Genomic DNA, 72,089 nt, shown 5'->3' with positions numbered 1-72,089 from the left:
ATACAAATGGATCTGACTCATTTCTATTGTTTACCGCTTAGCTCCATTTTATGAATAATATGGAAATATGCAAATGCTGACAAAGAACAAACATGTGCAAAATCTGATTTGTGGTAAGGCAGGTCAAATGTTGATTTAACAACAAAATGTTCAACTGATTGCGACTAAGATGAAACCCAATAAAGCAACTGCAGCAGTGACAACCATAAGTAGATGTTTACCAAATAATAATCTTATGTATAGTTGCCTAACATTACTTATAGCAGGAGAGGAAAATAAAAATTAAAAGCTGCTTTCTCCCAAGTTGCTTGGTCTAATTATTTGTTTGTCTTATTTATAGGCTGCCTTCCTCCTGATAAGCGACTCAATGTTTGGGAACTGACAATGATAATAATTATTAATTTCTTCAATAATTGACTTATTTTGGAGGTATTTGCTGTATATCTAAATATTTATATTGCACTATTAAATGAAGTAATTGATTTTCCAAGCCCTGTGTAAAATGGGCACAATTATTTTGTAAAACTAATTAAACAAGAGGTAATAGTTTTATTCCATTTCAGCCATCCTAGGCAGGCATCTTAAGCTGAAATGGAATTTTCTTCTGGTAACACAGCTGTGCTATTGATAATGTCCATGATGCAGGTTTAACTGAAGTATATATTCGATAGCAAGAATTACAGTGTCACTATTATTTATTTATTTTTCATGTATTAGTTAGCTTGATTGATTTAAAATATTTTGTGCAACTGAAAAATGAGTTTCACTCAAAATGGGCAATATTGTTCTATTTTAAAAAAAAGTTATATAGCTTTAAATGTAAGTACCTACAGCCTGAAGATAATAGATGTGATTAAGGATGGGATTCTTGGATATTATTCACTACAAATACTATTATTCTCCATTTTGGGAATCCTTCTTACTGTACAGACACCTTAACAGGATACACCTGGGAGAAAGGCCTAAATTGGCTTAGCTAGTTGGCAAACTTCCTGTTCCTGACCCACTGCTAGCTTTCTTTGTGAGCAGGACGTTTGGGTACTGCTCAGCCTAGCTAAGTCTCAAAAATCTTCCAGTTTACACCTTTCCCTCAGGTGCATCCCACTGAGGTGTTTCTAAAGTGGACAGAACTCCCAGAATGGAGAATTCTAGTATCTGTGGTCCAGAAAACGTAAATCTCAACTCTAGGTCATATCTCAGCGTTCCTCATTTTCTGTTACAAAGGAAGGGGTATCTCTCAACTGTGAATAAATATACATTCTTTTTAAACTTCCAAAATAGTTTTAAAATGGCTGTGAGGTCTACCTCCACAAGAACGGCAAATGTTGAAGGATTATTCTGGCACAACCACTAAGTAGGTTGCTTTTTGCTCATCAAGAACCTTACAGAGCAAAACTTCAGTGGCTTGCTGCTGTTAATAGTTAACAAACCGATCAATATCAATTTGTTTAAAATATCCACCATCACAACTGCCAGACTTAATCAGTGACAGCAGCAGCTAATTCTGCCCAGAGGGAAAGAGAAGAACACAACTGTCTGGACGGTCTATGAGGTACAGGGATAAGATAAGTGATCTAAGAAGAGCAGAGGAAGCTTCTGCTAAGGTTAGCAGAGAAGTCAAAACAGCAATAGTAGAACCTTGGTTCTAGCAATAGAGGATTCCCAGAAAAATACTGTGCTATCTGAACCTGTGTGATATCTTACAGAGCCAGCTGGTGAGCAGAGCAGAAGGCATCTCACTCACCCCTACTCAAGTAATGAGCTGTCCCTGTGTATATTTCCAACTCAGAATACCAAGCTCTCAGTTCTTTAGGTGCACCTCCAGCTGGAATGAAGTACATTCTCTGGCAATTTATCCCGGTGTTACAGAAATTACATAGAACAAGGCCTGTTATCTCCAGGGCCATGTGGTTCCTGACAGACACAACTTCTTCTCTACCATAGGTTCTGCCTGAGAAGCTGTTTTGAAAAAGCCCACAATTGTGGAATTGTGCTGAAGCAAGTTAAAGATTTGCAAAGAGACAGATAATGAATAATGGAAGAGGAAATGCATTTTCACAAGTGGCAGGCACTTTTAAAAAAACTGGATTTCTTTCATTTGTAAATCAAATGACATTAAGCAGAATATATACTGTATTTGGTTTTTAAAAAAAGCTTTTCTCCTTTTGTAAAAAAATGCATTAATAACATAAAGAAGTGATATGTTGTCTTAGAGAAAGCATAGTTAGAGTCACATAAATCATTTTAAAATTCCAGAAGCAATTGCTCTTAGTGGTCATTCAGGTCATGATAGCTGACTGAGACTACAATCTGATGCACACTTACATGGGAGTAAGACTCTTCGAATTCACGGAGGCCAACTTCTAAATGCAGTATATGTGCATAGAATTAATACTGTAAATGCACTTAAATGTTCCTAATATCTCTTAATTGTTTCCCCTTTTCTGCAGTGTATAAGATAATAAGCGAACTAAATGTTAATTGCAAGTTATACTGAAAATCATTTCTGCCTTCCAGTGCCAGTGACCTTAACAGACAAATCTTCCTGTGAGAAGTTAGCCTCATAATCCTGGGAAGAACCAGTTGATTGTGTGGATCCAAGGCCTTCAAGCCGCAAGACATGATACCCACAAAGAGAGGAGGCTTCAAGACTTAGATGAAGAAGCCCTGATTGGCCTGGTTTTTGGTCCTGTGACCTGTACTCTTTATCACTGTACCTTGCATTTCACCCTCATCAGCATCTCATTGTCTCTTCTGGCTGCTGATTTTGGATTGTTGACCCTTGGATTGTTGACCAGCTTGGACTCTCTTTGTTTGCACTGCTCCCACCTGGAAGACATGCTTGACTACCTACCCAGACTGTATACTACCTTGCTCCTTGGAGCCTTACTACTGTTTGCATGCGTGTATGACAGGTCTTATAAAACAAGAAAACAGAACATATTGTTTTCAGCCCCATAAGACAGATGGAGGAACTGCATCAGCAGAATCAAACCTTGAGGGAGCTATGGAAACCAAGCATCAGGACCAGCTAGATCAACTGGGAGCCCAACAAGTACCATGTTTCCCTGAAAATAAGACAGGGTCTTATATTAATTTTTGCTCCAAAAAACATACTAGGGCTTATTTTCAAGGGATTTTTTTTCCATGTACAACAATCTACATTTATCCAAATACAGTCATGTCGTCTTCTTCTGGTTGCTGCACAATGGTGGAGGGCGGGGTTTCACTTAACTATGGCTATTTGGGGGGGGGGTAAGGCTTATATTACGAGCATCCTGAAAAATCCTACTAGGGCTTATTTTCACGTTAGGTCTTATTTTTGGGAAAATGGGGTAATCCCCCTAGAGTCACTTCATCGGAAGTGTCCAGTGGCACTTTTGAAGATGTTTGGTGGTCGCCCAGATGTTTCCCACCTTTTTGGCTCAGTGCTTTCTGTACATGCAATTAACTTCTAAGGACTTTGCAGCTGACTTGGGTCAGTTAGTAATGGCAAGCATTTCAGTATACTGAAGATATGTATGTAACCAGTAAGCTAAGTGAAACTAAACTAGTAAAGAAATTAATGAAGCCAGCAAGTGAAGATTCCATAATAAGCAGACAGTGAACATGTTTTTGTTTGTATTCTAACAGGAAGATTTTTGTAAGTAAAATGAAACATTTTTTTTTATTCTTTAGAAATCAGAGTCTCTGACTATTTACAGGGAGACTGTGTGTCAGTTGAACTAAAGTAATATGAGGAAAATATAACTAAATCTGACTAAGACTAACGACTATAAGCACTGGTGTGTTTGAGGGAGACTTGTAAACAAAAATACTAATCTGCTTTGTGGTTCTCTGTCTGGACTGCTGCGTAGCTGTGGAAGTTTAGTTTTTAATTTTAAGCCAGCAATTTTGTCTCATACTCTGGACAATAGGTTTTAGACAAACTAGCCCTGGTGGAATAGCCCACACTCTGAAGGCTCTGATTCAGATGTGCTTTAGAACTGGTGGGCAGTTGGAAGACTGACGGGCCACATGACTCATCTCCATCCCTTAAGACGCCAGGTTCCCAGAGCTTCCCCTGTGCACCCAAATGGTGTACTGATGCCAGAAAAAACAGGTCTTAAAATTTAGCATTCCTAGTCTGGATATTCCCTCTTCAGAAGGCACATATTACCTTCACTTCTCCTTTTTTTTTTTTTTTAAAAAAAAGGAAGACACTGCTGTCTTCTAAAACTAAAATTTTAGTAGACAATACAACCTTGAATCTGTAAATGCATTTAGACTATGATTTTAAAGTGTAACCTAGCAAGCTGACAGTCTATGACCCTTTTTTACACTTCTGGCTATTAGAATTTACCAGGAATCCAAAGATTAAAAAGCATTTATCTATAAAAAAAACCAGCTGGCCACTCCCAGTTATAGTTCTTTAGCATATGGCTGAAGGCATAGAACTAGTGAGAAGATAGCTCACATCCTTGGCTATGCCATCATCCAAGACAGCCACTGAGATCATAGCAAGCAATTCCTATTTTACCCAAATCAATTCACCACACTTGTTCAAGCTTCTGTATTTTGCAAATCGTTGTACTTGCAGAATAATTGTGGAGGAGCAAAATGAAAGGCCACCCCCCACCCCACCCCCACACACCAGAGTCTGTTGGTTTACTGGACAATTCATACTCCCAGATGACTGCATAAAACACTGTTGGAAGGAAAGGTAGCTGTCAAAGCATCAGGACCTGCATCTCCAGTCAGTCTGCCCAACAACTACCTGGGGTTCCAAGGCACATTTTATTAAAAAAAACACCGGATGACCGCTTGCCTCTGAGTATGTCTATGAATTGATCCTGACCATTTCACTACCTGTGGGACAGATCTACCCACTATCAGAACCTGAGTGGCAGGTCTATAGGACTTTCTGGAGAAAAACATAAAGTAATGGTTTATCAACCCATCTCCTTTCCCTGTTGCACCCCATCTACCTTCCTAGTAATCAAACTTACCAAGATATTTTTAATTTTTGTTACTTTCTCCTAGGGCATTAACTATGCCACCCAATTTTGCATCATCCACAGATCTGAAAAGTATTCCCTGCACCCCCTCAAGTGTTGTGGGATTTCAATTCCCCACTGTGCATCCTTGACAGGGGCTGGACTCGATGAGCCATAGTGTCTCTTCCAGCTCTGCAGTTCTAAGATAATGATGATGATGATTTTTCTTTTTCATGTGCATTAAATAATCAATTAGTTTTGCTTTTCATTCAAACAGGCAACAGGATCTTAGGCTGGGTGGAACAATAGGCTGAAACTTTTCTGTGTACAGGATCTCAGAGGGAGGGAATATGCAAGTCATCCCAGCTTCATTTCACATAGTCTTAATGGCTTGTAGTTCTGCTCTAATAACATTATTTTTCGAACATTATCCACGGCAGACTGAAGTCAGTCCCTTCACCCATTACAGAGCAGAATAGCTGGCCTTATTTGGTGGTTGTTTGTTTGTTTTGAATTTAATGCCCTATTTCCGGGATCTGGAAATGTCACTCCACAAGAAGATACATTCCTAAAGCTCGCATTTGCCTTGGAAGGACAGAGCTCATATTAGAGGAAAACTTTTCCAAAGTGGATTAGATTATTTTATTGTGTTTCAGAGCAAAACGTAATATTTAAACATTGGTGCTTGCTCAAAAACTGCTCAGCTGATGTGTTCATTATTAACTGATGCCCCCATTTGGGGTTCTAGCTGACTGTTATAGATCTTTGAAACAGAATTTAACCATTAAACATGAGCAAGCATGTCATAATTTTCTGCAGTTAAACGCTTGAACTGAGTGAATTTAATGCATCAAGACGGGTAATTATCAGATAATTTCTTGATTGCCAAGTTTCCTCTTGCTCCTGCAGAAGAATATTAGCAGCCCATGCATATGAACATTTAAATCTCAGAACTCATTTCTAGGTGTTCTTACTAACAACTGGCTGATTCTTGTGGTATTTTACACTTTTGTTTTTTGAATATTTCTGTTGGAATTCCCCTTTTGTTTTACAGCCCAATTCTTTCACTGTAAATTGCACATTATTTTCTTTTGTCTTCCTCTTTCAGTGACATTTATATGAATGTTTCTGAATCAAAAAACCTGCCAAAATAATAACAATAATAATAATCTAGTAACATATCTGAATGGTTTTTATGAACAGTGACATATGTTTGTTGAAATCCTTTTCTCCATATACTGTACTCTGCCCACCACACAAACACACAGCATTAAAGCAAGTAAATTATTTTCACCATAAGTTATTTTGAATATGTATTTGCACTGAAAATCTCTATGAAGTAAAGCTATGTGAGCTTTATCAATTAGCGACAGTTATCGGTAGCAACTTCCACAATTTCCCTTGGATATACAGAAATATACAACAGGATTCTAGCCATTCTTAGTTACCAACTGTTTCTATAACACCAGCTATTCTGAAATGGCTTGATGAATGATGAATTAGGACCCATTAGCTATACAAAAGGCCTATTCTTTTGTACAGCTAATGGAGCTAATTTACTAATCTTGAGGGGAACTGCTAAAACTCGCTTATTAACTTTCAGATAACGTGCTTCTCCCTGTTGCTGAAAGAAGACAGAACTGACAAGCCTTCAACAGGTTGTCTTGTGTTGTTTATTTAAAAGTTATGCCCCTCTCTGATCAGTACAGTGGGGTCTCTACTTAAGAACTTAATCCGTATTGGAAGGTGGTTCTCAAGTTGAAAAGTTCTTATGTTGAATCTGTATTTCCCATAGGAATGCATTGAAAACCATTTAATCCGTATCTGCTCTTTTCCGTCCATAGAAACTACAGTGGAACCTCTACTTAAGAACTTAATCCATTTTCGAATGGTGTTCTTAAATTGAAACGTTCTTAAGTTGAAGCAAAATTTCCCATAGGAATGGACTGAAAACCAATTAATCCGTTCTGGCTGTTTTTTTGTTATGTAGAGGTGCGTTCGTACATTGAAGCATTAGTTCCCATAGGAACTAATGCAAAGCTGGTTGATACGTACTCTATCACTAGGGGGAGAATTTTTTTTTAACCTAAGATGACCTAAAGTTAAAAAAAGAGCAGGAAAGGTTTTTTTTTTTTTCCTGTTCTTATCTTGGATTTCTGTTCTCAAGTAGAAGCAAAATTTAGCAAATGGAGCTGTTCTTAAGTTGGATTGTTCTTAAGTAGAGACGTTCTTAAGTAGAGACCCCACTGTACCTATAATTTAAAATGGTCTTCAGTAGCATTGTGCCCTGTTCTAGAGTAACTATTTGTCCTTGGGAAGAAAAACGTTCATACTAAGTAAATATACTGGAACAAGTTTCCTGTTATCACAGATGTGGGGTCGGGAAAGGAAGAAAATTCCTAAATTTCTGAGAGTAGAGCATTGGATTTAGTCCAATATTATATTTGGCCTCACATTATTCTCTTTCAACATCCATTTTATTTCTTATCAGTTGAGTTTATGATTAGGCATTTTGTTCTGTATCTTTTCATGATCATTTAGGGATCTCCCAGAAGTTTTTGATGAGTCTGCTCAAAAGACTGCATATTAATTTCAAGGATGATAGCAAAGCATAAGTTTTCACATGTGAAAATGGGTTGAAGACAATTTAAATCAGATGTTATGTCAATTCACTAGAACCCCCTGGGTATAGAAAACTAAGCTCCTGGATATTATAATGCCAGTCAGATGTCACACACAGAGTATCTAAGGATCAAAGACAGGTGGAAGGATTATGCACTGATTTTATTAGCTGCAATCCTATACATTTGGGATTTCTGAAGTAGCTGAGCCTGGCATGTTCAATTACAAGGTGGACCTGGCATAAATTCTGTGCCTTCACTTGCTCACATTTCCATATAAAGAGGTTTAGCAGGGGAACAGAAAATAGGACTGCTAGTTACCATTCACTGGTATTTAGATAAAAGGTAAAGGTAAAGGTTCCCCTTGACATTTTTAGTCCAGTCGTGTCCGACTCTAGGGTGCGGTGCTCATCCCGCTTTTCAAGCCATAGAGCCAGCGCCTGTCCGAAGACAGTTTCCGTTGTCATATGGTCAGCATGACTATACTGCAAGATAAAAAAAATCCAGTGCTTGTGGAGTAGTTACACACTTTGCCAACTGATAGCCATGGGAAAGCTATACAGTTCCAGGGTGCCACCAGAAGAGGGACTGATAAACCAGCTCTAAATATTTTGTAGCTAGGTGGGTAGCCATAAGTCAGAACTGAGTTGGTGGCACATTATTCTTATTTAAAAAATACCAATCACAGTCAATCAAAACCAGAAAAAACATTGACAGGTATCATATAACAGATACAACTTTTAACCAAAAACCTAAATATCTGTTAAATATTGGTGTAGTATATATGCTGTTCCTAATATTTTCATTTTTTGTAGCTCTGGTGGTGTTATTTCTGAGATCTACAACTGCTTATAGTACTGAAATTTCTTGATATTGATCTCAAAGCCCCGATGACTACAGGGACAATTGAAGTGTGTTTCATCCACAAGCGAGATGCTTCGAATATCAGGCCTCTGTGCTTTGTTAGTTTTTCCAATTCTTTATTTTCAACTCTGGCATCCCTCAAAATTTCAATGTCAATGATCCAGACATTTCTTTGTTCTGTTATGACTGTGTCTGGTGTGTTGTGCTCAAGATGTCTATCTGTTTGGATCCAGAAATCCCACAAACCTTGACTTCCTCTTTTTCTGGCACCTTTTCCACCTGATGTTCCCACGGGTTTTCGAAAGCTGGCAAGTTATATTTTTGCATAATGATCAGTGCACTAATTTTGTCACTCTAACTTTATAATCTGTTTGTGCAATCTTTGGAATTCACAGATGAGGTGTGACACAGTTTCATCTTTTTCTTGGCAAAGTCTACATTTGCTGTTAGCACTAATTCCTTGCATCTTATCTGTCATCACCTTGGTTTGGAGTGTTTGTTCTTGTGCAGCAAGAATCAAACCTTCAGTTTCTTTCTTAATGGTCCCTAGTAGAGATGGGGACAAGTCACTATTTTGACAAGTTGTCCCGCTTCTTGAGTCGTCAAAAGTTGATGACTCATGAAGTATGAAGTTGCCCCTATGAAGTGATGAATAACAATGTTATTTGTCATTTTGTGGGAGGGTTATTTTAAAAAAAACCTGCCCCCTGCTGCCACCGTCACGCCTTAAGGCAGGCTAAGGAAATCCAAGCTGCCCTTTGCAAAGATGGCAGCTTGTAGCTTCTCTACCCTAAATGAAGCCACAGCTGCCATCTTTGCAAAGGGCAGCCAGTCTCCCTTTTACACGCTGTGGCGATTATGGTAAGGGGGTGTGAGAGGTGGGGGGGCTATGGTAGAGAGAGGAACGGGTAGACTGTGGAGGGGTGGCTGCCTATCAACCCACCGATAAGCTGATCGGCAGCCAGTGTGTAGAATGGGGGGTATTTTAATTGCAAAGGACAAATAAAATGGGAAAATATTCATTGATCCGTATTTGTTGGGACTTAAAATTTGACGAGTACAAATCGACAAATATTCAATGAATCGGCCATTTTCATTGAAAAAACTGATCCATTTTTATATTTGTCCCCATTTCTAGTCCCCAGTTTTAGCCATGCCGATGTTGAATTATTATCATCCATTAACATTTCTCAGGTGTTGCCCATGTAGTGGTTTATTTTTCCAGCTGTTTAATTTATTTTCAAATTGTTGTTTCTTATATTGAGCCTTTATTTCTGTTTTCAAAATATTCTCCATTAAGTAATTTTTTCTCCTTGTACTGATACAATCATTTGCAGTAAGCCACTACCTCCTATTTTTCATGGTAAATATAATCTGTCCACATCACTTTTTGGATGTAGTGTGTGGTGCATGTTCATTTCCATGTTTTTCAATCCATTTCTTCTAATTCTTTTTGAGTCCATTCTATTATTCCAGCTGGGCATCTAATTACTGGAACTGCCCATGTGTTTATAGCTTTGATTGTATTTCCACAATTTAATTTTGATTTTAAGATTTTCTGCCGTCTTTTGATATATTCAATTTCTGTCAGTTCTTTAACTTTTGTGTGCACCATGTTATCTGCTTTTAGTATTCCAAAGTATTTATAATTTTTATCACTTGATACTGATTTTTATAATATTGCAATTTTTAACCCTATTCCATCTAGTTTTGGGATCTTGCCATGGTGTATAGACAGAGCTGCACAATTGTTAATTCCAATTTTCATTTGGATATCTTCACTAAATATTTGCACTGTGTTTAGCAGTGATTCTATCTCTGTGCAACTTTTTGCATATAGTTTTAGGTCAACCATGTAGAACAGATTATTGATTTTTCCTGCTTGTTCTGAAATATGGTAGCCAAATCCAGTTTTATTCAAAACTATTGACATGGGAATTAGTGAAATGTTAAACAATGGTGGTGACAAAGAAGCCCTCTGAAATATTCCTCTTTTGATGCTAGCTTTCCCAATTTCTTCACCATGGGCCATTAAGACAGTTTTCCAGTTTTTCCATGTTTTTCTTGAGAAACCTCTGAATGTTTTTACTAATCCCAATTTTTAGCAGGTGTTAATCCAGCTGTGTGGCAATGAGTCAAATGCCTTTTTATAGTCTATCCAGGCCATGTAATGTTTGTTTTTCATCTTTTTGCGTTCTTCAGTATCATTTTATCAATAACCAGCTGATCTTTCATGCCTCTTGACTTTTTAAAGTTCCCTTTCTGTTCAGCTGAGTATAGGGAGTTTTCGGTTAAGTAATTATCTATTGATCTTGCAAGTACTCCTGTGAGGAACTTGAACATTGTTGAAAGGCATATAATTGGTTGATAATTACTGGATTCATTCCCGTTTTGATGATCTTTTATTATCAAAAATGTGAGGCCTGTTGTCATCCAATCTTGATGATGATGACGACGACGACAAAAACAATAACAACAATGTATTCACGAAGGCTTTCACGTCCGGGATCTAATGGTTGTTGTGGGCTTTTCAGGCTTCTTGGCCGTGTTCTCAAAGTGGTTCTTCCTAACGTTTCGCCAGTCTCTGTGGCCGGCATCTTCAGAGGACAGCAAACTGTGCTCTGGGTAGGCTTGAGAATTTCTACATGGAGCATTTTGAAAAACTTGCCCTGGCTTCAGCACCCCTCGCACCCACAGTCTGGTTCCGATATGTGGATGACACCTTTACAATCTGGAGTCACGGTGAAGAAAAATTGGAAGAATTTCTCAACCATCTCAACAGCATCCATCCAAATATACAATTCACCATGGAAAAAGAAACAGAGGGCCAACTCCCGTTCCTAGATGTCATGTTCCTACACAAAACTGACCTCCGACTGGGACACAAGGTCTACAGAAAACCCACCCACACAGACAGGTACCTACACAAAAACTCCAACCACCACCCACGCCAAAAAAGAGGCACAATCAAAACACTGGTAGACCGTGCAAATTGGAACTGTGAAGCTCAGTTTCTCAACGCTGAACTCGACCACCTGAATTGGGCCCTACAGGCAAATGGCTACTCCAAAAATGAAATCACAAGAGCCATCAAACCAAGAAAACAACACCGAACTGAAGAAGAAAAACAGCCACCCACAAACAAAGTATTCCTGCCATACATCAAAGGGGTCACAGACCGCATGGGGAAACTTCTGGAAAAACACAACTTACAAACAGTATTCAAGCCCACCACAAAAATACAACAAATGTTACAGTCAGCAAAGGACAGAAGGGACCCCCTCACCACTGCAGGAGTATACCGGATACCTTGCAGTTGTGGCCAGGTATACATTGGAACCACAAAACGAAGCATCCACACCAGAGTCAAAGAACATGAGAGACACGTAGACTAAAACAACCAGAAAAATCTGCAGTAGCTGAACATGCCATAAAACAAACTGGACATGAAATTCTATTTCAAAATACTGTAATACTGGACAACACCAGCAATCATTACGTCAGACTGCACAGGGAAGCCATTGAAATCCACAAGCATCAACAAAACTTCAACGGGAAGGAGGAATGTCTGAAACTCAACAAAACCTGGCTCCCAGCTCTCAAAAACACAGAGTGCAAAAGGTCAAGAAACTCCAACCAGCCACAAGGTCAAGGGATTACTGCACACAAAAAACCAGCTAATGACACCCAGCAACCACAGGGACAGATAATCTCCCCTCCTTATCAAAACAATACAGCCCCAACAAAACACACTAATCAACCATCTCCTGATCAGGACAATAGCCTATCTCACAAACTAGCCTTCTCACAGCCATAAATACTCCACTCATTCTCAAGCCTACCCAGAGCACAGTTTGCTGTCCTCTGAAGATGCCGGCCACAGAGACTGGTGAAACGTTAGGAAGAACCACTTTCAGAACACGGCCAAGAAGCCCGAAAAGCCCACAACAACCAATAACAACAATGATGCAAAATAAGAACCTGTAGATTTTTTCCTAGCATTTGGAAAGTTACATTTTAATACTCTGGTTTCTCTTAAGATCATATAAATCTTTTGCCTTTACTAGAGATTTTAAACATAACTTACTTTGCTGCTTCTGTTGCATCTCTGTTACCACTGATGTTTTTTAAAGAATCCACTCCTTATGATATCCAGTCTTTTTCAGTTCCTTTTTGGAAATAATCAAAAAGAAAGGACCTGAACTTTGAAAAAAAATCTTTAAATTGTCCCAAGAAAGCATTTCTAGTTTCCAAATATAACTTTTTAAACTGCTGAGTATAAGTATTACTCATTACAGAGAAACATTAATGGCATTACCACTTATTATGTCACTTGCGAAAGGGTCATAACTATGCCATTGTTACCCTCCAAAAGTAACACATTAGAGGTAACATCATTATAGAAAAATGCACTACTTCCAAGTTCTGATAAATTCTTCAGCCACCTACTTTACTGATTTGCAAATGATCCCTCAGAGTATTCAGCCTGGAGGCAGGTGGTGCAGCACGGCCTCTCCCAATATGAAGAGACATTTGTACAGCAGGCCAAGGCAAAAAGGCAGTCCCGAAATCAGCAAAATCAGGGAGCTGGGCAGGGGACAGAGTGTATTTCTCTTCAGTGTGGAAGGGATTCTCACTCTCAAATTGGCCTTCTTTGCCACACTAGACGTTGTTCCAAGACCTCTGTTCAGAGCACATTACCATAGTCTCTTGAGACTGAAAGATGCCTACCTCAGAGCTTTCCACATAACAACATGCTGAAACCATGTAACCTCAAGTCTTCAGAGGTTTCACATGGCATTCAAGGAGATATGCACAAACCTTTGGAGAGTCTGTAAGAATACTCTGTAACTGCCATGCTTTTGTGCAGAATATGACACAGCTCAGTTGTCAGCAAACTGCAGATGAATTTGGCAAATGTTATTTAACCCAATTTTGTTTGATGAAATTTAAAAAGGTGACTCCACTTGGTCTTCCTTCAGCAGTACTTAGAACAGGTCAGTATGATTCAGTCCTACATGTATCTATTCAGAAGTTAGCTGCAGTGCATTCAATTAAGCTTGCTTCCAGACAATCATATGTAGGATTACTGATAATAAAACTGATCCATAATCATTAAGACAAACTTACCTCCCAAGATGAGCTAATTAAGGATGGACAGTTCAGGACATATACTGTATCTCATTATTAATTTCAGGCCTAACTGTGAATTTAAAGCTATGCGTTAATTACCACCTGGAACAACACAGAGCTTGGGAAATGTCCTCTTTAGTACTGGAGCTCACAGAATCCCTTGGCAGCACGACCAGTGACTATATTTATTGCATGATCCTGGAAGCTGTAGTGCAAAAAAAGAGAGGAAAATTTCCAGTTTTGTGTTCACACCGACAAATATGCCAGAACTTGAAGAGCGCTGATGGAGAGAAGGCTTTCCATGGTGAGTTCCACTGATGGAAGATGCCTCCACTTGATTGGGAAGGTTTCCCCATTAACCTACCCATTCAAGATGACCTCCTCACCCTATGTGTAACACAGGGAGCAGGGACGAGACCTCTACCAGCACAGCTCCACACATCAGCATCTGGATTCAGACCACTGCCTCCTAGTTTCAATATGGCTGTCTTAGGAATGTAGGATAGTGTTACTTATATTAATGTATTATCAAGAATTAATTTGTTAACGGCTTCAGTGGGGATAAACTGATGGGGAACCATTCATCACACTAGCGTAGCGTTCTTCTTGATGCATTGTGATTAACTGTCACTTGGCTTATACCTAGTTGTAACCTTGTTTCAAACCTGGCCACCATTATTCTTATAAACCAAAGACAGGCAATGTCTGGGCTGTGTGTGTGTGTGTTTCTAACTAGGGGACAAAGAGACGGAGAGAAAGACCACTATCCTGCCACAATAAAGGTGGAAAACTCTACTGTTACAATTTTCAGAGTGCCTTTTGGGGCATTTTCACTTTCAAACAAGGGCTACAGTAGCCAGGTTTATAAGGTGATGACTGCGTTTAGGAGGCTTCCAAGAATGCTAATCTGATGGTAAATGAGGCATGTGGAGAGTGTCTGCCATGTTTCAAATGGAAAATGCAAAACAATACTTTTAAAGGTAAAGCGGAACTGTTTCCCATAATTCTGTAATGGGGAGGAAGAGATCCTTTATTTATATACAAGGACCGATAAATAGAGAAGTAGCAGTTGCAAGCTGCATGCCTTGTCCCATGAACCTCTATTAAAAACATTTAAAGGGAGATATCTAAAACCTGCTTTTGCATAATCTTATCATTTTCCCTCCTGTCATCACTTGATTACTTTTTATTCCCCCCGCAACATGAACTATATTTTTACTGTTGCTTTTTATTTTATTGCACTGTTTTTATTCTATTTTTATTGTTAGCCGCCCAGAGTAGACATGTGTCTAGATGGGCGGGGTATAAATAAATAAATAAATAAATAAATAAATAAATAAATAAATAAATAAATAAATAAATAAATAAATAAATAAATAAATAAATAAATAAATAAATAAATAAATAAATAAATAAAAGAATTTGGTTGTTCTCACGACTATTCTGTTTTTGGATGCAGAATGGACGGCGTATTGCATCCAAGCTAGTCTACCAGGTTTTCTGCCAAGAAGCTATTTTCCTTCCCACACCTCTTTTCCCGTGTATTTCACCTTGAACTATCAGTTGTAGCAATTTATAGTTGTTACTTCTCATTACTTGACAAAAGTATTCTAGCCTTCAGCCTTTAATTTATGTTATGATTTCTTGGACTTTATTCTCTGGCTTTAGTGCATCACTGGTTACTCCATGAAGAACTGTTGAGGAGTAACTGCTGTTTAGAAACTCATAACAAAAGGATGTGCACAGATGTAAGTAACTAACAACCACACCATAACTTTGTGAACTGCTGTTCTATACAAAATTAAACAAACTCAGGGGACTGTAACCTGTACACTTTACATTTTTGAATTGTTTCTTCTTCTTTTCTAAGAATATTTAGCAACAAGGGATGATCTCAAGAAATGGTGTGATTTTACTTTTCCACACATGTATTCCCTTACATCTTGATGTTCCTCACAGAAGCTGTCAATTTTAGTCCCTATATTTTTCCATAATACAAGTAAGAGGCTACTGCTTCATTGAAATTTCATGAAAACTAGCACAGAAGCTACTCAAAAATGCAGGATTTAATTATTAATTTTTTGTGTGATATGAAAGAATTTTGTAGAAAGCCTCCGGTAAATATAAAAATTCATTCTAATTTCACCATAAAGAGGTTCTGAAATTCTTATGAGACAAATTACACTTCATTCCCAGTTTTGTGCCCATTTCAGTTTGGGGGAAATAATTTCATAGACCTGGAGTAATTGTAACTTTAAAAACAGCTATATTTCACATACTTATTATCAGCTTCATTGTTCTCTGTGTCCATCCATCTGAGCTCCATTCCCAGTCTGCCCTGCCCATAGGCATCATGTGTGCAATTAATAAATTGTCTTCATCTCCTTCACATACATACATATACACGCTACTTCTCAAATATGTAATTTTAGCTGAATGATGTTCAGGGAATTTTGTAAAAGGCAAGGATATCATTAAACGAACGTAAATTATTTCTACATTATAATTTGCATGCAAAGCCTTTATTTCCTACCTCTTCTTTATTTAGTTTAGTGTAACGTGTAATTCAGTCAAGGTTATAATCCTTATTGAATGCCTGGAAGTAAACTGTCAGAGCAGATTCATTTCTTTTGCAGGCTACAAGAATTGGTGAACATTTAAATAATAAAATAAATATAAGGAAGTAGGAAATAGCTGATGTGGAGAGAGAGAGAGAGAGAGAGAGAGAGAGAATGCTCACAATTTTTGCCATAAACAAGGAACCTGTTTTTTGTACAGAACATAAAAGAACTATAGAACATAAGATTCATAAAAGAAACTACTACAACCACAAATGCTTATATTTACTGCAGTCCTGTCCATTTGCTTTCCCCTTTACAATAGCTATTCTGGAATTGACAAAAACAACATCATTCAATATTTCAAAGAGAGAAGAAGGTCAAAGAGTTGTGTTCAGAAAACCTGCCATGCTCTAAACAGACACACACACAATGTCCCTCTTTACAGGACCTTGTAAGAAAAAGGCACAACGTGTGCCTAATTTAAAGACATGGTGCTACCTTTGTTATCATAGCAACTATATTCCAATCTTCACTTTCAGTTTAAGCCTATTTTCATGCCTCACAGCCAATGCACTTGATCCTTTAAAAAAGTGTTAATGATCTGCCATGTTTCATAGGCCTGAAAGTAAAGGACCAAAAATTAATGTGGGCATCTGCAGGCAAACATTAACTACTAATACCTTTGTGTTCATATACAAGAGACAATGTTAATAACAGTCCTTGAAGTTCAAGAAAGGGTAGCGAGAAACATTTCATGGAATCGTAGAGGCCTGGAGGTGGGAGTTGGACAGGAAGAGACAGAGAAAGTTTGATTTCTTTATTTGACAGCTTCTTTGTTTTCTTTTTACATTCAAAGCTATGAACTCCAGACTTGTTCCCTGTAAGGAAAGGTAGTATCTTTTTACAGAAGAAATATTTAATCGTAGAACATCTTGGTTTGAGTAAGAACAGTATGAGGAAATAAATGGGGAGTTGTCTTTACATTCCAGAGCCTGTTGGAATAGGAACAGATTCTCTCATGTTTTTTTTTTTTTGAAACAATGCTGCCACTGCCAGTTCTATCCTCCACATTTTTTCTATCTCCAGCTTACTTTGTCGTTTGGCTGTAATAATATATTTGGATCAAGATTATGCAAACAAGCACTGTGGTAGATGTTTCCAGAAAGTACCTAAAAGTGATAGAGAAGAAGTCCATTAACATCAGTCTGAATGCCAGTGTAAATGAAGTGCTTTGAGCGTGGTTACATTAAGGCTGAACATTTAATTATATGGCCAAACACCAGTTCAGTACTCTGCCTGTGCCCAGGGCGGGGGGCTACCTTGTCCTGTTGTGCTGCCACCACTGTTGCACTGCCACCACCATGCCACCACTGTGCCCCATTGGCAGTGGGGGGGCTCAATGGTGATGGCTGCAGTAGTGGTGGCGGTGTGGCCTTCCAGGAGCCCAGGCACCTGATCCCCAGCTGATTGCCCTGAATAGCCGAGAGGCAGGGGCATGCGCAGAAGGCAGTAACTGGCTTCCCTTCCAGGTGATCTCCCTAATCAGCTGACAGGTGGGCAATGAGCAAGGAAAGCAGGTCCAGCTCCTGTAAGGGAAGCCAGGCTGCTGCCTCTGAAGATGGTGGTGGTAGTAGCGGAGGAGGAGGCAGCAGGATCAGGTAAGGAGGCAACAGGGACAGTGGGAAGGGGCGGGCAGGCGGGCATCCATTTTGCACAAGCAAATTGAAGCGCTGAGAGGAAAAAAGTTTGGAGCTTTATTTCATTTCGTCAAAACAGGTTGCCCGTTTGTGATTTTTTTTTTATCCAGATCATTGTTAGTTCATGCCTGTCTCTAGTAATGTCACCTGGTGGCAGCAGTTTTCAGTATTTGGAGACATTATCTTCTCATCTCATGGCCCATAGTTTCCACAAAATAAAAATGATGACACGGGGGGTTGAAGGAGCATCAGGGCAGAAGTAGGAAATTTTTGATTAGCAAAAATCACTCCTTTCGCAGACCTGGTTATATCAATAGGATTTCAGCAAATGCATTCCAGTGAGCATCTGAAATTGTTGTTTATATAAATCTGCATCTAGATCACTTGTTAAAGTTTCCATCTGAGTCCACTCCCTAACTTGTCTTGGCAGAAGAAGGAAAACAACAGCAACAACAGAAAATGGTTGCAAATGTGGCACTGGTGGAAAGAAAGATACATTTTTAAGGTCGAGGAAATAAGCAACAAAAAGGAACTCTACTGATCTTGTAAGATTCCAGTATCTTTCCCAGATATATTTCTATCATTTTGTGAGGATTTCTTAGTTATAATGTTACAGTAGTTATAAACTCACAGCACCGTTTCGCCTCAGAGAGATCTCAGTCCCCATCATCTTTGACTATTAGCTATGCTGACTACACCCAATGGGAGTTGCAGTCTAACAACACCTGGAGCATCATTTGTTCCCTGCTCCTGCTCTAAAGGATGCCCACCTCATTATTAGTAGTATCTTTTTTGCAACTCTGTCTCCTTAAGAACCTTTCCAACCTCAGCATCTCCTGTGACAGGTGAAAGTGTGGTGCTGAGTGAACAAGAGGGGCTGAACTCTTGGGGAAAACATCAGGAAACAGCCTGAGCTACAGGACTGTCTCAGATAGGTGACCTTGTTCAACAGTGGATGGGCTGCTTCCTGTTCTGCACACAGTTTGAATGAGAGATCCTGGATGATTGACTGCAACAATTTTTAAGATGTCAAAGGCCAAGCACATTTCATCACCAGCCTATTTTTATTGGGAACAGACAGAACAGAGTGGTACCCATAGGGCCAACACCTGAATGTTCTTGTATAGTAAAATAAATCTTTCCACACAGAGTCATGCTCTAAGAGTAGCCTTGCGCCACACATACTCTACTCCCAAGAATTTGCATTAGCTTATTCTATTACTACTAGTTTACTTCTATTTTGCACGTGCACTGTAATTATTCCCCATGTAATGACTCTCTACATAGGTTTCTCTCTTCTAATTCTTCACATAGCAAATTGGTTCGCTCATGCAGTTAATAATGGTGTATGCAAGTCACTGCATTTATTAATAAGGGCATTCTAAGCCAACATATTATGTAAGGGTTCAATTTGACTCCATCAGTTACTGGGACACATTGTGTGAGAGTGGTCTCAAGTCTTGCAAACAACAGGCCAAGCAAGAAGGTGGGCATTACATGCACCTTTGCCTTTAATACGGAAATATCCTAAATAGAGTTTGAAAAGTTGCCATTTTGAACCAGACTTTAACTAGCACGGCTGTTATCCTGGCTAGGAAATGCTGGTAGTTTTGGCCTAGGAGAGTAACATTTCCATTTTCTAATTTAAAAATGGATCCAAACAGGGAGTGAGGAGGAGAGAATATAGCATTTTCTCTCCCCTGCTGTACCCTGAGCACAATTTCCACTCTTTCTTTCTTTATTCATACCAGAATGCTGCACAATTTAAAGCTATGGACATATATGAGATATAGGTAACATTAAAAACAAATTAAAATGTTAAGATAATTAGAGTAATTTTGACCAGAAGCAGCCATTTGCTATGTTTCTACATGCGGTGAGGCATAAACTTCATGCACATAAGTGCTGCATTGATTACATTTCTCGACAGTCACAGAAAATTTGTTCTGTGTCCAAACAGCCCCATTTTACTTAATTATTTTTTGATCTTCCTACTTTGCTTAAAAGTCTATTAAGCGACTTCAAAATGATTCAGTTAGAGTCTTGTCCTAGAGGGAGACATTTTTCAGTATTCATCGTCTTGGCAAGGTTCTCTATAGGTTTAGCCTAGCCTTTTCTGTTTTAATATTTAGCTTGAGATGTGTACTCCTCTGAAGCTGGTACTATATTTGCATTTGGAGGAAATATCCCAATGGCCTTGAAGTCCTACAAGTTTCTCTGCTGTTTTGAATCAGACCCTTGCATTAGAAGAGCAAGATCTCCTATGGCCAAACTGTACAGTACAAATAATCTGTCATTAGAGGTGAAGTCATGTTAATGTTATAGAGACATGATTTAGGCTGACTTTCATGTCTGGTTTCTCTGATTTACAAAAGACTCATGTCTGGTTTCTCTGATTTGCGTTTTTCAGGTCTTGAGGATAAAGCACACTAATTTAAAAACCATCTCATGTGGAAAAGACACTTCCTACTGTGATAATTAGGCACCTTTTGCAGTCAAGGAATTCCCCCTTCAAATGGAAGTTGTCTATAATGTGTGGTTTGGCCCTTAAACCCTTCTTAAAATTAAACTCAGTTAACAATGTATAATCATCATTGCCATTGTTCCTAATAAAGGAGGGGGAGAATGAAGCAGGACAAAAAGCAGCCGAACACTCAAAAATGTGTGTCGAAGAGCACCCTGTATCAACTTATCCAGATCCCAGCTAACATGGGGAGAAAGATTTCCATCCAGAAAGATTCTGGAACTTTGTTCTCATTTGTTTAAATTATTTCTGCCCACCCCTTTCAGGGGCTTGCTCTGCACTTTAAGAGCCACAATGTACAGTGTTCACTAAACTACTCTTCCATTAATAAGACATATCTTCATTAATTACTATCCTAACACCAGCACAAACTGTGTTTTTGCAAAGTGAAGTGTGATGTGATATTCTGCTATTGGTTAACTGTTTTTTCAATGTTAATTAGTTTTTGTCCTTTGGCAACATCTGAGATTTTGGCTATGTTCAGTAGTAATTCATTTGGTTAAATTCCCCCCCTGGATACATGTTTGTATCTGTGCATTTAAGATATTCTCATTGTGGCATATTACATTGCTAAGCAAGCTTTTCCTGCTGGGCAGAAGATCAGTGTGTTAAACAAGATTAGCATGTGTAAGCACAAAAAAGGCAAGGCGGGTAGAAGAGCTGAATATAGGAGGGCACTTAATTGGCCAACTGCCATCAACCATTTCAACACTCACACACCTTTCTGGCCACTTGTACTGCATTGTTAGAAGAGAATAAATCATTTGACACACAACTAGGTTTTAGGGGGGGAAACATGTGAAAACCATTCAGGCAAAAAATCTGTTTGAAATGTATGAAATTTTCCATCTGAGTGCTTTCTTCTAGAAGAAAATATTGCGGTGAGCTGGAATATTTTTAATCTTGTTTTATATTAAATACTTTAATATATAAATCACTCAGGGCTCAATTGTTAAATTCCACACAATTTTTATTTCATTTTCAAGTGACAACATTTCTCAGTGCGATTCCAAGAAACCAAAAGGGAAAAAAAAGAGTTGACATTTAAATAACTCTGCTACCATGGCAGAGACTGAAAATTTTTGTGAATATAAATATAAATGCAGAGAACACTTAAGCTGCCTGAAATTGGAAAATGTTGCTAATAAAATGGAAAGCTAAAGCTTTCATCAGCAAACTGTGTGCATATCAGTCTAACTACAGTATATGCATCTTAGGCAAGAGTCATCTCTTATTTTAGCCCTGAGCACCTGCTCATGCGTAGGGTTAAAGTCGGGGTTGGGATGTCGGGCCATAAGGAAAGGTAAAGGTAAAGGTTCCCCTTGACAATTTTTGTCCAGTCGTGTTCGACTCTAGGGGGCGGTGCTCATCCCCGTTTCCAAGCCATAGAGCCAGCGTTTTGTCCGAAGACAATCTTCCGTGGTCACATGGCCAGTGCGACTTGGACACGCAACGCTGTTCCCTTCCCACCAAGGTGGTCCCTATTAATCTACTTGCATTTGCATGCTTTCGAACCGCTAGGTTGGCGGGAGCTGGGACGAGCGACGGGCGCTCACTCCGTTGTGTGGATTCGAACTTACAGCTGAAGATCTACAGATCTTACAGCACAGAGGCTTCTGCGGTTTAACCTGCAGTGCCACCACATCCCTTAAGGAAACCGACTCCTAAAGATTCCTGCCTGATCAGCAGCATTTTAGACCCACTTAATGCAAAGACCTCCATGGGGTTTCCAACATGTTTTCCAATAATGAGTTTTTTAAACTGTGGTTGTTTGATCATGGGATGTCTGTTCTATCCAAATGAATGCAGCTACTGAACCCTATATACAGACCTGTGTGTTCAGCATATGGAGGTCTGAAACACTGCCATGCATGTTTGGGACGGTCTTAGGTGTATCCACATAAAGAGCTTAGGAATTGGACATCAGACTACAATTTCCAGAGTGCTCCAGCCAACATAGCCCCTGGTTGAGGATTTCTGAGCCAAAACAGGTAACTCTTCCAAGCTCATTGCCCTTGTTTTAATCCACTATCTCCATCAAGCAAGTGCCTGCACATGGACATGTCCACATGAACCACTGCATGGGGAAAGTGGCTTGGGATAAAAGATGTGGACGGGTGAAGCATCTGGTACAGAAAGGGTTAAGCATATTCCACCATTTGTCAGCTTTACATTAGCCTTTTCCAAGGCTGCTTTAAAAAAAAAAACTTGAAAGCTACCCAACTTTTCCTGCACACATTATACTTTCATGTTCAGTTTGGAAGAGATTTCTGAATAAATGAGAGAACAGTTTTTGCTAAATGAAGAGTTGGATTCCCACAAATCCTACGTGTATGATTCTGTGCGCACACGCACACTCACACATTGCTTGGTTGGTTGGTTTATTCAAATCATTTTATCTTACTCTTCAGCTGAAAATATTTCCTTATATACCGTCTATGAAAGCAACACAACTGTTGTTCCCAGGCTTACTATCTGAACAGCATCACCCAAAAGGAAATATAAGTAAACAGCAGGCACTAGTTCTGATCATAACCAGCCAGAATGGAAACAGTTCCAGGCGAAGGGAGCCTCACGGTCTCACAGCAGACCGTGAGGTCTGTTTCCCATCTCTCCCTCTGCTGAAGTTGGGTAGAGTGGATACTGCCAGCTACATTTGGGGGGGGGAGGGGAGAGACAGTGTGATATAATCAGCTTCTGAGCAGTACTGATGTGATCCTTGTAACGGCCTCCCTCTACCTCACAAAGGGGGGTCGCTACGTCACTCTAAATCACTCTTCTTTTCCACTGCCACCAACCATTCCCTCAAATAAGTAGCATCAGGCCAAAATATCATTCCAAATAAAAACTCAGGTTTATTGGGTACAAATAAAAGGAATGGTAAATCACTTATAATAAATAATAATTGAATCACTATAATCAAGGCACTAGCATACACAGACTCTCACAATATAACACAGATCTCCTAACTCCTATCTAAACCCTATCCAAGCCCTACCAGTCCCTATCTGTCCCTATCTCCCTATCTGTCCCTATCTAAACTCTCTCACACACATTCACTCACATTTATACCACAGCTCCACCCCTTATGTCCCACCCTCCGTCACACCATTGGTAGATGACTCACAGCTTTAGCAGTGACGGACAGGTGAGGTCATAGCTGTATGTAACAATCGTCATGCTTCCCATCTCTTTGTGTGCTGCAGGATGATGGAATGGCTGCTGCCAGATGTCAGCTGTGGGAAGGAAAGCAAAACAAAGGTGGATGTCTTCTCTGTGCCTTAAATGTGTTTCCCTTCAAAATGGAAAAAAAAAAGCCAACAATTTAAGAGGTGGGTTGAGATCAGAACAGGGAGGGACCACAACTTGATGGTGGTATCTACCGATTGCACATACAAGGACATTTGCAACCTCTTTTTAAAAAGATCAGCAGGCAGGTAATACCAAAGATCTCTGTTGGAAGAAAGGTTCTTATGATACATTTTGGAAACAGGAAGTGCTGAATGGTGGCATCCATGCATTGACTTCAAATGGGCTGCAAACATTTCTGTGTACGGTACTTACAGAGCAATGCTTTTACTGACAACTGACCTTAAGGATAGGCACATATATGCGTGCACACACATACTCCCCCTCAAACTGTAACACTCAAGCCGTCTTACTAGGGTGCCATCATGGGTGAGTCATTCCTGTTTTGGACTTCCACCATCATCATAAAAGGACACAATATTCAACCACTCAGAGCACTCAGATGCCAACAGATGTAACCCAAGCTTGGCAAGAGAGGCAATGAGGGCACCCCGGCTATGAAGAATCAGCCCTGCAATAAAAGTTGATGAGAGCAAATGTTGTGAGTTGGAATAAACCCAGTTTATGTTGCAGGCCCTGTGCATAGGAGTTATCATTTATATGTAGCACAAAACAAAAGAGTTAAATAGACTGAAGTACAAGATAGTCAAATAATCTGAAACACTAAAGCCACTGTGACGATTTCCTGAGTACCTGCAGAGCAAAGAGGCTGATGCATTCTCCTGTGGTCTTCTTGTAGGCATTGTCTTGTTGGGCATTGTGCAAATAGAACACTGGACTCCCCAGGTATGATTTGATGTGGCTTTACTTAATTCTTAATTAGAAGTGACTTAGAAACATGTACATGTTAAATCTAGTTCGATAATTCCAGGTGGCATTTTTTCCCAGGAGATATTTGTTTTCTGAGATGTGGGAATTAGTTGCAACTAACAAGGGAAATCTATTTCCATTTTCTTTTGTTAATCAAGCTGTGATAACACAATGAGTTGACTACCATCACCACGCTGGCTCACTTGCAACATTATATTTGCTCACTGAAATGGTAAAATTAGTGTCTCCTACATTCCCAACATAACTATTAAATACCTCAGTAGTATAACATTTTATAAAAATTTAAAAAGAGAGAGAGAGAGAGAGAGAGAGAGAGAGAGATGTAGCTAGCCAAATTGTTCAAATAATTATATTGCTTTCCTGGCCACCCTCTGACAAGGTTAATGAAAATTTTGTCTTCTGTGATTTCTGGGCACTTCTTAAACGCTTTCCCCCAAAAGAAAAACAAATTTTAGAATTCTGTCCTAAACTGAATGCTGAAAAACATTGTAATTTTTTGGCCATGCCATGTATGTATATACATGACTAACCCAGCTAAACATTAAGCAGCACCACATGAGTACTCTTAATTATTAGCTGTCATATTGAGATTAAATTGGGCATTAAATTAAGGTTAAAGAGAGATTAAATTGTGACCCGAGGTGCAGAAAAGACTCAATAGGCACTGAAATATAAAGTCATTATTTGCAGAGAATAAAATTAAGGACCTGTGCAGCTTACTCCTTCATATCGTGCTGCAGCAAGAGGTGCGTAAGAAACAACAGTATCATCCCTGTAATCAGGACTTCTTAGAAGCTAGATTGGAAATCAGACATTTCCAGCAAAATGGGCCACCAGGTTATGAGCTGAGAAACAATGCCTCACAATGTTTTTTGATAGATTGTTTCTGAATTGGCTGAAAGCGTTCCAATCTGGACAACAGTTGTTGATAGTTGTTGATCTATTTTGTGAACACCAGTAGATCTCTGATGAAGAAAGGATTCAATTTATTTTTTTAAAATAGGGCAACCATAAAGATTAATGCTCCAAGTGTACTTCTTATCTGCTGTCTCTCCCTCCTTACCTCCATAAGAAACAGAAAAACAGTTCTCCACTTTTTCAAAAATGCTCTATTGGGGAAGTCAGGCAGCAAAGCTCTAGACTAAATGGGAAAAAAGAGAGAGAAATATGTGTACCAAGGACATTGGTCATTTTACATTTCAGAAACAACACTTCTTAAACGCCTTGGCTGTTAGACTAGGTGCAACCGGGCTTATACTCAAGAACACAAATATATTTGAATAAAGAAGAGCAGAGAGAGGACTTCTCAGGTTTCTAGATTACTGTTTACCTAATTGAACCTCCTTGATCTTCCGTTAGATTGTTATTCTTAGAACTGCTGATGTCACTTCCTTCCTTCTCACACTTTTCTCTTAAAGGGGCAGCCCCGACTTATGATAAAACTAGGCCTTCTATCACCTTTCCTATCACAATTTTTTTAAATAAAAATAAACCTCATTTGCTTAGAAACAACAGTGGATGTGATTCTTTTACAAAGTGAGATGTGTATTCAGATAGTCATTTATAAGTTTTAAAAGGCAGAACCCCACAAGTTGCTTACTCTGTAACACTGACAAATCTCAGTTTTATGGGCAATCTATGTAAATATCACAAGCAAGATAAAGGATTGTTCATAGATAGATAGATAGATAGATAGATAGATAGATAGATAGATAGATAGATAGATAGATAGATAGATAGATAGATAGATAGATAGATAGATAGATAGATAGATAGATAGATAGATAGATACATGTAATGTGAACATTTCATCTGTGAGTGCTATAATCAGTTGCAAAACACAAAGAGATATTTCCAAAGGTTGCTGCCCAAAATATGAAGCCTGCTTTCATCAGAATCAAAACATTTTTTTGCATCAGGGTGCAAAAAAAATCATTTTTAAAGAAACACAGGAAGCCATCCTTGCAGTTCTAATATTGATGGGGGAGGAACAAGAGAAGGGCACTCATACAGCATTTATTCATTTAGAAAAACACGTGAAAGCCTCAACTGGAACAAAATATTTACCATGTTACAGGAGACTAAAATAAATTTCAAAGGAAAAAGAACCTATATAAAAACAGGAAACAATCATCAGAGGAAATGATTTTGAACAAATAGCTATTATAAATTAAGGGCTCCATCAAGAATGTTCACTGTCCCCTTACCGTTCAGAATACATACCAGGAATGTAATAATGAGAATAAAGGAACTGATAAATACAAGTATTAAAGGAATTAGGAAGGAAGTAGACCATTTTGTGGTTGCAGCTGAGTGGAGAGTGCTTTCAGCGGTTTGGTTTTTAAAATGAAATGTTTTCATTACAGTTCTCTACGAGTGACCTACTCTGAAGCTTTTTGGACATGGTGAGGTAAAATGCAAAAAATAAGATAAAAATGAAATAAATATGCCTATTTATTTCTGCTTTGCTCTTTCCTTTTGTCCTACCAATCTATTTCAGCCTTCTGTCTTCCAATGTGGCTTTAACCACATCCTTACTTTCTCCTCCATGTATGCCTTCTTGTCAAATTTAATTAAATTAAATATTTCATGTAGACCATGGTTTAGGCAATGAATCCAGAACATCTAGCTATGAATCGAATCTGATAACCAAATACTACCTGCCAAAGTCCAACTTTTGAGAATCTTGACATCCAAGAACATGTCCATAAGCTCCATTGAGTACTCTTGAGTGAATTTGGAGTACCATTGGCAACACTATTTGATTTTGAACACCTCTTCTAATTCAGAGGTGGCTCTACCATTTGGTGGAATAGAGCAGCTACATCAGGCAGCAGCTCCTGGAAGAACACAGAGGCAAAGGCTGAAATACCTTTACTGAACCTTCTCAGCTGTCCTGCTGCCCTCTGTTCCAATGTTCAGATAAGATTATTCTGCAAATGGAATTGGACACCATGTTGTTCTTGTTGACCTGGGCCGCCTTCTGTTGGTCTGGTTTTAAAATAATATAAAATGTAACTGATGGAGTTTGTGTACAGCACTTTCAAGCATTATGATGGAAATCACACATGCAGAATAAAAATTGTATTCTCCCCTGTGTATGTGCACATGCATATGTGTGTTGAAAGTAAATAAAATGATTACTTAGTCTTTGGAGGGACGTGGTGGCGCTGTGGGCTAAACCGCAGAAGCCTGTGCTGCAGGGTCAGAAGACCAAGCAGTCGTAAGATCGAATCCACGCAATGGAGTGAGCGCCCGTCACTTGTCCCAGCTCCCGCCAACCTAGCGGTTCGAAAGCATGCAAATGCGAGTAGATAAATAGGGACCACTTCGGTGGGAAGGTAACAGTGTTCCGTGTCTAAGTCGCACTGGCCATGTGACCACGGAAGATTGTCTTCGGACAAAACGCTGGCTCTATGGCTTGGAAACGGGGATGAGCACCGCCCCCCTAGAGTCGAACACGACTGGACAAAAAAAAAAAATTGTCAAGGGGAACCTTTACCTTTACCTTAGTCTTTGTTAAATACATTAAAGAACTTTTACTGTTTAAAACACATGTTGAATAAACTCAGTGCTTTGACATATTGGTACTTGTTATATAAGCTTGTACTTGACTTAGTTACGTTAATATGTCATCCTTAAAAGTTGACAGACATACCGTAGTTTCTCTAACAGATCTATCTCATTTAACAGCTAACACTATCACATTTTTTGCCCTATCAGCTATCATCCATAACATATCTAACACCTATCAGACAGACTGTGTCCTACTACATATTTGCCCTATCTGGTCCTGTCAGCCCTATGCTCCTTATCTGAGAGACTGCTAACTGGCAGTTGCTTTATATAGCTATCTGACTGCCACCAGACACATTCTAATTGGTCAGAATGTTTCACTATGTAAATATTATATACATTCGAGTCCTTCTCATACAAACACACACACACGCATATGCACATTGTTCCAATGTCCAGATAAGATTATTTTGCAAATGGATTTGGGCACCATGTTGTTCTTTCCCTGAGTCAACAAAATGTTTTAGGCTGGTCTTGTGGCTATTGCACATAGTATACAAGGCATAGGCGCACTTCTTTGCAGTAACTGAACATTGTCATGATATTTAGAACTGTAGCCCACTTAGATCATCAGCACTCGTATGGCTCAGACTTAGTAGTAGAAATGAGTTGTAATGAACATCAGATTCATAGACTTCCTTACCTCCCATGCATTACATCAGAACATGTGAAACAGTGGCTTGTTCTAAGCATTGTCAGCAACAGCTCATGGTCCAGTGAGTGCAGATTATGGTTATTTTGGATGTGAAGTGTCCCGCTGGCTTGTACATTCCTTACCACAGTTTGAAAAAATAGCACCGTAAGTCATGAATGCATTCTGGTTTATTAGAACTCACTGTGATTGAGATGTAATAGGGGACTGTAGATTGTTCAAAACTATAAGACTGCTTTCTACTGGCAAATACAAGATGAGGAAGAGGAAGAAAAGCATTAAATCCCTTGTGCCTGTTCATCCTGATGCGAAATTATGTTTTAACGTCTTACCTAAAGTGACTGCCTCTACACCTCCACTAGAGGCCACCAGGAACAGCTACTGGGGGTGTGGCAATGCTCTGTAAGCTGGCAGTGACCCCCAAACCAAGCAGCTTTAGAAATTTTGGAGCAGAAATCATTCACATCCTACTCAGTACTATTATGAGGATGGTTTGAAACTAATTCGGATCTTCACTGTGTAACCTGCAAATAAGATGGCGGGGCCAATATTTAACTGTACCCAGCACATTAAAAAGATGTTCAAATGACTCTATGTGGCAGCTGTTATCATGTGATAACTCATTTGTGTGACATCTATCAGGTTCTTTTTTCTTTGCAAGAGCAAATCTGTCTTTCCAATTGTTTGTGCAAGTGTACAGAAAATTGCCCCAGCCTCTTCAGTGAGCCATGGCACCTGCTATGTGCAACTGCTGGAAACTGCTTCTGTGCAAAGGATCAGCCCCCAGAACTTGCTGCCTTCTAGGCTATATTATTCTAACAATTTTTTTCGTTGGTTCTGTATTACATTCTATTAAGCCATGTCTTTCCCTCCATATATTATTCATAAGATTGATCTTTTATTTAGTGTTATTAAAATTAATTCTTCATTAATTCTCAGAAAAGATTAACATACAATGGAAGACTTTGAGATAAATTCAGCAAATATTATTAAAGGAACCTGACTGAATTACAACACTGAAACTGAACATAATAACGTTATGATGTTTCTGAAATATAACCTTTTTGCTATAGCATCTTCTCACCGTGAACAGTAAACTCATTTAATAGCATACCAAAACACAGGCCCGTATCAGACTGTAATTACTGAGCAGATTCTGCTGAAGAGCTTTGCTTTATCGCTGTTTCTTAGAAAGTGAGACTAATCCAGAAGCATCACGTACATAAATTAGCCCTAGCCAGAGGCAGGGCTTACTGTAATTACCAGTTGTTAAGGAACTCTAGACAACAACTCTAGGCATTCAAATTGTTCTGGAGCTTGAAATGAGATGTATGTTTGTGGAGGGCATGGGGTGATGGGGGAGCTGTATCAGCAACACAGCCAGCAAACTGTGCAATCCAAACAACACTTCAAGTTGTCCCATTGCACTTGGGCAAAGAGGTTGACTTTAAGCATACAGTATATATATTCTACACTGGAGACTGAAAATCTGATTGCATGACTGTCACTGAAGATTAATAATCAAATAAAATCACTCCCATCACCTCCAGAAGCTTTATTTATCAAGATGGAAGTCTTGGACATACTATATCCTTCCCAATGCATCCCTCCATCCACCGATACATACTTTCACCTGGGCAGATTTTTAAATTTTATTTAATGTTGTTTTGAACTCTGGGATATTTTCTAACTCTATGGAAATTCCAGGGGACTGCACATTAAGGTTGTGGGATAGGATGTACCCAATAAAAACTCTATTGTCTCCATGAATGTGGCCAACTAAATGAAAATTAGAGCAGGTCACTTCTTCTTGGTCTCGCAGTTTGCTGAAAAAAAGTACAGCATTTTTTTTAAAAAATCCATTACATTACACTGGTACAAAAGAATACCCATTGAAAAGACATGAATGAGATCCTATTGATTTTTTTAAAATTTATATGCTGGTTGGTGAATTCCAGCATTATCTATCCTGTTTGTGCTCACTGGCAGAATCAGGAAACTCCTGATGACTGGTCAACAGCAGTTATGGTCCTTTTCCATAAAAAAAAGAGTTCAAGATCTGATCCTAAGAATTATCAATGTATACGCATTCTGGAGGTGGTCAGCAAGCTTTGTGTGAGATGGCTTTTAGATCAATTGGAAAGTTGCAGAGACTCAGAAGAACTTTTGGCTGAGGGGTAGGTGGGCTTTTACCATGGATAATCAACACTTAACTATTGCTTTCTCCTCAAACACTTAGCAAAGATAGGGTGAGATAAGGCAGGCATTTGTCCTGGTGCTTGGTCCACTGCAGGGACAGGCTGATCTGCTCCTTTTGCCACCAATCAGGTCATATAACTGCTAGAGTGAACCAACCAGTCAGCAGAACTTTCCTACCTGCACCTTTCTGGGCTCCTGTCAGGGCCTACTGTTGTTTGTTTGTTTGGTTGGTTGGTTGGTTTTGGTGCATGTAGGATTACTCCATTTGGTTCGTTTCCAGCAGGTGCAATTGCTGGGATTGAGCCAAGGTGGAACTTCTAGCTTTAAATTTCCTTTCGGCTTTCAGTTTACCAATATCTTTAAGTGGCTTAAAGAGACAGCTTAGCCTCTTCACAATACTAGAAAATTAAACACTTTTTCTGCTCTTCTGTACAGGCAACAGGAAGGAAGCAAACATTTTTTTTAAAAAAGGTTATTAGGACAACGCTGATGCACTATACCATTTGGAAAAAAAACGGAAAACTTCATCTCAGAAGGAGAACAGAGGAAGAGCAAGGAAGCGGACTGTTTTGTTTTGTTTTTGTAATCTTCTAAAGAGAGGTGGGCCAAATAGGATTGTCTGAGGTGCATATGCCATTTGGATGCACTGATTGAACTCAGTGACATCCCAGATCTCCATCCGATCTTAAATCCTCTTTAGCCTGCTCCAGCTTGTTCCAACTGAGCTGTGTAGATTTTCTTTTGAATCAGAGCATTGCACCATTAGCAATTTTACAATGCAACACTTCTGGAAGTGAAGGATTGGCCAGCTGCATGCCATTGCCCAGAGGATATCCACGTATACTTGCAATGCTTGTCCACACTTCAGGGAGAGTCCTTCTATAGGAGAAGGTCGGATTTAGGAACATGATATTCGTCCAGCTGTGTAGACAACCTGTGCAGATATATTGTTACTTTTACAATCTGCTTTTATAGATTTTCAGGCAGCCTTTAATTCTATCTGTCACCCCACCTTTGATATAAATTGGCTTTCTGAACATAGTTAAGAAGAATTCAGGAACTGTATAATAACTCTAGTACACATGCCTGGGCCATGGCAGGGGCCTATCATGTAGAAGTCATCCCTGTTAATAATAATAATAATAAAAATACACCACAATACTTATTAGCATTTCTTTTATCCAGTTTGTATTTTAATTATATTGTTTGTGTGTGTGTGTTTAGTCGTTTAGTCGTGTCCGACTCTTCGTGACCCCATGGACCAGAGCACGCCAGGCCCTCCTGTCTTCTACTGCCTCCCGGAGTTGTGTCAGGTTCATGTTGGTTGCTTCGCAGACACTGTCCAGCCATCTCATCCTCGGTCGTCCCCTTCTCCTCTTGCCATCACACCTTCCTAACATCAAGGTTTTTTCCAAGGACTCTTTTCTTCTCATGAGATGGCCAAAGTACTGGAGCCTCAGCTTCAGGATCTGTCCTTCAAGTGAGCATTCAGGGTTGATTTCCTTTAGAACTGATAGGTTTGTTCTCCTTGCAGTCCAGGGGATTCTCAAGAGCCTCCTCCAGCACCACAATTCAAAGGCATCAATTCTTCGGCGGTCTGCTTTCTTTATGGTCCAGCTCTCACTTCCATACATCACGACAGGAAAAACCATAGCTTTGACTATTCGGACTTTTGTTGGCAAGGTGATGTCTCTGCTTTTCAAGATGCTGTCAAGATTTGTCATCGCTTTCCTCCCAAGAAGAAGGCGCCTTTTAATTTCAGGGCTGCTGTCTCACATATGGAGGTTTTCCCCTCCTCTCTATATGACAAACCGGACAATTCCATCTTAATGTATGACAATAATGCCATTCTTTTTTTCCCCTACAATTAGGTTGGGTTGCATAGACTCCCTGAGAGCTCTAGGCTGAAATTTTGCTAAGGAACTACTGCAATTTAATTATTCTAAAAGTAAAATAATATTGTGTACCAAATTTGCAAATGATAACAAATTGGTTGGAATAGCTAATACCCTAGAAGACAGAAACAAAATCAAAATGACCTTGATAGGATGGAGCACTGGGCCAAAAGCAACATAATGAAATTCAACAGGGATAAGTGCAAAGTACTGCACTTCGGAAAAAGAAACCAATTGCACAGTTATAAGATGGGGGATACCTGGCTCAGCAAAACTACAAGCAAGAAGGATCTTGGAATTGTCATAGATTATGAGCCAACAGTGTGATGTGGCTACAAAAAAGGCAAATGCTATTTTAGGCTGCATTAACGGAAGTACTGTATAGTTTCCAAATCCCACAAGGTGCTAGTCCCCCCCTATTCAGCACAGGTTAGGCCTCACCTTGAGTATTGTGTCCAGTTCTGGACACCACACTTCAAGGAGGATGCTAACAAATTGGAACAAGTTCAGAGGAGGGCGACAAGGATGATCGGGGGGTTGGAAACCAAGCCTTATGAGAAAAGGCTGAAAGAATTGGGCATGTTTAGCCTTGAGGATAGAAAACTGAGAGGTGATATGATTGCACTTTTCAAATATTTGAAAGGCTGTCATGCAAAGGAGGGGCAAGATATGCTCTCCATCATCACAGAGTGCAGGACATGCAAAAATGGGCTCAAGTTAAAGGAAGCCAGCTACACATTCAGTTGACTATCAGAAAAAAACTTCCTAACTGTTAGAGTAGTACGGCAGTGGAACCAGTTACCTTGGAAGTTGTTGAGTGCTCCAACACTGGATGCATTGAAGAAAAACTTAGATAAGCACCTGGCAGATATGCTTTGATTGTATTCCTGCACTGAGCAGGGGGTTGGGCTTGATGGCCTTGTAGGCCCCTTCCAGTCTGTAATTCCATGCTTCCTCCTTTTTGCCCTTTTTGAAGATGGTGACAACTTTAGCCTTCCTTCAATCATCTGGCACTTCACCTATTCTCCATGATTTCAAGAAAATAATAGACAGTTGTTTGCAGTCTCTTCAGCCAGTTCCTTCAATACCCTTGAATCAGTTCATTTAGTTTCTGGGATTTGAACTTATTTAAAGTAGTAAGGTGTTCCTTGACCTTCATCAATGTCAATGTCAATGTATTCCCTCACGTTTGCCTGGAGAAGCATAGACTGTCTTTTGGGAGAAAACTGAGCAGAAGTAGGAATTGAGCACTTCTGCCTTTTCTTTGTCATATGTTATCATTTTCCCATCCCCATTGAGTAACTGAGACACTGTTTCTTTTCTCTGTCTTTTACTAAACTAAGCAACAGGATTTTCGATTACTGTGCGCAACAGTGATTTAACTACTTTAACCTCAGTGAAACATTTGTTGAATTTTTTGAAATAAACCAACCAATCAAGTACAGTTTCTTTTCTAAGTATCTTCTCTTTATCTGAGTCAATTCTGATCATGTAAATGTCTGTGCCATTGTTACCGCATCATTCATCCATGACATTGGTGCAAGAATACATTGGTATACTTGTACCAATGTTATGAAATGTGAGAGAACAATCCTTGAAAATATATACACTTCACCTTCATCACCAATGATAAGTACAAAATACCATCCTCAAGCCTGAACTGTCTTTGGAGGCAAAAATAACAAAATTCTGGCTTTGGGCACAACATGAAAAGACAAGATTCTCTGGAAAAGACAATAATACTTGGAAAAGTTTCAGGTTGCAGGAAGAGAGGAACTAACGTGAGATGGAATCTATAAAGGAAAAACAACAACAATGGACTGGTACTTCCTACTGAAACTGTCTAGCAAGGAGAGACAATAGTCCAGGATGTTAAAAAAAGTATCAGTATTTTTATTCAAAGATAAGAAAGAGCCCATTGCGTTTCAGCTAATATATTTTCAGCCTTCTTCAGGGGCACTAATAGTGCACTTGTATTGAATACCGTATGTCTCTGAGGATTTTTTAAAGGGACAGTTTTTCCACTCCATCTATCCAAAAAGGTGCGGAAAACTGCCCCTAAAAAACCCCTCCTCAGACATATTCAATACAAGTGCAGTATCAGTGCCCCTGTAGAAGGCTGAAAATATATTAGTCAAAACGCGTTGGGCTCTTATCTTTGAATAAAATTTACTTATTTATTTATTTATTTTATTTATATCCCGCCTATCTGGTCGGTTAAGACCACTCTATAAAAAATACTGATACCTTTTTTACATCTGGGACTATAATCTCTCCCTCTATAAAGGAAGCCACAGGCTTGAGATTACAAGAGCTGAATAGGGCTATAGAGGACAGGACATTTTGGAGGTTCACTCATTCGTAGGGGTGCCAAATGTCAGAGGTGACCTGATGGCACAAAACAACAACAGTTCTCAGTTGAACCAAGGAAAGGTTGCCTGCCACCATTAAGCAGTGGCATTTAGCCCCGATGTCATAAACAGTCAGGTGTGATGGGAATGCACAACATGGATCTGGTATCTTTTTCTTTTAGTGAATACACTGCAGTTGCTCCCTCCCTTTACTCCTTTATCTAAATATGTCTTCTTTCCCAGCAAACATTTCTGAGATAAGATAAATACTATGTTTTGGTCATATTTATTGTGCAGAGTTTGTGCCAGATATTCCATTTACTGTATATGCTTGCCTTTGAGATTAGATTGCATTCTGTTTTCACATACGTAGGTTTTTGGGGTTAAATGACCCTGTTTTCCTTTTCATTTCCTTTTTTTAAAAAATTCAGAGGAAAATAATTTCCCTACTACATCTTCACTTGGATTTTTGTTGTTTTGTTTTCAAAGGAGAAATAACTTCAGACTCCCTGGAGAGAATTGTGGAAAGATATAGCATGTCACTGTCTGAAAATGTAATGTAATGTGTAATTTCCCTATTGCTTACATCTATTTGGCCCCCTCAACTTCTCTTGTCTTCCTCCACTAGCACAGCTTATTGTTCCTTTTTCTTCCCTTTCCGCATTTGTAGCTCCTGTTTTTCAACAGGCTGAAGCTGGAAGGTGGTGCTGTTTAGCATGTAAATAAAGCAACACTTTTCTTTTCCATAGTAAATAGCTCTGTCTGGCATTATATGCCAAGAACTTTCATCAGCAGAATGATGAATTCAGATCGTGCATAGTGAGTCTCTTTGCTTTCGCAGGAGGAAAGGTGATCACTCTGTAATTAGCTCTTTTCTTCCCTGGTACTCCTTCTGCTTTCTTTCCTTTCCTTTTTCTTTTTTTAAACTTTATCTTTGCTGGCTGTACTTCTAATTCTCCTGACCTCTCCAGAATGTGGCATTTCATACAGCTGAGGTCAAAATTCTAATGCCGCCTTTCTGAATTTATTTTGCATTACAGTTTCCCTATCATCTTGCCTGCTAGAAATTGAGGGTGCTCAGAAGCTGATTGTAAATAAAGAATGTGACATTGCAGATATACTTGGAATGATGTGCGCTTCGAGTTCACTATTCTGCCCAGATGAGTAGAGGGCATGCTTTTGCATTTTAATTTGAAATTCAGTGAATATTTTGAATGCCACAGCATGTCTATAACGTTATTTCAAGGCTCTTGCGCATTGAGGCATGTAATGATTGGCATTGGCAGTAACTTGATGCAATGTTGCACAGTTTTAATGTTATCTTTGATCACTTCCTATTCATTGGAAAAATCCCACAATTGCAAACCCACATTATGTTTCATTGAGGATGCCAAGTTCTCTATATTCCAGAGCTTATTCAAGGCATTTTGTCCACCCTCAGGCTGCTCATTAAAGGGATGGCAGTATCTAATTTAATGAATAAGATAGAGTATAAATTCCCCATTCATTCATGAAGTGGGAATGGTAGAGGAATGAGCTTTTCTTCCTGCTATTCCCCAGCTTTTGTTTCTTAGAAATTGTATATGCTTCTTCATAAACAATGTATATCACGCTCCACACATGTATAGCAATGTCCTGCTTACTTTTTACCTGATCATTTAAACCTTGACAATGAGATTGTACTATTTTATGATCTGTTCCATGATCCATGGCCTGACATGTCTGTATCTCATGAGATTTTACACATGGCATACATAGGCAGTGCATTTCCTAAAAGGACATAAAACCTGAAATATCTGTGCTTTGATACAGTTATTTTTCTGCGTAAGAATAATGGTAAAAGAACAGGCTCATCAGCTGCAACTGCCACACAAAAAGCAACATCTGTTGGTCTGTAGGCCTATGAATAGATCTGCCATATGGACTTCATGTTAACTTTTTGGCTAAAAGATGTACTGCACATGTGGTTGTTTATGAAGAATGTGTGTGTACACTATGTGCTGTCAAATCACATCTGACTTATAGTCAGGGAGTTCAAGGTACTGTAATTGAGACATTTAAAGAGTTGTTTTACCAGTGCTACCATCTCCCAAGAGAATTTCTATGGCTGAGTGGGGTTTTGAACCCAAGTGTCCTGAATCCTAGTCAATCACTTCATCTACTACACCCTACTAGGGTACATGAAGAACATACGAACCCCATGCTGGGTTAAACCAGCAGAGGCTGTCAACTCCAGTACTGCAAGGACCCAGCTCATGCCATGTATTTTATTTATTTATTTATTTGATTTGTACCCCGCCCATCTGGTCTTCCAACCACTGTACTAGCAAATAGAAGCAAACCTGCAGAATGTGTTGCTCATAGAGAAAGAATACTAAAGCTTTCTATCATTTTCTTCAGATTTTACAGAACGCAATTTTCTGGACATACCTAGAGGGAGGAATTGAGGTTGTTCCTGACATGTAGACAAAATAGTGCTGGGGAGGTGAGCACTAGACGCTGTTTTGGCAATAAACGAAGAAAACAAGCAGACATGAGAGTTGGACTGCCCCAGATTTGAAGACCTGCATGTCTGCAGCTTGGCATTATGAACCCTTTCTCTCTGATCCACTTTTTGCCATACAGTGGTGCCTCGCTTGATGATGTTAATCCGTTCCAGCGAAATCGCTGTAGAGCGAAATCGTCGTCAAGTGAAAGTAAAAAGCCCATTAGAATGCATTAGAAACCGGTTAATGCGTTCTAATGGGCAAAATACCTCATCGTAACGTGAAGATCATCCATAGGGTGGCCATTTTCTGCTCCCTGTAGAGCGAAGAATCCATGCCTAACACAGCGGGGAGCCATTTTGCACAGCGGGCGGCCATTTTGGAAACCCGACAATCAGCTGTTTTGATCGTTGTTAAGCTAAAAATCAGTTCCCGAAGCAGGGAACCAATCATCGTAAAGCGTATTTTCCCCATGGACACATCATTTTGCGATCACAATAGCGATCACAAAAATCTCATCGTACAGCAGATTCCTCGTACAACGAGGTAATCATCAAGCGGGGCACCACTGTATTTCATAGCTTTATGAGAAGTTATATTTGAATGTCCCTGTTAAAGTGAAGGAGAGTTTTGAAGAATATTGGGCTGAGTCCAGATTGGATTAGATGGGGTCCAGATCAGACTGAGGCTCAATCCAAAGTGCCAAACTGGCACTCAGATCAAATCAGAGTATCCATGTGCTATCAAGGGCCCTCCATAAATGGTCTGTCCTTGGGAAATATATAACTAAAACTGCTTGTTTTACTTACTTGTCAGAACTTCTATTGCTATAAATTGTAACAGACATTGTATAAAAACAGATAAAGAGATAAGGGGAGCATTACAATAATGATGTACACTGTCACCACTGCTTTCTGATTTGCTTTTCAACACTTTTAGAGAAGTGCTAGCTGATCCAAATTACAGTATTGTTGTCAATGAAGAGTTTATCATCAACATTCAATATGCAGGTGTAACAGTATTACCAGATGACAGTATAGATGGTCTGTAAAGGTTCCTCAATAAAGTAAATGAAATATGTGGCAAATGTGGCCTAAAAATGAATATTTAGAAAACCTCATTCAAGATAATCAGTAAAAAGCAAGCAGCCCAAGAAATGTAGTTAAAAATCCAAAATTACAGTGTGCTTGACAAATACAAGTATCAGGCATGCGTACCAGCTTCAGACAAATGTGAAATTAGTTTATTTGTACATTGATTTCCTGGCACTGAAAGAGAGGGTGAGTGAAGGTGAGTGAAAGTTGAGCCTCAGAGAGAAGCCAAACAGCCTGCTTGATATACCAACTACAGAAGCGCTATGGAGACTCAAACAGATCACCAAACAGTATATATTCTCTTGCAGCTGCTGTGCCAGCTATTTCATGGAGCTATATTATAAAGAGAAAAACACTGCTTCGATAGCCTTTTTGCATTCTGAAATAGTCTTCTTTTATTTTATTCTCTTATTCTTACTTAGCTTAGTTTACTAAACATTACTGAAATATTTATGCACTATTAAAATTGAATGTGTGAGTGGAAGAGTGATTGTTGTTTGGGCCTGGATTGGTTAGTCACACAATAAAAGCATTAGGATCTGTTTTTTCAATTACCCTTCCTCCTCCTCCTCCTCCTCCTCCTCCTCTTTTTTGGTACAGTGGTGCAAATACTATCCATTGCCTTCTAAGCTATACTGCATCCCTGAAGTGAATGGCACTTTGTGCCTCCACTCTGTGCCTAGCCATTTGCACTTATCTCCATTTGCAGTATTGGACTTCATGGTAGAATGGGTAAAAATGTATCTTAAATGGCACAGAGCAGTTCATGCCTGATCCGTACACCCAAAGTTCAGGTATAGAGTGGGCTGGAGATTTTCCACACAGGTCTAATAAGCATCCTGGAATTTAGAATGAACAATTGTAATACAGCTATCTATATAAAAACAGATGCCACAGAGCAGCCGTATTAAATGAAGAATGTAATCTATTACAACAACAAAAACCTTCAAATTAGGTTTGAAATTGTACATCACATGGTGCTATGTATTCTTGGTTCTGATGTATAGCCTGGAATTGTAGATTTTAACTTGGGCTACTATAAAAGAAAGATAGTTATGACAGATCATTTAGGCTAAAATAAGAAGAAGAAAAGATGTGCAGGAAGGAGAAGAGCTTATTAGCTGAAACACCTTGCAGAGAGGTTTGAATGCACCACAACATCATTGTTTGGTGCTGCCACATCCAACGCTAGAACAGCCATAACGATGTGCAACAGACATGTGTGGCCAACCTCAGACCTACTCCTTTCCTTAAAATTTCCTTTAAAAGTTCTGTTTGTGCACTAAAGTAAAATAACACTTTGAGCCCCTGGAATGCACATTTCTTATCCCAAGCTTGGGCTGACAGAAAGTGGCAGGTCCAAATTCACCTAGTGATCTTGAGTATCAAAAAGATTTGATTCTTCTTTTAGGTGATTCAGACCCTAACCACTGCATACACTGTTGCTCCAGACAGCCTTGTATTACGTTCCCCAAGGAACCACTGTTCCAATTCTGCTTCTATTTGGCTATGTAACAGTGATGTCTCTACCACAGTAAATGGTTCTAACCTGCAACCAAAGATAATTCAATATAGAGAAATCACTAAAGGCAATAGATAAACAGGAATTCCATGGAGAGCTGTTTAGTATAATGATTTCATGTTTCAACTCCCAGAAGATCCAAGCTTTGGGAATGAAACTAGGAAAGAATATACATCCACACAAATGGTATTAATAATAAAGGAAATGTTCTACTCTTTCAAAAGAAAGTTGTCATTATTAAATAATTGAGCAGTACAGGGCTCAGAGTTTATTGAGCAACAAACACTTCTATCCTGTTCTTTTCTTTTTCAAGTTTAATCACAAATACTTTAGACAATGCTCAAGCAAAAGTGAACATGATTTGAAAGAAGCCTCTCTAAAATGGATCTGATTTCCCGAAAAACAGTTAAAATATATGTCCTGTCCATAAGCAGGAGTTCTCTTCCCATGTCAGTTGTGGAAACAGGTAAAAAGAAGAAGAAGCCAATGTAATAACAGAGTTCTGTCTCAGGCTCTTTTTGCCCAACCTTCCACACCTGCTCGGTTTTCTGTTATTTTTCTATCCCACCTGGTCTGACTTTTACCTATAATTCTGCAGGCTTAAAATGCCATATAACACTTGAGGGAGTCTGATGTGTCTGTTGAGCAAAACCTGGACTGGCCATTTTCATTTGATAAAAGGTTATAAAACTACAATACGTTGAGTCCAATCACAGTTGTGATTCAGTGGCCATTGGCCCAAGACCCAACCACTTCAAAGCAGTGGCCAAAATTTCATTAATTGCTCAGTGTGGAAGATTTATATATTTAATTTCAATCAAAGGAGTCCCAAGACAGCTTACAACAGAAAAGAACAACATCTGACAACACAAACACATAAATGCATACATTTACCTAAACCCATTCAATCCAGTAAGCTGTCTCTCCCTAGCCATTTTGATGGGGACAGAATATACTTCTCTTTGGTTCCATGGCAACTTTCAGATGAAGCTGAGTAGCGTTTGGGAGATTGGAGGAGGAGGAGTAAGCATGCCGCCATTACAGATGCTCTCTCCCTCATCTGCTCAATGGGCTCTGGTCTCTTTGTCAGAGGCAGGGGTGAGAATGTGTAATTTCCCTCTGATCTGCATTCATAGGAAGAGATCTTATTTGTGAGGGACGTTGCTTTAAAATTCTAGAAGAAATAGATGAGGTAAAAAAAATTCAGACCTGAGACTGGACACTCAAGTTTCATCAATGGCCAGGAGTACATTTGCAGGGTGAAAGCTAGCATAACAGCTGCACTTGTTCCTTGACAAGTCTGATCTGGCAAATCTTTATATGTCTCTTTACTTCCTGTATGGATTAGTGCAAGGCACTGTATGTGGGTTTCTCTTTGATTTGTTTGCACATTTCAGTTGGTTCAAGATGCTACAGCCAGAGCGCTAACTGGAGCCAGTTACAATGAGTGTATAGCTTCCCTGTTACAACAACTGAAGCACCTGATCTCACTATATGAGCTCAGATGGGATTTTAAGATCTTCAGGGGAGGCCCTTCTCTTGGTCTTGCCTCCTTCACAGGCATGTTTGGATGAAAGAAAGGGCCTTTTTAATGGCCGCCCCCATGTCGTAGAATGCCCTCCCTTGAGAGGTCAGGTACGTAGGTTCCCTCCCTCCTGTTGTTCCGGTAAGGCTAAGGACCTCTCTTTTTTTTAAAGGAAGGGTTGGATCAATTAAATGGACATTATTGTTTTAATAGTGGGTTTAAAAATGTTTTTAAGCTACTAGCCTTTTAAATACATTACATTATTAGGTGGGTTTTTTTTTTGGTAAAACATAATTTATTTTATGTTTAACTATAGGCTAAAGACGATAAAGAAAGCTCAAGTATATATGTAACTAATTTTTAAAAATCATATCCAGAAAGATATGAAAGTCATTAGACACAAGTGTCACAGAGGCTATAAAAAGCAATAAATCTCGATTTTATAAATAGAGAAATTGTACAAACAAAGCAACTTCTTCTTCCCATTTTTCTCCTCCTCCTTGTTCATCTGTTACTGGATATTGGTCGTTAAGCATGTGCTCTCTTTTCAGAGAAATGTACAAATCCAGGCTGAATCCTGGGCATTTCTACTATTTTGGGTGTGTGTTGTGCAGAATCTAGGGCAGAGCAGCAATCTGTGGCAAAGGAAGGAACATCAGATGAGTACGCCATAATGCCAGCCATATGGCTCTGCCAATATTTTTGGATAGCAGAGAAATGGGACATTTCCTCTTCCTTGTCCTAATGGATGTGTTCTGGTGGAGGATGTAGTGGGATGCTGGTTATTTGTCCCTCCTTGCCCCATTCCTGCTTGCCTATCATCTCTCTTCCATAACAGGATGCTGCTGCAATGGCCACCTTCCTCATCCAAACCTCGTATCTGCTGTATTTCCTAGAACTTCTTAGCTTGGACTATCCATGAGAAGAGTGGAGAAACTGGCATGTCAGATTTTCCTGTCTGCCTCCCTACCCACCCACCCACCCACCCACCTACCTACCTACCTACCTACCTACCTACCTACCTACCTACCTACCTACCTATCTATCTATCTAGTCACACACTGAGTCACATGATCCAGTGCACAGCAATAAATGGCTACACTGTAATTTGTGGTGATTCACCACCAAGATTTATTCTGATTGCGCTATGCTTGCATAAAAACGAATAAAAATGATATTTTTAGTAATATATTGTTATGATTTTAAACTGTAATTTGTTATATGATATGTTGTTACCCGCCCAGAGTAGTCTGTATGACTAGATGGGTGGGCTATAAATTTAATTAATTAATTAATTAATTAATTAATTAATTAATTAATATGTTGGCTGTTATTTTGGTGATTAAACACCAAGGCCAGAAGTGTCTTGGTATCATAGATCATACAGTGGAAATTGCACTGTGTACATAATTTTGCCTGCTGTCTGTTTTGTGCTCTTTTGTGTCCAGGTTGTGCTAATGGTTTTGCACTTGACTGTACAACCCAGCTACGAGACAGGTGGTCAACAAAATTCAAAGCTGCTTGTGTGCACTGTATTTCACAATAGTATTTGGTCCTTGGTCTGGGCCATTAATAACACTCCAAGGTTACTGCCTTTTTATTACCTTTCATTTCTAATAGAAAATTCAAACCACATGGCTCACAACTATATGTGTGCTGTACACAACCTTATGTGTGCTGTATTTCACAATAGGATTCTGGCCCAACATCATTACACTTTAGAGTAATTATCAATGGTTCATTTTAATTTAATTTGTTACTTCTGAGGTGCACTGGGGTCATTTTTCTCAGTTTTTAATGGTTTTAATTATTTTTTAAAAATTAACATTAATATGTTAATGATGCATGAAAGAATGCAACAAATTAACTTCACAGTTGTCTCTGAATGGTTTAATATCAATGAATCAAATTTTCTTTAATGGTCTAACCATAATGTATTAACATTAACATAACATACTGCTCCTTCGCAGTATTTTTCAATAGTGCTTTGCCAGTCTCTACAGGGAGACAGATTTGCCCTGCAGCTGGTAGGGGGAAAGGGAAGGGAACAATTCTATATGCGATATGAAAAAAAGAGGAAAGAAACTCAAACAGGCATACAAATAGTTGTGAACAATGTGGTTTGAATTTTCTATTAGAAAACAAAAGTAGAAAAAAGACAGCAGCCTTTGAGTGATTCTGATGGCACAGACCAAGAAGCAAATATTCTAGATTTCTAATGGACAAACAGGTGCTCAGCTTATTATTTATGAGAACTTGAGAAATTCTGAGATAATTTGCAAATAATGTGTAAAGCATGGCAATTAGCACAGTTAAAGTGATACTATTAAATGTAGGTGATAGAAGGTGTCACACACCCCCAGTTCCCCTGTTTGTTCTTCCACACAACCCAGGTTCACTTTCAGGTATGACATTTACTTTTCAACCCTTTTCGCTGCCACCAGAGGATTTATTCCTCACTCTATCAAATATGACTCTTAAATCAGTGTTATTCAATAAAACAAGAGGACGAGATGGCTGGACAGTGTCATCGAAGCTACCAACATGAATTTGACCCAACTCCGGGAGGCAGTGGAAGACAGGAGGGCTGGCATGCTCTGGTTGATGGGGTCATGAAGAGTCAGACACGACTAAACGACTAAATACTGGCCACCAAAAGTGTGCCTGACTTTAAAAACTCTCTCAAGAAAATAACAGGAAGGGAGCCATCCTGGTCCCCATTGGGAAAGAGTTCCACAGCCTAGGGACTCCAGCCAAATATGCTTTCTGGGTTTGACCGTGCCAAGAGAAGGGCATTCCCTGAATATGTCAAAGCACAGGCAGGCTCACATACTGTCACATTCCCAGGGGGTTTCAACAGGCAAATTCCAATAAGCCAGTCCAATATCAGAAGTCCAGAAGATGCAAAGCAGATACCAAAATGCCAAAGCCAAAACACAAACCATAGTCAGAAGTCAAAGTCCAAAGCCAAGGGTCTAAAGAACAAGGTCCAAGATAAGCAGGAGCATGGATGCGAGCCAGAGTGTTGACTTGTTGCTTCCACAAGCTTCCAAGCCTTCTAGGTGCAGATTATATAGCAAAAACAGTCATCAAACTCCTAGAAGCCTTCCATCCTGTTAAAAACACAGGACTGGTTGACCTGATGTTCCTGTAGGAAGTATTCATGCGATCCTCTGACTTTCGTGTCATGAGTCTTTGCCAAAGCTTAGCCCTCACTCTTTCTACTGGGGGAGGAGAATCTATTGATGATTCAGCTGTCTGTGCTTCTAATTGCCCAGCATTTTCCTCAGCTGTAATTAACCCCTCAGATTCCAGATCTTCTTCGGCTGAACTCACGATACATGGGAGAATATGGTCCTTCAGACAGCCTGGACCCAAATGATACAGATCATATGATAACCACTTACTCAGTTAGGTTCCCATATTCTTCTGAAAATCCTCTTTCGAGATGGGCATGAATCAAACCATGAACTACAAAAACCAATGAACTGGATCAGTTCGCTCTTCAGTTTGTTACCCAGTTCAAGGATCCCATTTTGCCAAAGCAAAATGAAATGCCAACCTTTCTCCCCCTCAGCACTTCATTTTCTTCAGCAAAAGGGGATGACTGGCCAGCTCATTCCCACTGTCCCTGTCCCTTTCCTCCCTGCTCCTTGCTGGCACCGGCATCATCTCTTCTTCCTCCTCCTCCTCCACCACCACCGCCGTCATCCTCAGAGGCAGCAGCTCTGGCTTCCCTGCTGGGTGGTGGGCACATGCTCACAGGGAGCAGCTAGCTCCAACAAGCTGGGCTGCTGCTGCTGCTGCTGCTGCACCTGCGCCTGCCATCCAGCTGATAGGCAGGTACATGCTGAGAGGCAGCAAGCCTGCTCCTTGCAGGGAAGCCAGGCCTGCTGCCCCTGAGGGTGGTGGTGGTGGCAGAAGTGGTGGTGGCAGCAGCAGGACCGGGGAGGGAGGGGATGGACAGTGGGAAGGGGGCAGGCAGGGGGCAGAGGAAGTGGAGCCACAGTTGGAGGCGGCAGGAGAAGGTAGGTTGCCCCCTGGCACAAACCAGAAAAACAAACCATGAACTGATTCATTTTCCAGTGTTTTGTGGTGGTTTGTGGTTAGCCATGAACCACAAACCATCATGAACCACCAGCTTTCCACTTCATGTCTAATCCTATTTTTTCCTTGTGTCTGGCACAAAACATATTTCCGAGGTCTTTATTATGTTTTATTGCTGTGATTCTACCAAGGAATTTTCATAATATGTGTCAAATGAGATTAACATTTTTCTTAAAGAAAATCATATTGTCCTCCTTGTGATTACAGTACTATCCTCATTTGCAGCAGGCTGTTTTACATGCTTACTGTTGATCTATTAAAGAATTCCAGAACTGGACTAAAGGAATGAAAGTATATGACAACTCATTGTCTGTTGATTTTCTTTACTGATTGCTTGCATATACCTTATGGCTTTTCTGAAATTGTTTTTGATTGCTCGCTTGGCCTAGATTCCCTGCAAGCATTTGGTACGATTGAATAATTTTTTGTTGTGTCTTCTTGCCATGCCATATGCTAATCTGCTGATATGCTTCTCCAGTGTTGCCAGTCAATGCTCTAGTCTACAGTCTTTCTCCTTTTCCAAAGGGTATTTTACTGCCTGTCATTACCATTCATTGTGACTTTATGGACTGTGCTCACTGCTTGTTCACTCTCCTGATGTTCCCATTGAGCATCTCCTTCAGATATCATCCCTGCTGTCAGGCTGAGATGAACTGGGCTCCTTTCAAAACTTTCATATCATCTGTCCAACAGCCATTCCCATTTTTCCTTTTCTTTTCTATCAAGCTTTCAGCATTCTTTCCCCCATTTCCTGAGAGCGGCTGGAGTCTGTGACATACAATGTCATCTCAATGGAGAACAAATTTCTTAATGTCTAAGGAGAGGAACAATCAAGCACACCTCTCCATAATAGGCACTACTCTTAGAAAAGGAGCAGCACAAAGGCATCATAAATGACTGAAATCTGAACTAAATGTTACCAGTTGCATTTAATTTTAATTACTGCATCCTGAGCTAACAAAGTCATTGCTTCCTTTACAATCCTTTGTATAGCACAAGCAAGCTACACAAATAAAAGGACACTGCTAGGAGTGTCTGAAATATCTTTAAATCTTGAAATCCACAAACATCAGCAGAACTTCAACAAAAAAGAAGAAAGTTTGAAACTCAACAAAACTTGGCTCCCAGCAGTGAAAAATATAGTGTGCAAAAGGTCAACAAACTCTACCCAGCCACAATGACTGGTGATCACTACACACAAAAGACCAGCTAACGACACCCATCAATCACAGTGACAGATAATCTCTCATCACAACAATACACCCACAACAAAAGCACACTGATCACCATATCACCCATCATCTGAAAAGCACAAAAGCTGATCTCACAGCCATAAATACTCAACTCCCAAACAAACTGCACCAGAGCACAGAGTGCTGTCCTCTGAAGATGCCAGCCACAGAGAATGGCGAAATGTTAGGAAGAACAACCTTCAGAACATGGCCAAAGAGCCTGAAAAACCCACAACAACTCACTCATCCAGAAGGCCCTCCTCTGATGGGGGAATCAGTCCTCAGAGAGGGTGATGGGAGCAATCGTTGCAGCGCAGTCAAAGCCCACCCCTCTCTTCCTGTGTCATCCTTCTTATAGGCATAGAACTCCCTTGTGGGCAAGCAGGGGTCAGACTCTGGTTTCCTGGGCAGATATAATCTGTTGCCATGTAGAAATGTGTCCTTTCACATGTACAGTTTGTTCCATCTGCTACAGACTTGGCTTCAGCTAGCCTGCTTCCTCTTTCTTAAGCTTGCTTTCTCCAGTTTTAGTTATATTTGGACTTCTTGCTCCAGTTCACTTCCCTCTTGTCTGGGCAAAACAAGTGTAAAAGTCCAAACCTTTGCCCACGTAGCAGTCTCTTATTAATAATGAAACTGTCTCTGTTTTCAACTTGCATCTTCTTTTGCCGCTCTGTATTAGGCATGGTGGCACTGTGGGCTAAACCACAGAAGCCTGTGCTGCAGGGTCAGAAGACAAGCAGTTGTAAGATCGAATCCACGCGACGGAGTGAGCTCCCGTCGCTTTGCGCCAGCTCCTCGCCAACCTAGCAGTTCGAAAGCATGCAAATGCGAGTAGATAAATAGGTACCACCTGGGTGGGAAGGTAAAATGGCGTTCCCTAGTCACGCTGGCCACGTGGCAACAGAAACTGTCTTCGGACAAGCGCTGGTTCTACGGCTTGAAAACGGGATGAGCACTGCCCCCTAGAATCGGACACAACTGGACTAAAAATGTCAAGGGGAACCTTTACCTTTTTATTATGCATACTATCCCATCTTCCCTTGCAATTTCTCCATCTTCTTCTCAGGTCTGGGGTGCTGGTCTTTCCGGAACCCACACACACACTGTCACACTCTGTCACCCATAACAGACTCCCCGTCTTGATACCAAATGTCATCATTTGGGATCACAATCAAAGGAAATCACATATGACACAATAGTAAAAGAAACAACAAAAGGCACAAGAACTGATTAGTATAAACTCATCAGTTATGTAAGTCCTTCTAGACTTTTAGCTATGAAAGCAATCCATTGAAGAGAAAAAAAGTACAGTATAAGTATGATGAATCATGGAAGAAGCAGAAACAAAAACCTCTCCAAGCCACTTCTTACTAAAAAAATTGTTCAACATAGCTTGAATATCATAAGGCAAAATGCTTATAACATTGATGATTGAATATGAAACTTCTCTCTTCCTGTTGTATACATAACTATCCACTCTGGATCGATGGGCTTTAGCTCTTTTCAAGATCATAGTCCTTCCCAGAGATCTGCAGTTCTCCATACATACTGGTACACATTGTAAGCAGAAACAATTATTAAAAACAAAACAGCCACAGACTCTTTACCCAACCAAGGTCTGGAAACGAATTGGTCAACCTGGAGTCCAGTCCTGTATCCCTGGTGATGTTATGAGCCAATTCCTGTAATTGACTAATATGTCCTTTGATTTATCAGAATTATTGAAACAACACATCCCCTTTATCTATTAGAACCAACCTGCAGGAAACAGCCTGTGACTGCCACCGGAGTTCATCATGACAGTGAAAGAGCAATTGATATGTTTGTAGGAATCAACCGATCCCATCTTAGTGTGGTTTTGACTGACATCCATTAACATATGGTTGACCTTCCCCAATATTTGTGTGTCTGATTTGTACCATATGAGTATTCATTTTTAACCTTCCTCATTCCTGATTTCCACATATCCTTATCAGCATTTGTCCTATATCCACTCCTCCCCTCTCCAAGCAGAAATTTTCTCATGTTCCAAACAACCTGTGCTATGTTGTTCTGATGGACAGCAGGCAACAACTTCCCTTGCAGCATGACTACCCTGCATCTACAATTGTAGATCAGGTGCAGGGCTTGGGACATGATCACTGCTATCAGCAGAAAGACTACGCTCCAGATTATTCCTATACCTTTCATTTTGAGTATCCTAGTTATTAGATCTGTTCTTACAAACTTCAGTACAAATAAGACACTTCAAGCCTTCTCTTTTGGAGTACTTAAGATGGGATTCAACCACAAGCCTACTATAATGAGTCCCACTAAAAAGTGAATAGAGGAAAACAATTTTGTCTCAATGAATATCCAGGGCATGTAGATGTGATGGGTGTCAAAATATCCAAAATTTCCTATAAGAGAGCTGGCACAACACGAGACAAAAACACACATAACTCAATCAATCGACACAAATGAAAATATCTTTATATTTATATTTATTTATTTGATTTATTTGATTTATATATCTTAATGTTGGTGGCCTTGTCCAGCGTTCCTTTTCCTAAAAGAAATCAATCAGTTATGCTAGCACTGGATTCCAAACCTTAATTTGGTTTCTGTGAACCCATTTCTGTTTTTCGTTTTCCATCTGGATCAAATACAAGTCTGGGTATATTTTGTACAAGGCATGTGCTTTTGTTCCCAAATATAAATATTCCACCTGTGTATCTACTGGAATCATAACTTTGTCAGTTTTAATTTCTTTGTGCACTTCATTCAAACTTTCAATCTGTTCGCATTCATACTGTCTCTCCTTCAACAGCACCAGCCAATGAGTGAGCTTCTGGGCTTTCTCCTTGCTCAGTATCACATGGTGAATTGTAATACAGCTAATTGCACAATCACGTACAGGCTGAGGAATGCAACTAGCATCGCATTAATGAGTTAAAATTTGCTGCCATGACTATGTGATTTCCCCTATGCAGGTACAAATCAGCAATAGATTTTCGGAGAAAATTTATACAAAGGATATTTCATTTCAAGACAGTGAATCATATATCTATTATGCAGCAAATAGTTCTTCCACTTTTTCAGTTATATTTCTGGCATTAATTTGGCACCTTGCTGACTACTTACTGGCCACCTGTTATGAATGCTTTGGTGTCTACTTTGTTAAAGGAGCTAATGGGATCCTTGGGAGTTCTTGTAGTGGAAAGGAAAATGCCAAGGTGATGGCATCTGAGATTAGGTATCTCCTTCCAGGGTTGGGACAGAGGAGGAGAACCAAATGCCATCCCAGAGACCATGTAATTTCACAATCTCATTCATGTCTATGTAAGTGGATCAGTCGTGTTTCCTTAATTGCTCTGTTCATTTCTATTATTTTTGTATAGAAGATTATGTTTCTATGTCTCCTCATTTAATATAGGCTTCCTAATTCTATATTTGTTTAATTTGGTTCCCTTCTCTTGCAAGCCAAGGAGGGCCCCTACGATTACATCTACAGGCTTCCCATTAATTCATTCATTTATGCATGATTGTGTGTGTGCTTGCATTGGAGGATACTTAGTACCTACTGATTTAGGGGTCAAAATATAAACCCTCATTATATATTCTACAGCTAGAATTAGCTGTTATGTGTATTATAAAATCCCACTCTAATATGTATGATAAAGTGGATTTACCCAGTAAAGTTCACATTGGAATATAAAAGTTACCCTTCAAGGTGACACTATGTTTTTGTGTTTGTTTGTTTTTTTTTTTTTTTTGAAATTTTGTCTACATACTATAAAATAAATCTTTCTGCAGCTTAAGAAACTACAACTTAAACTCCTGCATGCTTATCTATCTTCTGCCACCTACCTAAGGTTTTATCCATTACTCTTGATACTTGATTGCTCCTTGCATATAAATTTCAATCATACCCAGAGGGCACCACATTTTGTATAATAAGTTTGACTGTGAACAATTTAGCACACGAACTATCTCCCTCAAACACTGAGAAAGACATTCTCTAATAAGAAAAGCGCTACCCCTTGGGGGTACTACACATTTCTAATGTAATGGTATAATAAGGTACTTGTACTGACATTAAAATGTAGGGTATATCCATGTTGCCTTTTGCTCATGTGGAACTCCTTCCAGTGCTCCTTGTTTAACTTTAAAGGGGTAAATTCTGCTATCCTAATAGTCACCTGCCATGCTTCCTAATTTAGAGGCAGCCACATAAATAATATCTTATTTTAGAAAACTAAATAGCTCACTGACAAATCTAATTAAGTATATACTCCTTCTGTCTAATGTAAGGGAAAAGAGAAATATGTGAGAAAAGCAGTGTGTATCAAGAAAAGCCAAGGAAATGAAATTCTGCAGCTGAATCTGTTTAATTTGCGTTGTTGAAAGATTTATTCTTCCTATATACAATACAGGAATATGGTCCTGAATAGGCTCTTCTTTTGCATATAATAAAGTATCAGTTATGGGGAGCAATGGTGTGAGAGAACCGTTTTTAAAAAGTAAGGAAATGTACGTATCTTTGCATGCTTTGTCATCTGCTTCAACTGAGCTAAATGGGAAGGGAGGCATTTCTGAATAAAGACCTATACAATTTCAGCTGTGCTTAGTTTGTAAACCAGACTATGTAAACTATTGCACAGAATCAGTTTTCTTTTTGGAATATAATTGCCAGGATGCCACAGGGCTGGCTGGGAGTTGAATCCCAACAAAATAAATTTCCCAAGCTCTACTCTAAAACCAGCCTGAGGTGTTAGCAATAGATTAGGCAGCTTGAGAGACTAGCTGAGCACTACTGTATGTATGAGGCCTGCTGCAGTGCACAGAGATCCTGTCAGCTTCCCTCCCACTGCCTTCACTAATCTACTACAGCGTATTTCAATCTCAGAGAAGCAGTTGGATCCACTTAAGAGCAAGATGTATTGAACTTCACATAGCTTACTTATGTGTTGATGTAGATATGCTTAAATTGCAGCAGAAATTGCATCAGTCAAACAACAGGAAGGTAAAAGTTAAATATAATCGTGCTTGGCTTTGTTTGATAATACGCAGAGTTTGAATCAACAGCAAAGTACCATCATCGTTGTGGCTTGTTTCAAATTAAGGAAAATACTGGAGGTGTTGGTAAATCATCTCACACTTAACACCAAAAAAACTAAAGAACTCATAATTGATTTTAGAAAGAAGAGAAATGTACATTTACCACTGTACATAAACGGTGAGGAAGTGGAGAGAGTTGGTAGTTTTAAATTTCTGGGTACTTACATCTCAGAGGACCTCTCATGGACTATAAAACCAACATGCTAATGAAGAAGGCACAGAAGAGGCTGTATTTTCTGAGAATGCTCGGCAAGTTAAATTTATCTCAGCATTTACTTCTGTCATACTATCGTAGCACCATTGAGAGTGTCCTAACCTATGGCATTCTGGCATGGTTTGGAAGTAGCTCTGTAGCGGACAAAAAAGCTCTACAAAGAACCATTAAAATTGCCCAGAATATCATCGGGCTCCAGCTACCAACCCTGGATGACATCTTCACATCCCGCTGTCTGAGGAAGTCACACAGCATCCTGAGAGACTCTTCCCATCCTGCTTATAACTTTTTTGAACTGTTACCGTCTGGCAGAAGATATAGAACAATTAAGACTCGGACCACACGTTTTCTAAATAGTTTTTATCCCAGAGCTATAATTGCAATTAATAATGAGCTTAAAGACCACCAGTAGTGAATAATTAGTTGGACTGTGTTACTTGGCCTGCGGTGTAGATGTTTGTATTTTTACTGGGGGACTTTTAGTGGGTGGGGAGTGTTTGGGGAATTTTATGTGTGTGCATGTGTCTGGTCTCTGGGTGTCTGTGAATTTCATTGTATGGGTATACTGTGTATATACTTACAATGACAATAAATTATTATTATTATTATTATTATTATTATTATTATTATTATTATTATTATTAAACAGTCTGATTCAACAGATATTTATGTAACTGGCAAACTGAACTGCCAACAAAAAGATTTGGTGAAAGCTGAAAATCAGGTAACAGAAGACACTGAGATAGAAAGAGGCATATGTTAAGAATGTATACTCTCATCACTGCTTTTCAATCTGTACTAAAGTAAGTTGCTGATTCAATGACAGTGCCATTGTCACTAAAGAGCTTACCATCAAAATGTAATATGCAGCCAAAACAGCATCACTAGCTGTCAATATATATGGACTGAAGAGGTTATTCAAGAAAGTCAATAAAATAAGTAATGAACAGAGTTTAGAAATGAATGTTAAGGAAACCAAGTTCAAAATAATAAGCAAAAAGAAAGCAGCCCAAGAAATCTAGCGAAAGATCCAAGATGAAAATGAGAAGTTCGTTGACAAATACTGGTACCTTGAAATTTGGTTAAATGAAAAATGAGATAATTGCAGGTAATAAAAGTCTGACAACAGCAGCTTTTTCATGATGAAGAATTTAATATGCCACAAGCTTCAGATTTAGAATTGACATTGTATGGTGCTATGTATTCTCAGTTCTATTGTATGGCAAAGAATCATGGACTTTAACACAGGCTACTATAAAAAAAATTAAAGTATTTGATGTGATGTGGATGCTAAGCATCTCTTGAATCAGGAAACCATAAAACATTAAATGCAGAAGGCTAGAATACTTTCATCACATAAAGAGAAAATAAAATAATAGATTGTTGCAGCTGACTGGTCAAAGTAAATAAACATGAATATATATATATATACTCATGGTCAGAATAGACTTGATGATATCCAGAATGTGTTAGGTGAGAAATAACAAGAAATGACTGAGTGTTCAAATAGTTTACACTATTATTGTTCAAAGATGTTGTGTTGTTTAGAATCAACGGCTTGCCTTGGCCTTTGTCTTTCAAAATTAAATCAAACACAGTTACGTCATGCAAATATTCCTTTTAATTGTTAGCAAAGATTTAGAAGTGGGTGCTTTGGAGAAATGGTTGTTCTAGAGGTCATTGACAATTATGTAGTGCAATTCAAAACATATGCCTAAAACTATTCCTTTGTTATGAATGAGCTAAGTGTTTCTCTTAAAATCCTGTCATATTTAATTTTGTTTCATTATAGCAACTTTCAAATGACAAAAATTTAAGAAGTCAATTTCATTTGCTTCAGTTTTTTATGAAAATGAAACCCAGTTCAGATTTTGTAATTAAGTTCTCACACATAAAGCCACATTCAGGGAATGGACTGTGTCCGTGAAATGTTCATTGAACTGGAATTGAAAAGCTAGTTCAGAATGAAAAAGGATGAAGTTGTACATATTCATTAGGGATAGACGGAGCATTTAGCAAATATCCCATTTCTCCTATGAACTATAGTATGGACTTACTGCAGGTTGAGGAGTAGTTAATCAGCCAGGTGGGACCTTAAAGATAAAACACTAGTTATGATAATGAAGGTCTGGTTTCTAGTTGAGTAGTAGAATGTAATGCCAACCAGGACATATTGCTGTATAAATCACATCTTTAGAAAATATATTACTATTCAGTGGTAAACTAGATTCCCAGGCAGAATGAACTCAGTTTAATATGCAAAATATTGATAAATGAATATAAATTGCCTTCTGACTGGCAATCTTCATACCACGCTCTATGTTTATATTTCTGGTTCAATACTCCTTTGTGATTGTCTATCACGTAGGTCGGGGAACAGGGGTAAATTACCCCAAATGGGGTAAAAGTGAAAATCCTGGGGGTAATGAGCAGGCTGCTACCCCCTCCCTCCCATCCACCCCCACCCTCTGCAGCCAAAGCTTTAATTGCAAACCACCTCGCCCTGCTACTTCCTTCATTGCAGCAGGGCACTTCTAAATGCTCCGTTTGTTCAGAGATCAGGGAGGTAAGCTTCCCTAATTGGTTGCAGCTGGGGATTAGTCCCGGGCAATCAGCCAATCCGGGGCTTCTGAATGATTGTTTCCTCCAGAAGTGACTGCAAAGAAGCAGTAGGAGGGAAAGGAGTAAGCAAGGGAAGGAGGGAAGAAAGAAAGGTGCGAGAGACCGAGGACTTCATCAAGCTTATTTAAACATACAAAATGAAGGGAGGGAGGGTGTGTGTGTGTGAGAGAGAGAGAGAGAGAGATACTACTCAGAACTGAAAATGAACAGGCAGGCAAGCAAAAGAGAAACTGAATTAAGGCGGGAGGAAGGGTGGCTTTTTAAGGTGCTGTTTAGGTTTATCATTGCTTTCCTCCCAAGAGGCAGGCATCTTTGAATTTCGTGGCTGCTGTCCCCATCTGCAGTGATCATGGAGCCCAAGAAAGTGAAATCTGTCAGTGCCTCCATCTCTTCCCCTTCTATTTGCCAGGAGGTGATGGGACCAGTGGCCTGATCTTCCTTTTTTTGATGTTGAGTTTCAGACCATTTTTTTGCACTCTCCTCTTTCACCCTCATTAAGAGGTTCTTTAATTCCTTCTCACTTTCTGCCATGCTTTTGCATAGTCAATGAAGCAGAAGTAGATGTTTTTCTGGAACTCTCTGGCTTTCTCCATAATCCAGCGCATGTTAGCAATTTGGTCTCTAGTTCCTCTGCCCCTTCGAAATCCAGCTTGTACTTGTGGGGGTTCTCGGTCCATGTACTGCTGAAGCCTGCCTTGGAGGATTTTGAGCATAACCTTGCTAGTGTGTGAAATGAGTGCAATTGTATGGTAGTTAGAGCATTCTTTGGCACTGCCCTTCTTTGGGACTGGGATGTAGACTGATCTTTTCCAATTCTCTGACCACTGCTGAGTTTTCCATTGATGATTATAAAAAAGCACACTGGTCCTTTGATATTGGGCTGTGGCACCAGGGTGGGTGACATGACCTTTAGCCTGGTTTGTTCCTTTTTGCACACCACACATAGAATGATTAAAGTGGTAGGGAACCCCTCCTCCCCAATTCTGCGTTGGCTGTCTCTAGCAAGCATGCCATTGCTAGCACCACTCTGGCATCCACTAATGATCCTCGGCAAGCTAGCAAACATTTAATGCAACTTGCTAGGCACGTTGGACACCTTACTACTCCCTATACCACACCATGGCTGGAGTGCAATGTGTTCCAGCAAAAATAGTGCACATCTTTATCAAATTTGGTGCATCTTGCTAGTTCGGTACACAGCCTGTGTAGATTCAATAATATTTTTAATTCAAATAATGTATGATTTCCTTCCTTTCGAATCAAGGGGGTAATGTCGGCATATATAAATTTTTTGGGGGGGTAAAAGGTAAAAAAGTTCCCTGACCCCTGGTCTATCATCTCCCCACCGGCAAAATTATAGTTATGCACGTTGCATTGTCCCAGTCATCTCTGCTATTCTGAACTCTGTGTGCTGTGCTCCACCAAGCTGGGTCTTACATATACTGAACTTATTAGGGTTTTCAAAGTAAGTGAGATATTTAAGGAATAGTTTTACCAGTGTCACCTCCCAATGAGTTTCCATACCTGAACGGGGGTCCTTGCCCATCTCTCTGTCCACTACACCCGTGGTTCTTAACCTTTGTTACTCAGATGCTTTTCAACTGCAACTCCCAGAAACCCCAGTCAGGACAGCTGGTGGTGAAGGCTTCTGGGAGTTGCAGTCCAAAACTCCTGAGTAACCCAAGGTTAAGAACCAGTGCACTACACCACACAGAACATCCAGTTCTGAACTGCATGGTGTTTCTGTTCAAATATTGTTTCTAAATGTGCAGCTATACCTAGTGATTGATAATAATAATAATAAGATGGAGAAGTTCTTATTATATATTAATAATAGTAACAGTGTGCCATCAAGTCAATTCTAACTTATGTTGATTCTTTCCAGGTTTTTCTAGGTAGAGAATACTCAGAAGTGCTTTAGAGAATAGATATAGAATACTCAGAAGTAGTTTTTTGGGGGCATCCTGGGACTGTGCAGCTTGCCCAAGGCCACATAGGCTGGCTGTTCTCCCAGGAGGCACAGAGAGGAATTGAACTACCAACCTCTGACTTTGCAGCCAGCCTACATGGTGATTAGCACATGCAAATTCTATGCAAATATGTGTCCAAAATTTTTTTCATGGAAGTATTTCTCTTTTTGGTGACATATACTGTATGTTGTTCCCCTAGAGTTAATCTGTTCTAGACAGTTGTAGTAGCTGGACACCACTATCAGTGGCAATGGCTCCATTTTTGCATCCTGGCATGTGTGGTTTAATGAGGTACTTAGAATCCTCTTGAGCAGAGTTCTTAATTCCCACCCCTGAATTTACAGCAGGGAGCTCCAATTACAAATTACAAGTTTTTGTAAAATGTGGTCGTTACAGTGAAATTGACTGCTGTAACTCTGTAATGTTGATGCAGTTCTTCCATGAACCTAGTTTTCCTCTCCTGCAGGAGTCTTCGTCAGGCATCATACAACAAAAACAAAAAAGTGTGCAAATCATGGCTTGATATATGGGCCACATTTCTTGGCTTCAACCAAGTTCCAAAATGAGGGCTGCAGAGTTGGATCAGAGGTTTCAGATTTCACCTTTGGCAATGTAGACTAGATTGCTCCTCACATTCTTATTTAACAAAACACTGCCGCTGACTCAGTACTCCATACCAATGGTCTTACATCAAGACACATCTTGTCTTGATGTACACATCTAGTCTTATGGCTGGGAACCGAGAGAGAAAAGTGGCAAATCCCACATCAGAGAAATGTCAGGGGTCATGAATTACTGTCCTTCTGTGTTTCTTCTGCACCACCCCAGCTCAGTTTTATGAAGAATTCTACAAAAGATAAAGTTAGGTTTGCGAGATTTTAGTTGTCTAATAAAGGTATCACCCATTATTGTCTTCAGACTGTACAAGAACCACACAGCCTTTTTTTCTTTGCCATTGAACCATTAAAGATACCCTGAACAGCTGAGTGGAACAGCATCGTCAACAAAGCAAGATTATCACTCCAGCATGACTGCCACCTAAGGACAACATCATCCTCCAACCACTGAGTAATACCCTTCATTTGGCTGAAGTTAGTTTACCTAGTGTTTAAACTAGATTTTATATTTATTTTTTGCCACATTTCTGTGTACCTGCTTGTGAGATTTTAGTGGTCTAATAAAGGACATCACCCACCCTTATCTTGGATTGTGTACAAAGACCACAGGCTGCTTGTTTCATCAGTATAGAATAAGTGTACACAGAATTGCAGCCCTACTATCATTCTGCAATAATATGTGAACTACAGAGAAATTAAAGCACAGCATAGAGAGAATGAGTGAAGCAACATTTCAAAAGGATGAACATAACATTCATCCTTCTGTGTAAAGCTTCTTAATAGCAGCGATCCACTTTATCCTTGGAACGGAGAAGAAAACAATTCTTGAAGTCAACGCTGGGACGACTCAGGTTAAAAGATGTCACTCAGCATTTTCACTAGCTGGCTCCGTCACTCTTGCACATGTCTAGCAATATGCAAATACCCCACAAAGTTCAGCAGTGCCTATCCAGAGGCCACTGATCACTTGAGATTTATGCAAAGCTACAGTTGAAGTAAAATCTTTATTGCTTGTCAGAAACTCCCTGTTACATAACAGCACTGATGTTACCTGTCTGTCATGGGTTTGGAGGGAAAGTTCCATCCTATGGGGAGTGGAAGGCGGGACATCAGGAGGAGGGGCTGTACTGTATAAATATGTGATGCCTGTGTGGTGAGGATAGGAGATGCTGAGAGACACTGGGTTGTGACGAAGCAGCAGCTGGGAAGAAGAAGCTGTTGTGGGAGTCTGTGTGTCAGACAGGGTACTACTGTGTGTCAGAGTACCAACCTGATAGGTTCAGGTGTCTGTTGGTTAGCCAGAACTGATAAGTTCAGGGTCTGTGCTTCAAGTTAAGGGTTCTGGGTGAACCAAACTGTATGCTTGTATGAGTGAGAATAAGCCACGTTACTTTATCCTATACACCTGATTGTTTTATTTTTCCCTGTGTGTATTTAAATAAACCTTATTCTTTTATTGTTTAAAAATCCATCCCTGGTCTGTGTGACTTCTTAAAGGGAATGGTTGGTGGCAGCTTAGTGTAACTGTGTGACATATCCCAGTAGGTCTGGGTTTGTCACATTGATTGGTGGCAGCGGTGGGATACGACTGGTCCAGTTGTCCAGCGGTCCAGCAAAGCCTTGGCAAGTGTGCCCAGAGCAAGGGGGGTCTAGTCAGGGACAGTCTGAGGCGCGTAGGTAATCTTCTAGGTGTACCTCACGGGGAGGTGCGCTAGTAGAAGAACGTGCCAACTGGGGAGACTTAGATTAAGGTGCTCTGAGGCAACCTAGTTTTGGCGGGAAAACGCTGAGGCAAAACTGCGTAGCAACAGTGAGCTAGCTTGCCAGCTGAGAGGCCCAGCAGAGGGGGGTAGGCTCTGACTCGATACTGTTGCAAGTAGTGCTGAAGAACAGCAGCAATCTCTAGGGAGAGCTGGTTCTGAGGCAAGAAGGAAAAAAGTGGTCGTTTTATTTTGAGGCTTGACTTTTTAAAGCCGCCTGTTCTGAGGGGGGATTATGCCCTTGACTCGAAGCAAGATAGCAGACATGAGTGAAGTGAAAGACCCCCAGATTGACCAAGGTTCTGAGGATGAATTTGGCTCAGTGCAAGGTGACAGCACAGGAGAGCAAGACCCAGAACTCAGAAAAATACTCATAGCCCAACAGCATGAACTGAGGGTGAGGGAAATGGAGGAAAGGGAAAGAGAGAAACAGCGGCAATTTGAATTAGAGAGAGAGAGAATGGCGTTTGAATTAAAGAGATTGGAACTGATGAACCAGAACAATAATAATAATAGGGATTCTGAGGGGGGCCAACTGTCTAAGGCTGACCTGAAGAAATTCCCTGTGTACCACAAGGGAGATTGTCCCGAGGTGTTCTTTTCCTTAGTGGAAAGAGCGTTTGTGGACTTCTCAGTGAGGGAAACTGAGAAGATGACCATCATGCGGTCTTTAATCAGTGGTAGCCTGGCTGAGGTTTATGCCGAGATGCCTGAGGAACGGATGAAAGATTTCGCAGAGTTTAAAAAACTGGTGTTTGCAAGACATGGGATAAATGCAGAGCAGCTGAGACAAAGGTTCAGGTCCCTCACCAAGAAGCCAGAACAGACTTTTACCCAAGTGGGGGCCCAATTGGTGAGGCTGCTTGAGAAATGGCTGTCGCAGGAGGGAACAGAGACCTATGAACAGCTTAAAGACTTGATAGCCCTGGAACAGTTCTATTCAGTTCTGCATGGGGAATTGAAATTCCAGGTGAGGGAAAGGAAACCGAAATCTGTGGCAGCAGCCGCAGAAATCGCGGATTTTATCTCCCAAATAAGAAAGCCCTTGGGTGAGGGGAAATCTGTAGGTAAACCCAAAGAAACCTACAGCAAGTACTCTCAGGGACCAGGGAAAAGCCAGCAAGGGGGAGGGGCCCATGGTGAAGGGAAGCCCTCAGGCATGAAACCAAGCCCTCAGAATTTGGAGGGAAAACCCAAACAAGAGGAGAGAGAATCAAAATACACCAGAAAATGCTATTTCTGTCAGGGAAAGGGTCATCTGATCTCAGAGTGTGAGAAATTGAAGCAGCTAAAAGGAATGGTGCCTCAGAATTCTAGTGGGACCAAGCCAAAAGCTGTGTTCTGTGTCCAGCAAGAGCAAGGCTCAGTGTCACAGAGGGAGCCTGTTGCCATGGCTACTCAGTCTGGAACAGCTACCTATGCTGAGCAGGCTGAGGAAAATGGTCCTCTTGTGGAGGTAAAGCGCTGCTTGCTGATAAAAACAGATTCTCAGTTGTTTGAGACAGCCGGGGTGGACGTAGGAATACTTGACCGTCAGTATAGGGGGCTGCGGGACACTTGTTCCCAGGTAACCCTGTGCCATCCCGATATCATTCCCCGGGAGTTTATAATCCCAAATGAGAGCATAAAGGTAGCAGGTATTGAGGGGCAGGTAATCTCTCTGCCAGTAGCAGAGGTACCTGTCAACTTTCAAGGCTGGAGGGGAGATTGGCGGATAGCGATTTCATCTACTCTGCCAGCAGCCGTGCTCGTGGGAAATGACCTGGCTGAACATGTGAAAAGGGTGCTAGTGATTACACGCTCACAAGCCACCACGGGGACAGTTCAGGGGGGTAATGATGAGCCAGAGGCGGAAGCAGAGGGGAGTTCAGAAGCTGTGGTGGAAACCTTAACCACAGACAGCAGATTTGGACAGGAGCAAAAGGCAGACGCCACTCTCCAAAAGTGTTTTGAACAGGTGACTGACGCCCAGCTAACACCTGAAACCCCAGTGAGATTTCTGGAGGAAAAGGGGGTTTTATATAGAGAAACCCTGAGGAATATCTCAAAAGGGGGAGATGGGATCAGAAGTCAGCTGGTGGTACCTGAAAAGTATCGCCCCATGATCTTACAAAGGGGTCACTCTGACATGTTTGCTGCACACTTAGGGGTGAAAGGGCCCCTTGATTTGTTCAAACAAAATTGGGAGCAGATCACCCAGGATGACCCACAAGACGTTGTGACATACATAGACACCTTGATGAATGACCTAAGGAGAAATCTAGAGCTGGCAGCAGAAAACCTGCAAGCTCAGAAGGTCAGACAGAAAACATGGTATGACCACAAAGCTAGAGAGAGGCGCTTTGACCCAGGGGAGGAAGTGCTTTGGCTTAGGCCCTGCAGAGAGAATAAACTGCAGCTCAAATGGGCAGGACCATATAGGGTCATTTCCAAGATGTCAGACCTGAACTACCTAATAGAGCAGGAGGAGAACCAAGCAAGGAGGGTGGTTCATGTGAATGCCTTAAAACCCTACTACAGAGGGGAACAGAGGGTTTTATTCGCGATAAAAGCAGCTGAGAGTGAGGAAGCTGAATTACCCTTCTGGGAGGGTAGAGGGGAAGTAAAATACAACCCAGAGGAGGTAAAGATCAGTCCTGCACTCACCCAAGACCAGCAGCAAGAACTAAAAATGCTGCTTAGTAAATATCAACAGGTGTTTTCCAACAAGCCGGGGATAGTGAAGGGAGTGATGCATCGGATCCACACAGGGGATGCACCCCCGCAGGCAGTATCCCCATACCGAGTAACGGGACCCTATAGGGACAAGGTGCGGAAGGAGCTGGACGAGATGCTGAGGGAGAACATAATCGTCCCCTCTTCTAGTCCTTGGTCCTCTCCGATAGTCCTTGTGGACAAGCCTGATGGGAGCATTAGGTTTTGTGTCGATTACAGGAAATTAAACCGTGTAACCACTCCTGATGCCTACCCAATGCCCAGGCTAGACAACCTGATTGAAACCATAGGGGGTTGTCGGTTCATCTCATCATTGGACCTGGTAAAGGGATATTGGCAATTAAGAATTGATCCCAGGGATCAAGAAAAGACTGCCTTTTGCAGCCCTTTTGGTCTCTATGAGTTTCGAGTCCTGAGCTTTGGTCTCAGAAATGCACCAGCCACATTCCAAAGGCTGATGGACCAGACCTTGGCAGGGCTCAGTGACTTTACAGTGGCCTACATTGACGACATAGGGATCTTCAGTAATACCTGGGAAGATCACCTGATACACCTGGAGTTAGTGCTGCAGAGGTTAAGTGCAGCAGGGCTAACAGTAAAGGCCAGCAAGTGTCAGCTGGGTAGCCCAGAAATAAAATACTTAGGTCACATGGTAGGGGGAGGAATGATAAAACCCCTGGAGGCCAAAATAGAAGCTGTTCGAGATTGGCCTAGACCCACCACCAAGAGAAAAGTCAAATCATTTCTTGGGTTGGTGGGCTACTACAGAAAGTTCATCCCGAGGTTTAGCGAGATTGCGGCTCCGCTGACCGATCTGACGAGGAAGAAGGCTGATGACCGCATCCCGTGGACCAGCGACTGTGAGGCGGCGTTCCAGAGGTTGAAGGAGGCGTTAATCAACTATCCTGTCCTGCGTGCTCCAGACTTCGACCGGGAGTTTATCATCTACACCGACGCGTCTAACAGCGGGGTAGGAGCAGTTCTGTGCCAGGAGGATGAGAATGGTGACCAGCATCCAGTGTCCTACCTGAGTAGGAAACTTCAAAAAGGTGAGAGACATTTGGCAACCGTGGAGAAGGAGTGTTTGGCCATAGTCTACGCGATCCAGAAGGCCAAGCCTTACATCTGGGGAAGACATTTTGTTCTGTGTACTGACCATTCACCATTGCAATGGTTAAAGACAATGAAAACACACAATAGCAAACTTATGAGGTGGGCTTTGAACTTACAGGACTATGACTTTGAAGTGAAGGTGGTCAGAGGGTCAGTGAACTGTGTTGCTGACGCCTTATCAAGAAGACCTGAAGACTGAAGACGGCGAAAGAACATGGACTATATGTATATAATGAAGACAAAAAGTTAAAATGTACCTGGTTTTAAATTGGTTTGTATTAATAAAGGTAAAATTGATGTAATGCATATGGTAAATGTTTGAAATGCCTATTTGCTATGTTTAACTTGGAGTGTAAGTATATGTAAGTATTATATGGTATGTATAACTGTTGTGGTGTATTTTATGCAGGTTGTTTTTTGGTGAAAAGCACTGTTAGCTTTCCCCCTACAAAACAACTTATAAAGAGGGGAGGTGTTACATAACAGCACTGATGTTACCTGTCTGTCATGGGTTTGGAGGGAAAGTTCCATCCTATGGGGAGTGGAAGGCGGGACATCAGGAGGAGGGGCTGTACTGTATAAATATGTGATGCCTGTGTGGTGAGGATAGGAGATGCTGAGAGACACTGGGTTGTGACGAAGCAGCAGCTGGGAAGAAGAAGCTGTTGTGGGAGTCTGTGTGTCAGACAGGGTACTACTGTGTGTCAGAGTACCAACCTGATAGGTTCAGGTGTCTGTTGGTTAGCCAGAACTGATAAGTTCAGGGTCTGTGCTTCAAGTTAAGGGTTCTGGGTGAACCAAACTGTATGCTTGTATGAGTGAGAATAAGCCACGTTACTTTATCCTATACACCTGATTGTTTTATTTTTCCCTGTGTGTATTTAAATAAACCTTATTCTTTTATTGTTTAAAAATCCATCCCTGGTCTGTGTGACTTCTTAAAGGGAATGGTTGGTGGCAGCTTAGTGTAACTGTGTGACATATCCCAGTAGGTCTGGGTTTGTCACACTCCCTATCTGACATGGACGGTTCAATTAAGTATCCAGCCTCTGATTACTGTATTTTAATACATTTACATCCATAAACCTCTCATTGTGTATACACTTCTGATTCATACTGGGTTCACATTAGTTGGTCTACACAAAACAGTTTTGTAATGTGAGAAAAATGGTTTATGACATAGATACAGTATATGTATAAAAATATTTTGTATAAATACATTTTTAATAAAATATAAAAATATTTGAATGGTAATAGTATGGTATCTGAACACCAGAAATACTACCAGGGCAGTAAAGACTGTAGGAAATATTCACTCGGTACCTACCTCTTTAGGAAGAATGCCATCTAAACAGTTAGACTGAACTGCTCTGCCAGCTTTTAATAGAATATTGTCAAGGCAGGTTTTCTCTCAAGCCCATTATTTAACTGTTTTCCTTCAACAACAAAGGTGCTAGGACATATCTTCAGAATAGCCTTTAGATACCTGAATATTTCTGTCATGCCCCCTTTAACATTTTATCTGAAGTAACAATGTTCCTTTCTTCCTTTTTTTTTAATCTTTCAAAAAAAAAATCCAAGTTACAGCAAGAAAAGAAAAAGATGAAGAATATGACAATACAATATGTTTGAGGGCTAAACTGTATTGTGTGCAAAATATGAATCCTACCACCTGCTCCTCTTCCTGTTTTGTAAGTTCACTGTGTTGCAGGGAGGGCCCTGATCTGGATGAGAACCACTGTACACAGATAGGCAAGATCAAAACATCATGCACTTTGTCTTCCTAGATCCATTCTGCCACCCTACCACTCCAGTGGAGACTAGAAATCAGAGGGAACCCTTCACTGGTGCCAACGGAGTACCTGCCAAGCTTAAGATTAAACCATGTGATACCTTCAATAAGTAGCATGCAGTTTAAAATCCATTTAGTACACAGCCTCAAAATGGTTCTGAAATTGAGGTTTAAACCATCACCCTCGTTTGTATTTAAAATATTCCCTCCCCCACCATGGGGGAAAAAATCCATTGTTCATCCAAAAAATGTGCTTGTTTGTTCTTCCTTTATCTCCTTTGTGGAGGTGAATGTATGGCTTTTTAAATAAAAATGTGGTGAAGAAGATTTAAATCTATCTGAGGTACATGCATTGGGTCTGATTCCAATCAGGATGCAAGCAATTACTTCAAATTAAATCAGAAAAGAACCTTACACTATATGATATATATTTAACAGATTGCTTAGTTTAATCCATGACCAACCATAATTCTTTTCCCCATAATTTGTCTGCGCCCCCAGCCATTTGCCTCCTCCAGCCTGTCCCTAGGTGACGCCTACAGAGTCAACCTTCAGTGCTTATCCACTGCCTTTTCAAGCCAGTTCTAAACAATTTACAGGTGAGAGATCCTTCTGATTTACCTATTTTTGCAGATTGTGCCAGTTTATGCTAAATTATTTCTGCTCCCCAACTTTTTGCCCATTGTGACTGACAGACTGCACGCATTAGCCACATGCTTCATTTCCCCCTGCAAGCATCTCAATCATATGCATTAGCTGAAAGGCAGCCAAAACATCTGAAAGGATTCATTGTCTCCAAACTAATATTGTGTCAATACAAACTGCGCCAAGCACCCAAACAACTCTATATTAAACCTTTTCTCAGCATCTTGATTATTCAAGTCTCTGGGGCAGATTTATAGGGTTGCGTACCTTGATAAAAGCACAAAGAAAAATTCTAGGTCTTTTAATGTCAGCAGCCTTGTATAGTTGTTGGACAGCTGTTCAATCTCATGCTCAGGATGTATAAAATTAATGCACCAATGGGAAGAATGGTACTGTATTAGGTGCCAGTTCAGAAAATGCTTATGGTGAAATTAATGAATTAGCTCTCAAACCTGTTGAAATAGCTACCCATTCTTAATTTACAGCCTTTATAAGAAAGTTCTTCCTAAATCCTAAAGTGTAGACAAAATAGCTATATAGGAAGAATATATTGGCTTTATATAATACTCTCCTACGCCATTTGTTACATGTTAGTAGGGTTTCCCCAGCTGATTAAAGCACAACAGAGGAAGCTGTGCTGTTAGAAGCATAACCACAATGGCTTTAATAAATTAAAACAGTAGCCCTATAACCAGTTTCCAGGAAGTAAGCTCTGTTGAACTTAATTGGACTAACTTTGGAGGGGAAAGGTGCAGGATTGCACAGTAAATTGGCAGGAGTGTTCACGGAGATGAACTTCATTCTTGTTACATTCTCCTAATGTCATGGGAGGGGGAAAAGAACAGTCTCTTAAACATATTTTCTACTGTGTGTCTTTATCTCAAAAGCTATGTGCTATCCTCCTTCTCAAGCTAGGCAAAATAATTATCTATGCATGGGTGCTTTGATGCAAAAGGCATCTCTCGGTGTCTAAGTTCAACTTTTCTTTTGTTTCCTTCCCCAAAAAGGGCAAGGAAGGGATTGGGTTAGACCCAAACATCCCTGTTTAAAACCCAAAGTAATGAAATGCTAATACGCACAAATGAATATTGAAAGGAGCAGGGCTGTTGCTTTGAAATGAATTCTCTCCCTCCCATTGTCCTTTCAAAATGGGAAGATTAAAACCTGTACAGCAATGTTTACTGTGTTTAATTTTCAATTGTTTCTTTGATGTAACAGATAGAAAGGTTTGCACCTGTGAAGTAAAAAGGCTTTGAACAGATTGCAAACATTCGGCAAACACTTCATCAGAAATTTTAGTTGTCAGCCTCCCTGAGCACAAGGGAGCCTTGATGATATCTTTGTGCGCCTTTGACTCCTTTTGATTAATAAATGCAAACAAATTTCTCTCCATAACCTCTGTTGCAATCTATGCATGACAATTAGAGACAACCTCTGGTGAGGGAGGCACTGATGTCTGTTCCCTCTTCTTCTGCCACAGAATAAGTACTTGATGTTTAATGCTTTTTGACAATTAGAGAATGAAGTCTTTTGTAGCCTGGCATTCTTGGCTTCTGCTCATTATTCTGTTTTTAGCAACACAGAAATCAGTGTTTTCTATAATATTAATACTTGTCCAAGGGAAGAATACTTCATTTCAAAGGTCTAGCATCCCCCTGTTCAAATTTCTAGTGATTTCTTCTCAGATAGACAGACAGACAGACAGACAGACAGACAGACAGACAGACAGACAGATAGATACAGTGGGGTCTTGACTTGAGAACTTAATCCGTATTGGAAGGCGGTTCTCAAGTCAAAAAGTTCTCAGGTCAAATCTGCATTTCCCATAGGAATGCACTGAGAACCATTTGATCCGTATCTGCTCTTTTCCGTCCATAGAAACTAATGGGAAGCTGCTATTCTGCCTTCGACCACTAGAGGGGGATATTTTGTTTCTTTTTTTCTTAGGTCAAGAAAGGTTCAGGGAAGGCAGGGAAAATACAGTCCAGGCAGTACCAGGCAGTCCGAAGACTGTCTCCCAATCCACTCTCTAAACGCTGGGAGGAGTGAGGAAGCAGACAGGCACCCTTTTCACTGGCCAACAGTTAACTGAAAGTTCAAAATTTGCACTTTCCCTGCCTCCCACGTGGTTTTTTTTCAGTTCTTAACTCAAATCTAAGTATGTAAGTCAAGTCAATATTTTCCTATGAGAGTGGTTCTTAAGTCAAAATGTTCTTAACTCAAGCCATTCTTAAGTCAAGACCCCACTGTAGATAGATAGATAGATAGATAGACAGACAGACAGACAGACAGACAGACAGACAGACAGACAGACAGACACAGACAGACAGACAGATAGATAGATAGATAGATAGATAGATAGATAGATAGATAGATAGATAGATAGATAGATAGATAGATAGATAGATAGATAGATAGATAGATAGATAGATAGATAGATAGATAGATAGATAGATAGATAGATAGATGTCCACACTTAACATAAAGACACATGTCAAAGTTTGAAGTTTCATATATATAAAGTGTTAATTAAGAGGAGGTATATATATGGCTGGATAGCTCAGAGAGTTAGATATGTGGCCGTGGAGCCAGAGATTGGGAGCTCAATTCCCTACTTTGCCTCCATAGAGAAGAGCCAGCCTGTGTGGCCTTGGGCAAGCTACATAATCCCAGCCCCATCCTCCCCGCTGCTCCCAGAAGAAGGGAATTGTAAACCACTTCTGAGTTCTCTACCTGGGAAAACTTGAAAAGTTTTGCCATAAGTCAGAATTGACTTAATAGCACATGGTTATCATATTATATATATGTAACCTTGGAAATGTAAGATGTGATCATAGAAAGGGGATTTCAACAGCAATATACTGTATAGTTCTTAGAGTTACTTCAGGGCAAATAGCTAATTTCACCAGATTGCCAAAGTACATGTAAAAAAAACTATTGGTTTCACGAGACTAGTGCAGCAAACTGTAATCTAATAGGGCTTGCACCTCTGGCAGAATCCATAAAGAATAAACAAGTTTTTTTTAAGTCAGAGGACAGCCTATAGAAGAATAATGTTCTTCACTTCAATGGCAAGAAAACCCCAGTCTTTTTGTTTATAAAACCATATTTTCAACATGTTTGACAGTATAGGCCACCTCCATAGGAATGTCCATTTTATTCACTACTGTGATGCCAGTCAAGTGTGTGGATATCTACTTGTTTCCCTAAACATATCAAAAGTATGAGCAAAATATAAAAACAAGAAGTGATCAGGAGGCAACACAGCAAAATACTTCATTAGCAGATGCAGGCAACACACAGAGACAAGGAGATCATGGATTTCCCTCCATAGGCTCATACTGCTAAATGGCTGGGTGAGAACATGCTAAATAAGTTTTGTGTGTGTGTGGATAGTCTATGACACTAAGTCATGTTTTAAGATGTACTCTCTGCCTCTGGACTGTTCCTTTTAAAAGCTGTAGGTTCTGCATTTTAGAATGTAATTAAAACATTTCCCTGCTCTTTTTCATTCTTAAAATCTATTTCTACACTACTTTTATGCCCTGCATTTTTTAACTGAATACGATTTACATTTTGTCTGCAACTTACATTTTGAAGTACTTCTGTTTGCAATTTTCCGTAGTTGTAAGAATTTTGGGCAACAATCATACCTGCAGCTTTTCGCAAATTGGAAGAATGGATTTCTGTTTAAGCAATTGCATGTACACCTTTTTTTTCATAGCTGCAAGAATGATTTTTTTAAGATGAGGTAAGAGCACCTGTAACTTCCAGTGTACATGTTTTCAGTAATTTTGGATTTGTGGAATTATAAGTTTCTGATATGCAACATAGAAGCAATTAGATGAATAAAGCTTGTAAATTAGCAAGCTGATGCTGTGGATGTGGATGTCTAGAGAAGACTTATTTCATCATGGGTAAAACAATGGCTTATTTGATCTTGAAAATCTAGTCTGGACAATATGAACTCTAGATTAATAGGAAGGGGTGGCTGTCTTTCCCAGATTTGATCTGACTTAAATGCTGTAGCTGACACAGATCCGGTGGGTGTAACTTTTGCCTCTACTTGTCCTGTGTTAATGTCCCACATTCAATCTGTGCAGCCCATGGATATGGACAAGATCCTTGTAGAGAAGAAGGCCACCATGTGTGCTGGTTCCTTGCTCTTCCTGCCTCATAAAAGCAGCCAGAGGGTGAGTGGGTAAGTGGGTAAAAGGAGTGGTGAATGACTCTTTCCATCAGAATAGGGAACCAGTGTACCTAAAGGAGGCAATAGTGAGGGAACTGTTCAAAAAGGCCTACTTGAATCCCACTGTATTGGACAATTATCGCCAATTGTCCAGTGTCCCAATTTGGGGCAAAATGTTGGCTTTTAACAACTAAGTGGACAATTAAGAGTTCTGATTTTCAGTACGTTATTATTTTGTGTATGCTTTAAGGTGCTTTTAAGTTGCTTTTAACTGTTTTAACTAATCATTTAAATGTTATAATACTGTACGTTTAATTGTTTTCAAAACAATAATTTATCTTGTTTAAGTAGGCTTGTTTTTAAGAATTTGTCAGCCATCTTGGGTTTCCTCCACTGGGAGAAACATGGTGTGGATAAATAAATGTGCCTTCATGGAGTCCTTCACTGGTCTTGTGACTATTGTTTATTCACTACCTTATGTCCTCTACTTCTATGCCCAGAGGAAAAGGAAAGGGGAAGCTGCTGTTTCTCTTCCCCTTGTTTTTGGTTTCAAAATCAAATATTCAGGGTGGAAAGAGCTTGATGTTTAACAAATGTGAATGTAGCAGAACATGAAAGTGACAGATTTTTCTAATCCCTAGCCAGCTGGGTGGCTTTGGGAATCAGCACTGGAGCTTGGAAAAGTTACTTTTTGGACAATAACTCACACCATCCCTAGCCAATGTTGGATTTGTAATCCAGACCTTTTTCAGTCCTGGTCAGCAATGGATGGTCTAATACACAACCTCTGATGTCAGCCTCTGGGAATGGGCATCCATGTAGCTTCATCATAGTGTCTTATTAAGCTTTAGAATTCAAGATACCTGCAATGACATGTCTTGAAAAGATTGTTGTATACTGAGAAGCAGCAGAACTAAGAGATGCATATCTCAGAGATCTATTATTTTTCACAGTCAAAGATCTTGCTCAACTGAGGTGGTCATTAGCAATGTAATGGACTGATATTTCAATATATCAGATGCCTGCCTTTCATGGACACATAGATTAGAGCTTAGCACATCCTGGAAGATTCAGAAAATCTGACTTGTGGAACTTCATTATATGTTTCTAATGTGGCAGGCCACTGGTCATCATTAAATGTCTACCAACCTTTAAACCCAGTAGTCAAGAATGCTCCGCTTACTCCTGCCCCTTTCTCTGCTTGCTCCTGCATGGTTTCTGATTAGGTTGATCTGGCTGTCCAAATGGATTGCCATAAAGAGACTGCCAGTACCCACCTTTTTCAAACCACTTCTCAGACGCAAATAGCAGCACAGTGTTTAATGAATATCTATTTATTGGGAAAAAAACACACCTCTGTATAACCAAAACCATGCAGCTCAAACCCACGCACTTCAAAGGAGAAATGTATTTTATTCAAGCCAGTTGCTACTAGATCCCACTTTTTCTTTCCTTTATTTCAGAATAGCACACACTGCCAGCGAATCTCACTTTTTAGCGATATCAGATAAGAAGTTTTCCTTTCTGGCAAATAACTCTTAATTCAAAAAGTCATTCTCCGTGGCATGAAGCCATCAGGACACCAACTATTTCCATTTGTTCAATGTTATGTTATGGTTAGATCTAGAGACCAGACCTTGTTCTGTTAGCCTGCAGCTTGCCTTCAACTGATTCACCTGACTGACTGGGATTGTTTCTCCTCATGGTCTCCAAAGAACGCACTGTCTCTGATAAATACATACTGTATCTTTTAGCCTTCCATCTATTCTGAAGAACATGTCCATGAATCAGTACTTTGATTTATTTCTGAACTGTATTATGAAACACATATTAACATTCACAAACATACTCTGTGCATATCCCAAACCATTTGCATCCCCTGCTTTATTATGGTGGTGGTTTTGTGGGCGTGCTTACATTTTAAGAAACATCCATAAAATGAGCAAGCAACTGGAATGATTGACTTCATGCACACGTTTGTGCAGTTATATCTATGCATGGGCACATTGGTATACACTCATGTACACACATCCATATGCATTTCTGGTATTTACTTTGTCTCTTGAAAATGTCAGCCTTGGCATTCCAACCTGATCTTTATCACGTTCTAAAACTGACAGCTTCTATAATTCAAATTTACTGCTGTTATTTTTTCTTAAATGAGTAATGAAGTTGTAAATGCAGCATTTCTTTC

At 40.0% G+C, this 72,089-nt stretch overlaps 2 long non-coding RNA genes across 5 annotated transcripts in view; one reads left to right on the top strand and one right to left on the bottom strand.

The window, feature by feature from the left end:
- Positions 1 to 16,958: 16,958 nt before the first annotated feature.
- LOC110077925 (uncharacterized) lies at positions 16,959 to 47,626 on the bottom strand. Of its 3 annotated transcripts, XR_002300374.3 has the most exons (5): positions 47,399 to 47,624; positions 27,389 to 27,507; positions 25,580 to 25,657; positions 23,504 to 23,612; positions 16,959 to 17,324 (listed from the first exon to the last, which is right to left on the bottom strand). It is a non-coding gene; the product is annotated as an uncharacterized LOC110077925 (long non-coding RNA). The 3 variants fall into 3 exon arrangements; XR_002300372.3 differs by lacking the exon at positions 27,389 to 27,507 and having other exon boundaries at positions 47,399 to 47,625; XR_013543928.1 differs by lacking the exons at positions 25,580 to 25,657; positions 27,389 to 27,507 and having other exon boundaries at positions 47,399 to 47,626.
- Positions 47,627 to 67,450: 19,824 nt separating this feature from the next.
- The window catches only part of LOC144588388 (uncharacterized), a 19,160-nt gene continuing 14,521 nt past the window's right edge, over positions 67,451 to 72,089 (top strand). For both annotated transcript variants that reach the window (XR_013543927.1, XR_013543926.1), the window contains exon 1: positions 67,451 to 72,089. This exon is cut by the window's right edge and continues 9,498 nt beyond it. This is a non-coding gene — a long non-coding RNA (uncharacterized LOC144588388).

Source organism: Pogona vitticeps, chromosome 3, assembly GCF_051106095.1.
Source record: "Pogona vitticeps strain Pit_001003342236 chromosome 3, PviZW2.1, whole genome shotgun sequence".
NCBI lineage: Eukaryota > Metazoa > Chordata > Lepidosauria > Squamata > Agamidae > Pogona > Pogona vitticeps.
The sequence above is the reverse complement of the archived record's forward strand: the minus strand, read 5'-3'. Positions and strand labels throughout refer to the sequence as shown.